The following is a 60,948-nucleotide window of genomic DNA, read 5'->3' on the forward strand; positions in this document are numbered from 1 at the left end:
CTCCTCCTCTTCTTCTTCTTTTTTTATTTAGAAATGTTATTGGAGTCCAGTTGACTTTAAAAATAAAAATTATTTTCAGGTTTCCTTTGTGGGCTTGTGTCTAAAGCAGACCCACATCTAGGTGGCATCTAGCAAGGATAGATTTGCATTATTCTTACAGCCACAAATCTCAGTAGAAAGAGCTTATTGTTTTCCTTTGGTCCCAATAGAAGTCCCCAAATTGAGTCTCATTGGACCAAGTGCCTACTTTGAACCAATCCCTGTGGCTATGGGGATGGGATATGCTGGCTTCCCAGGTCTGTGCTGTGGCCACTTAAGAAGAAGTCATTGGGCTCTGCAATGTGGCATTTTGGAGTCTCCCAGGAAAAGGACTAGCTCCTTGCCCCTTGACACTGAGACCAAGTTCACCAGTCAGTGAGTTAGGTAAACAACTTCCCCATCAGTTTCTTACTGCTTCATCCTAAAACTAAGCGATCCCCTAGGGGGGAAAGACAAAAAAACTCACAACATGAGAGAAAAAGTATTGTCAAATGGAGGGGAAAGAAGTACCCACCAAACTGAGAAGGCATTTGAGACTGAAAACTGAGGCAGGCAGTTCCATATAATCAATGAGTCAGTTTATTACAGGGTAACTTACTCACAGGAGGCTATGAGAATCAGGCAGACAATGACCTGGAAACGTTTGCAGCTGCACTCACATAGCTGAGGGGCCCCTGGGACAATTTTATAGTTAGTCTAGGGTATGTGGTAGGTGCTTGGAAACAAGACATGCAGTTCTAGGTTAAGGTTTATGAATGGGTAACCAGTCGTGTGGGTGCCCAGAATACACCAGGGAAGGTTTTCATCATTGTTTGGGGACTAACGGAGCATAGAGGTCACCTGGTTCTAATGGTGATTAAACAGTATCTATTGACTAGAAAGACTTTTGCTGACAGTGAAGTGATTCACTGCACAGTACAATGCTGGATAGGGTCAATGGAAGGATAGGAGAAAGTACAAGGGCCCAAGATGGAGTCAGTTATGCCAACAGCCATACAGAAACCATAAGATAAATAAATAGTAAAACTGACTCGAAAGGAAATGGAGCTAGTGTGGGTAATAGGCAGTCATTCTCAAAATGTCTGCAGAGAGCTTGGAGAAGCTGTTGCCACCAAGAAAACCACGAGTGGCTGTAAAGATAAAACAACGAAGAGCTCTTGAAAAGTGAGAAGATGACCACCGAAATTAAAAGTTGATTTATAAAATCTCACCGACAGTAGACGAAATAAACAAGGGGATAGAAGATATAAGAAAAGTGAGAGACATGGGAGACTTAACATCTGACGGACTGGATTCCTAGAAAAAGAACTGGGAAAATGAAGAGAACAAAAGCATTCTCAAGGGCTAAGCACCATATGTTTATTTATTTATTTTTATTTATTTATTTTTATTTATTTATTTTTGTCTTCTTTGCCATTTCTTGGGCTGCTCCCATGGCATATGAAGGTTCCCAGGCTAGGGTTGGAATCAGAGCTGTAGCCACCCAGCCTACAACAGAGCCACAGCAACTTGGAATCCGAGCCGCGTCTGCAACCTACACCACAGCTCAGGGCAACACCAGATCCTTAACCCACTGAGCGAGGCCAGGGGTCGAACCCACAACCTCATGGTTCCTAGTCGGATTCTTTAACCCCTGAGACACGATGGGAACTCTTAGAGATTTCTAAGAAAATGCACATTACTGCTATCCTTTCAGGCCCTTCTGGGTTTTACCAGGGACCATGGGAAAGTTAGAGAAGCTCTGATAAATAATAATGGCAATAATAAGTAACAGCTAATATTCCCGAGCCCCTTCATGTGCAATGATTGCTGTTCCAAGCCCTTTGCTTGTGTTAAGTTATTCAATCCTCACAAACGCCTGTTAAATATGTGCAGTTTTAAAATACCAATTATACCCTAAAAAAGCTATTTTGGAAAAAAAAAGAAATAAAATGAAGATTAAGAAATTGGGCAGTGTGAACAGAAGCACATTTCTCGTTACTGAGTAATTGTAGTTACTTAAGTATAAAATGAATATTATTTTTCTTTTTAAAAAAGCCCTATGAGGTTGATTAAGGCCATCAGGGACCAGGAGAGGGAAATGACTTTGCCCAAGGTCCTGTAGTGAGACCCACAGAGATGGTGACGGCTCAGACCCATGCTGGGTACCCCTCGGCCTCTGAGGTCAACAGATGGAGCTCCTGAGGAGCAGGTGCCTGTGGATGGAGGGCATGGTGAGATCCCCAGAACAGAGCCGAGGGCAATAGGGCAGAGGAGGGCGGGTGAAGCTTTCTGGACAGTGTGCCGTGGGGCCTCCTGGATAGCAGAGAGGATCTGTTATTGATTCTCTCCTGAATCCAGGTGACTTTCCTTAGGGGCAGATAGCAAAAGGCTAGAGACAGATGCAGGCAGGTATAGGAGTGGTATGCAAAGATGGAGCTAGAAGATTGGTGGGGTGTAAAGAGACAACAACAACCAAGAACCCAGGCCCCTGCTCTGCCCTCCAGGCACAACCAATGTACTGATGCTTCTCAAATTATGGTCCATGGGCTACCCCCATCATCGCCACTCAAGGAGTTCATTGGAAATTGTGTATCTCCCATGTTAACTTAAATGACAAAGACTATTTATTTATTAAAATAAGAAATCTAAGAGAATCATGGGCTTGAATTTTTTTCCCAGTACATAAATGGCAGAAGAAGAAAGTCCAACAGTTCTGTCCTGATTCAATGGAGCATCTTACAAGTATATATGCTCTTTACAAATATAGAAATGTCCTTTGCAACAGTATCATCAGGGAAATGGTCCAAGTTGTGGGTTTCTCTTTATTTTCACAGGACACGGTAAAATCTCTGAAGTTTTACAAGATCTTTTTGTTCAAATTCTTCTTCTGCGGGAAGATTTATATCAACGGGAAACAGAATAACCTGGCAATAGGTTCACAAATATTGGTATGTTCTCGTTATCTATTTCATGTAACAAACAGCCCCAAATCTCATTGGCTTAAAATGATACTTTGTAATGATCTCCCCTGTCTTTGTAGCTTGATTGGACTCAGTCAGGCAGATCTCCCATGGAGTTTCTCTGACAGTTGCATTCAGATAGTGGCAGGTGCTGGTATTATCTGAAGGCTTGACCGAGCTGAACGTCCCACATGGCTTACTCACAAAGCAGTCTGTGTGGGCTGTTGGCTGGGAGCTCAGCTGGGCTGTTGACTAGAGCTTCTGTGCATGGTCTCTCCATGTACTTGGCCTTTCCAGAAATTGGAAGCTGGGCTCCTCGAGGGGGCCTCTCCAGTGAGCATTGCAAGAGGTCCAGGCAGAAACTGGGAGGTTTTCTACAGCTTAGTCTTGGAAGTCTTAGAACATCACGTCTATGCATTCTGTTGTCCAGCAGATCACCAAGGCCAGCCCACGCCAAAGGTGGCGGAAACAGAATCCACCTCTCCATGGAGGGGGGTGGGCAGCATGCAATTACAGGGAGGGAGGGAATGGATGGTCATCTGGAGATTTTCAGTCACATCCACTCGTCTCCATGATGCCTGGAAACCAAGGCTGATATTCTCATGAATGATCTCAATTTTAATTTGTATCAAGTCAGATTATTTGCAAAAGAAAGACCTCACTTACACTGCAGTTGCAGAAAAGGGAGGATATCATCCTCACTCATGTCTTAGGTCCTTTTGTTAATTATGAACACTTGGCATTTTGAAAGTAAGCCCTAGAATGTAATTAGTGTTATAAGCAGTCAGTAAATAACTCTCATTCTATGACAGAACTGGAGCAAAATATCATGAGGAATTTCCCTGAGGAGCAGTGATTTAAGGCACGGATCTCATTAATCTTCAACACTGGGCCCACCAGTGACCCCAAATCAGCTTCTCAAGAGGTGGGGCCCAGACATTGACATCTTTGTCATTTTTATTCATGGTGTTTCATTCATAGCATTAATTCTTCTCCTAATTAGAATCCCTTCCAGGCTTGTTGATTAACACAAAGTATTGAGATGACACTGATGACAACAAACATCTTGTCATTTGTTTAGCACTTAGCCACCTTCAAAGTACCTTTCACTGATTATTCACAAGAATTACCCAAACTTCCTCTAGCGTCTTTGTTCTGTGACATCCAGATTGACCCTGGCTTTGCCTACAGAGCGCCTCAAATCCACCAACTTGATATTCCCTCTGAGATCTCTTCTCTAATATGGCATGACGTCTCCTCCAAAACACCTCCCCAATTCTTCCTGTTCCACCTCCCCCTGGAAGCCCACTGTGATTCGAATGAGGGGAAAGGAGATCACTCCTCATGAGGGACCCCTTAGGTCTTTCGCTGACCCGCCAAGAAATAAACCTGTGAAAGGTTTGGGGGGCAGCAGAGAGCTTGGGGGAAGCCTGGATGTGGAGACATAAGGTCTGGAAGCTCAGCCTGGCTCAGCTACATTGTCTTGACAAGGCCCTTTTCCTCTCTGGACCTTGGTATCCCCAACGGTGAAATGAGGGTGTCGACCATCATCAGTGGCTTCACGAGTGCTTAGGAGAGTCTGGGGAGCTCCTTAGAGGTGCTGCTATGTAATGTGGGGAGGGGGACCCCACGCCCCCCCCTCGCCCGTCCACCAGAGCAGGTTATCTTTTGTCTACAGGAGGAATTTCTGCATAAAACCATTGGGGGAAATGTTTTTCAATAACAGCAATCAATGATGCTTCTCCTGGACCATGTGACCTCTAGTTGTCCTTTCAGCCCTAACAGTTCAACATAAGGGTAATAATTCCCAACAGGCCAGGGCTAACCATGGGCCAGCCATCGGGCCAAGCACTTCCCACCCAGTATATGACTTAATTCTCTCCATTGATACGTGTCAAAACCTGAGCCTCCCTAAGATAAAGCACTTTGCCAGGGGCCACCCAGCTGGTTCCCTGGTGGGACCGGATTCACTCTGGGGTAGCCGATGCCAACCTCTGGTTGAGCACTACATGGTACTACTTTCCAGCCTGACCACTGGCCTAGACTGACATGGACCAGGTGTCCAGGGTCTCCAGCCCTGCTCCTCCTGCTTTCCTTGGCCCCCTGGAGCAGCTTAAACAGTGGCAGGGGTTCCAGGGCCTCCCATGGGTGGGAATAGGGCCAGGAGTTGAATGGTGGAGGGACCATGCAAAGGGCTATACCTGAGGGGGTAACAAAGCCTCAGGGCTGGGTGAAAACCCACAAGGCAGGGCTGTAGAGCAGGATCAAAGCTCTTCTCTGTCCACTCGCCATCCTTACTGAGGTGCTATTGTGTGCCAGGCATTGCTATAGGGCTAGGGATACTTCAGTAGATAACATGGCCGCATGCCCCTGCTTTCCTAGGCCTATATTCCAAAAGGAAGTCTCAGGCCATCAATAAGACAAATGACAGAGTTCACGCTGTGGTGCACGGGGATGGGCTGTGTCTTGGGAGCGCTGGGATGCAGGTTCCATCCCTGGCCCAGCAGAGTGTATTAAGGATCTGGTGTTGCCACAGCTGTGGCTTAGGTATAGCATCTGTGGCTCAGATCTGATCCCTGGCCCGGGAATTCCATAACCCCAGGGAAACCAGATTGGAAAAAAAATTAATAAGTAAGACAGGTGAGGACAATTATATGAGCTATTAAATAATGTCAAAAAGGAAGGCATAAAAGGTGAACAGGGAATGGTGGGGCAAAGGGCAAAGGGCAAAGGGCTGGTAGTTTTCGATAAGGTGGAAAAAAAGGCCTGGGAGGGAAAGAAGGTTGATGCAGGGAGCCACCTGGAGGGGCGTGTCAATGCCCCATGTATCCTATAGGTGGCAGCATTCCCCCATTTGTCCGCGCAGGCGGGGCTTCTCCCAGCCCCAGGCAGTATCCTTAGGGAAGCTTAAGTCTGACACTGCAGGAAAGAGGGCTGCCGGCCCCTTTTAGAAATGCTGGCTGAAATAGGGAAACTTGGAAAACAACGCATGAAGAAATCCTGGGGTGTATTATGTTTCTTGATCTGGGTGCTACATAAAACAGGTGTGTTCATTTTGTAAAAAAATCCACTAAGTCAAGTCGTACTTATGATCTGTCTACTTATTGCCCATAGGTGATACTTCAATAAAAAGTTAAAAATGTCGCATATGTCTTAAGGATTTTATTTGAATGTAAATCACAGTTGTTATTATCTTTCCTATCTTTTGATGATTAGAGCTCTGTGCCATCTTTCTTCAAGTTTATTAAGTGCATATTAGCACAGATAAAATGCCCAGAGCCTCTCCTGACACGTAGGAAGCACTCCATAAATGCTAACGCCGTTTCCTTTTGTACACAACACACTGCGTCACCTGTAATATCCAGTCTCACTTTCTTTGCAGTGGAGGAAGAGCTTAGATATATCTACCTTGCAATCTGATGGCAGAATCCTAGAATTTTATAATTTCCCCCAACCCTTTGCAGATATCTTGCTCTTTTTTTTTTTTTTTTTTTGCTTTTTAGGCCCGCATTTGTGGCACTTGGAAGTTCCCAGATGAGGAGTTAAATCGGAGCTGCAGCTGCCGGCCTACGCCACAGCCAAAGCAATGCCAGGTCTGAGCCGCGTCTGCAACCTACACCACAGCTCACAGCGATGCCAGATCCTTAACCCACCAAGCGAGGCCAGGGATTGAACCCACATCTTCATGGATACTAGTTGGGCTCATTACCGCTAAGCCACAGCAGGAACTTCCTACCTTGCTATTTTAATAGATGTTCTACAAGCCACTTACCTTTATGGGTCTTTCCAAAGTACTCACCTTAGTTTTTATACTCTTTCATGCTGCTGTCTCATTAGCTATCAGGCTATCAGCCAAATGAAGTCGCAAGGCCAGCCAAGGTTAAGGAGTAAAGCAGGAGACCCCAGTTTTTTCAAAGTCATAATGTTGCAAAGAATTACGGGCACAGGAAGGGGATTGTTACAGCCATATTTGCAAATATACCGCACTTGTTGCATCAATGAAGAAACTAAAACTTAAGCAGGTTCATCTGACTAACCTATCCAGGAACGCTCAGCTCATAAGCAAGAGATAGATAGACTAACACATACCCGTGGGACTTTCAGAGCTAAGCTGTTTTGTTGGGAAATTAAAGGGTCTGGAGCACATGGGATCATTTTAATTCTTAACATTCACTGAGTAGCCTTTATTATTTGTACAGCACGATGCCTTAGATCCTCATATCTTTATGAAGTGGAGCTAATTGTCCTCCTTTTACAGATAAAGAAATCGTAGCTCAGAAGACTTAATTTTATCTGCTGATGGATCACACAGTCTAGTGTCCACAAGGACAAAGAAATTGAACCTCTTTCTTCCAATTTATTTTTGGCTGCATCCACAACATGTGGAAGTTCCCAGGCCAAGGATTGAGCTCTTGCCACAGCGGCAACTGGAACCCCAATGTATGCTATTCTTTCGGTCATGCTAAAGATTCCTCTGGGGTTCTTGGGTCCATGAGCTTCGAGAAGGTGGCACATGGTCCTTGAGCAACTGAGAGTTACATGTGAAATTTCATATATATTGCCTTCGAGCATCATTCTGAAGAATGAAATAGCTTTTGGTAGATGCTGAAAAGGATCTACGTCCCCCTGCCAGGTAAAGCACACGTGCTGATCTTCCTTCCAACCAGGCAGGAGAAACCCTCCACACAAAGCCCCATAATCTTCATGTATTGGAGAAATCGAGAGAGAAAGGGAGCTTTTAAGGGAAGCTCCATGAGAAAATGGATGGATGGAGTTCATAGTGCAGCAGAGAGGAGTCCAACTGGGAACCATGAGGTTGTGGGTCCCATCCCTGGCCTTGCTCAGTGGGTTGACGATCTGGCATTGCCATGAGCTATGGTGTAGGCTGCAGACGTGGCTTGGATCTGGCGTTGCTGTGGCTGCGGTGCGGGCTGGCAGCTATGGCTCCGACTGGACCCCTGGCCTGGGAATCTCCACATGGAGTCAAGGAGCTCTACCTCTGAGAGCTGGAATGTGTTGCTTTCATATTGTGCTGAGATGGAATGGGGGGGGGGGGGTTTGAAAGAACAACCCGGGTTGTTGAAGGTGACCTGCCAGGGCACCTGGCATCAGCAGTGGTCAATAGGTGATGCTGTGATTTACTCAACTCCAGAACAATCATCCACCTTTTGCCAACTTGGATTTCTGTATCAGAGGCCCCCCTTTCTTCTCTCTACACTATGATGTGGCCCAAGAATTGCTCAGAGCCAGGGGCAGGAGTCCTGAGAGTGGGCCTCATTCTTGGGCTTCTTTATTTATTTTTGGCTGCATCCATGTGGAAATTCCTGAGCCAGGATTGAACTCTTGCCAGAGCAGCAACTGGAACCCCAGCAGTAACCACACCCAATCTTTAACCCACTGCACCCCAAGGGAACACCCAGTCACTCCCAGGCTTTGATGGAACTCCCTACCTCCTTGCCCCTCTGTTCAAAGGTCTCAGCCCTCCGAGGTCTGCGCCGCCCTGCTGGGGACCCAGGATCTCCCTTCATCCCAGGCAGCTTCCTTCTGTACATTCTGCTTTCAGCGGAGCCCAGGGCTTGGGAAACTTCTGTTAGCAGTGGTCCCACTTGGAGAAGCACAACGTCACCAAATGGATGGATAACAACGTGCCAAGCTGAAGAGTGGGGGCCAGCAGGCAGGGAAAAATGACCAAAGACCAACCCCTCCTCATGCTGTTGATAATGCCAGCCCATCATAAGACTATGCTGGTCTTTTTTTTTTTTTTTTTTTGGCTTCTCAGGGCCACACCCATGGCATATGGAGGTTCCCAGGCTAGGGGTTGAATTGGAGCTACAGCTGCTGGCCTATGCCATAGTCACAGCAACTTAGGATCTGAGCCACATCTGTGACCTCTACCATAGCTCATGGCAATGCCCGATCCTTCACCCACTGAGCGAGGTCAGGGATCGAACCTGCATCCTCATGGATCCTATTCAGGTATGTTAACTGCTAAGCCACCTTGGGAATTCCCGACTGCACCTGTCTTGACGGGAGCTTGACAGCCATCTCCTGGATGCCTGCTGTGACCTCCTCTCTAGCCCAACAGTGTCCGCTTTGTCCCTCTCCAATCTATTCTCCATGCTGCAGCCATAGGCGTCTTCTCAAAACACAGATCTGATCGCATCCTGCTCCCCTGCCTAAAAGCACTGAGTGCCCTTTCATCACGGCCTACAAGCCCTGCCATCCAGCCCCCACCTCCCCCTTCAAGCTCATCTCACATGAAGCTTCTCCCAGTTGCATGCTGGAGCTGCTCCTACCAGCTCACAGAGCTGACTGGCAAATACTCAGGAATTTGTTGGCAGCTGGAAATTGACCATAGTGGGAGTATTTACACCAGAGAAATCAACAAATACTGAAAATCTGAAGTTTTCATTGTGGCTCAGCAGGTTAAGAACCCAAAAAGTATCCATGAGGATGAGGCCTCGCTCAGTGGATTAAGGAGCCGCTGTTGCCACAAGAGTGGCATAAATTGCAGATGCGGCTCAGATCCCATGTTGCCGTGGCTGTGGCATAATTTGGCAGCTGCAGCTCCGATTCGACCCCTGGCCTGGGAACTTCCATATGCTGCAGGTGCAGCCCTTACCTAAAAAGGCAAAACAAAACAAACAAATAAAAAGAAATGCTAAAATCCACCCCCCCCATCCCCACCTACTGTGTGATCCCACCGCAGGGTCTTTGCACGTACTGCTTCTCTTGCCTGGAACACTCCTCCTTTTTTGATGGAGTAACTTTACTCCTTTAGACCTCAGCCCAAGTCCTGCTTCCTCTGGGAAGCCTTCATCAGTGTCTTGGAATAAGTCAAATATCAACCTCAAGCCTCTCCTTAGTTTGTACCATGTTTGGAATTTCACGTGTATTCGTGTGATGAATGCTTACTGCCCGTCTTCCTTGTGGGAGCATAAACCCCGTGGGGAGAGGGACCACGCCCTCTTGCTCATGAGCTGTGCTCCGTCACTGAGCCGCACTGCCTGGCACCTGGTGGGAACTCAAACAAACCTGTCAAGTGAATGAATGAGTGAGAGCAATAGGCACTAGACAAGAAGTCGTAAGCTCTGGCTTCTGTGGCCAAGACTACTTTTGCTTATGCTTCTCCTCCGTATTTCGCAGGCTCCCTGGTTGCTATGTTTTGGGATGTCATGCTCTCAGATTCTGACCAATCAGTGGGGTGAAAGCCATGCACAGTTTCCATCCCTGGCCTCTGAAATGTCACGAGTGGACTTCAGTTCCCTCTCTTTTCTTCATCTGCGTGGATGGAAGCGAAGGGGTCAAAGGACAGAAAAACCCAGTTTTTCCAAGTCACTGAATGGGGATGAGCTGCCCACACGGGGGTCCCCTGACCTCCTTGAATGTGATAAGAAAAAGATGTATTTTCTCCCTCTCTCTCTCCTTTTTTTTTTCCTTCTGCTTTTTAGGGCCACACCAGCAGCATTTGGAGGTTCCCGGGCTAGGGGTCCAATCAGAGCTGTAGCTGCCGGCCTACACCACAGCTACAGCAATGAAGGATCTGAGCTGTGTCTGTGACCTACACCACAGCTCACTGCAATGCCAGATCCTTAACCCACTGAGCGAGGCCAGGGATCGAACCTGCGTCCTCATGGATGCTAGTCAGATTCATCAACCACTGAGCCACAATGGGAGTTCCAAGAAAGATATACTTTTATTGTGGCACAGAGGGTTAAGGATCTGGCATTGTTACTGCAGGGGCCCAGATCACTGCTGTGGGCACGAGTTTCAGCCCTGGCCTGGGAATTTCCACAAGCTGCAAGCACGGAAAAAAAATATGTACATACACGTTATACACACACACACACACACACACAAATAGATATATACACACTTACATATATATATGTAATACATTATATATACTTTATATATTATTATTATTATTATTATTATTATTGAGTTAACCCCTGAGGTTTGAAGTTATTTGTTTCTGCAGCAGAACCTAATCTACCCTCACCGAAAATATCCTGCCAGATCTGCCATTAACTCCTTCTACCCTTGGGCCAACCACAATCTTCCTGGGCCCCGAGTTCCCTCTCGGTAAAATGAAAGGATTCCGCATTCTGATCTTCGAGAATCTTCTGATGTCAAAATTCGGTTGTTCTGCTTGTGTCCTCCCTCCTTCCTGGCGCTATGGGCAGACACCATAAAGGTTGGCAAACTAACAATATCTCCTATAGTTGAAATCCTTCCCCCCAGGTAAAAGCATTTTAATGCCTTAGAAATTCAAAGGGGTTACTCAGAATAGTTAAACGACAAGTAACATAGCCACATCCAAATGACAATGGTGGCTTTTCATCAAGAGGCTGGGGAACCTTCAGAGATCTATTCCCCAGCCTTCCAGAAGCTCCCCCAAGCATCCCACTCCATCTCCCCTTGGCAGCATTCCCATTATTTGCAAGTCTCATCCTCAGAGTGTCTCAATGTTCCACTCAGCCGACTCTGTCAACTGCCTTTCTCAACAGAGGTGGTCTCATTTTTCAAAAGATTCCACTAATGCCTTTTCTTAGAGAGTTGACACTAAAGGCTGCTGCCTGGATATCAGTATCCAAGAAGCAAAAGTCACAGCTTTTTTGCGTTTGTAGTCAAGGTGACCCAGAGTCTTAATGACTTAACTGGGTTTCACATCTCCCGAGGTCTATTCTAGCTCTGCCATGGGTTCACTGGATATAAAAGATGAGAAAGGCAAGCTCTTCTTCTTGGGCTGGCGTCCCTCTTCCTGCTAAAAATGAAGGTCACTGTAGCTGCTAACATCTCAGTAACCATAGTAACAGTGGACCACATGACAGATGTCTGATCGCCATCAGAAAATGCCTGATATCAAGTGTTCTTCATCCTTCCCCTCACCCCCCACCCCAGATCTTGTTAGGTGGCATTGAGGGTCTCCCAAGGGAGCAGCTCAGGCAGGGGAAATCTGGAGTGACAGCCTTAATTAAATCTCTTATTCCCCCAGAACATTTTGCAATGCCAGGCCCGGGAGCCAAGAAACCTGCCAGGGAAGCTCCTAGGAGAGAGAATGCTAAGTCTACCATTGGGAATGAGGCCCTTGGGCTCCACAGTTGGCAGCAAATGACATTCAGTAGGAAAGTGTGCCTGGCATACAGCAGGCACAAAATTAGTACTTGCGGAAGAGTCAGTTTAATCAAATGGAGCACATTTTGCAAACGGGACTCATCTCCAGGAGCTGGAAGTCCTGCATGAGATGATGATGTGAACCATTCATCTTTTCAGCAATTATTAAGAGACTGCTGTATGCACCCATGGGTGATAGGATGGGGGATCTAAAGATATTCATTTGCTGAATGAATCCCATGTCCCTGGGAGTATCTGGGGCTCAAGGGCATTTTGGGAAGTGTGTTGGGGGCAGGGATTGCATCATAAAGGACTTTGGATTCAACTGAAGTCTCCTGGGTTTACTTATTTTATTTATTTTTTATTACCCAATGAATCTATTACATTTATAGTTGTACAATGATCATCACAATCCAATTTTATAGCATGTCCATCCCACAACCCCAGCTCATCCCCCTACTCCCCGAACTGTCTCCTTTGGAAACCGTAAGTTTTTCAAAGTCTATGAGTCAGTATCTGTTCCTGCAAAGAAGTTCATTGTGTCATTTTTTTCAGATTCCACATGTAAATGATAGCATTTGATGCTGATACCTCATTGTCTGACTGACTTCACTTAGTGTGATAATTTCTAGGTCCATCCATGTTGCTAAAAACGCCGGTATTTTGTTCCTTTTAATGGCTGAGTAATATTCCACTGTGTATATGTACCACATCTTCTTGATCCACTCCTCTGTCAATGGACATTTAGGTTGTTTCCATGTCTTGGCTATTGCAAATAGCGCTGCAATGAACATCAGAGTACATGTGTCCTTGCGAGTCATGGTTTTCTCCGGATAGATGCCCAGGAGTGGGATCTCTGGATCAAATGGTAGTTCTACTTTTAGTTTTTTGAGGAATTTCCATACTGTTTTCCACAGTGGTTGCACCAAATTACAATCCCGCCAACAGTGTAATAGGGTTCCTTTTTCTCCACACCCTCTCCAGCACTTACTGTTTGTAGATTTTTTGATGATGGCCATTCTGGCCAGTATAAGGTGGTACCTCATAGTGGTTTTGGTTTGCATTTCTGAAGTGTCCTGGGTTTACGGCTGGGTTTGAAAGCTTTTATACACATGAGTGATAGGATCAGCTTTGCATTTCAGAAACATCCTTTTGGATGCCCTGTAGGGAAAGGATTAGAGGGGGGCTCTTGCTTTAGCCAAAGAAGAGATGTTCTAAGATGCTGAAGCCAGGCCTTAAGAGAACTGGCAGCTTCTGCTTCCTTCTTCTTGGGACCTGGCTGCCATACTGTGAGACGCTCCAGCCACATGGAGGAACCCACGTGCTCAGTACACACAGCCCAGTCGTGGTCTGAGCAGCGGCCAGTACCCACTGCTTGCCATGGGGTATGCCATCTTGGATGTTCCAGCCCAGCTGACTATAGTCTCAGAAGATACCATGTTGAGCAGGAAAAACCTCCCAGCCGAGCCCAGTCCACTCACAAACCAAATGCAAAGCCACAAAGGAATTTTTCTAAGCTATGAAGTCACGGGTTGTTTATTTCGTATGAGTAGGTAACAAACACTGGGAGGCAGCAGGGGATGCTCACGTCCGGAGCTCAGCAGGAAAGGTCTGGCTGGAATAATCATACATTTGGGAGTCATCAGCTTCATGGGATGGCGAAAGCCCTGTCTTGAAGGGAATCACCTCCGCTCTTTCTCACACATGACCAGCATGCCTAGACTACAGCCAACTCACAGCAAATGCTTGCTGAATTAAATTAAACACCCTGCGTAATGGAAGACACTGGAAATCCCTGTGTGAGCATCTAAGACATCCTCTTCATGCCTGCAATTTGAATTTCCCCTCACTCTAAGCACACTTCTTTTACTTCCTCCCTCTCTGAATCAAAGTGCTAGGGAGTTCCCATCGCGGCTCAGCGGTAACAAACCCAACTAGTGTCCCTGAGGACTGGTTCAATCCTTGGCCTTACTCAGTGGGTTAAGGATCCAGCGTTGCAATGAGCTGTGGTGTAGGTCGCAGATGTGGCTCGGATCCCACATTGCCGTGGCTGTGGCATAGGCCAGCAGCTTCAGCTTTGATTCAGCCCCTCGCTGGGGAATTTCATGTGCCTTGGGTGCAGCTCTAAAAAGCCAAAAATAAATAAATAAATAAATAAAGTGCAGACTCCTAGCTGCTGCATTGGACACTCTTTATCCTTCTAAGATAAGTCCTTTCCTTAAGGGTAGCATGTAGACTTGGAGTCTTGCAAACCTGAGTTTGGGTTCAGGATGACTGGATTTTTCTGGCTGCCCCACATCCCTTCTGAACTTTGGAGCTTCCTCAGCTGTAAATGGAGCTGAGAATGCCTGCCAATCGAATTAGGTAGTAAAGGTAGACTACCGAGTCAAGGCTGAAGGAGGTGCAGATGGGAATAGTATCACCACTGCTCCTCCTCTGCCAGGACGCTGCACAGTCTCAACCCCAGACTCCATCCGCATCAGTTCCCTCTCCCTGGTCGCCTGCCCCTCTCCCTGGTAGCAAATACCGGGCAAGATGGGGAGATGGGTAAGCTCCAGCTCTGTGTGTTTGAAAGGGCTCCTGGAGGACGGTGCTTTCCAGCCCGCTTGGCCAGAGAGAGTGAACAAAGCGTTAGCTATCCGGTAAAATGAAACCTACACGGATAGAGCGACAGGCCTGGGTTTGAGCCCGGGTTTGCCCTCTAACGTACAGTGTGACCTCAGCGAGATCCTGCCCTCCCGGGACCCAAATGTCCTCCTACGTAAAGCGCGACGAATGGCCCGAGGCGACCCTCAGGTTCCTTCCACCTGAACAGCTCCGTCTCCGGGGTGGGGGTGGGGGTGGCGGGGTGTCTGGTCACGTGGCTGGCGGGGAGGGATGCTGCTTGACGCGGTGCCCAGTGCGGACCTACCAGCCGGCTCCGGGTCCAGCCTCCTGCTCTGACGTCCTCGAGCCGTCTTCCATCCCCGCCTCTCCGGCGGCGGGAGAGCGGCTGGCTCGCCCGGATCCCAGGCCGGGGAGGTGCACAGCGGCGGGACCGAGCCCCGCGCGCGGAGCGGCCACCATGGTGCTGTCGGTGCCGGTGATCGCGCTGGGCGCCACGCTGGGGACGGCCACCAGCATTCTCGCGCTGTGCGGGGTCACCTGCCTGTGCCGGCACATGCACCCCAAGAAGGGGGTGCTGCAGCGGGACCAGGACCCCGATCCGGAGAAGGCGAGGCCCGGCGTGCTCGGGTCCGCCCAACAGGTGAGCGCAGGCGGCGCCTCGGCCTCCCCCCCGGCCGGGCCGGGCCGGGCCGAGTCGGGCCAGGTGGGTCTCCCGGGCGGCGGCGGCGGGGAAGTGGGTGGGAGGGAACGGTCCGTCGGCCTTCTTCCTTGCGCGACAGGCACGGCGGGGAGTGGGGACGGCCAACGTGCTCCCTGATGGCTGAGGGGTCCTGAAGGCCTGGGGGTGGGGGAGGGGTGGGGGGAATAACGAAGGTTGGGGAGGTGGGGGGGGCGGGGGGGAGCGGGAGAGGAATGCGGACGGTGAGCGCTAGAGGGGCGGGCATGGGAGGGAACGGGAAAGGGGATCTGGTTGGGAATGGGGCTGGGAGGGGGATTGAGGGGGGCTGGGAGGAGTAATGAGGCAGGGAGGCTCCGAAGGGGCTGGGAGAGGGCTGGTGAAGTTGAGGGGAGATGAGAGGAATGATGGAGAATTGGGGAGAAGACGAAGGGGGCTCTGGGAGGGAAAAAAGGGGGCCATTGTGGGCTGGTGCAGGGAGCGCACTGACAGAGCTGAGGGGAAAAGCCACCCACACCCAGAGAGGTTGGCCGCTGTCGGGGCTGGGGAGGGGGCAGTGGGGCTGCGCATGCCTGGGGGCTGGAGAGGCAGGTGCAGACGGAGGGGCCTGCAGGACCCCCCACCCCCCACCCCTTCCAGCAGCCAGCAGCTCCAGCCAGCCTGAGGGGGTTGCTGTCTGGAGATGCCCCTGGAGACAGGAAGGTTTTTATTCCGTGCATTAGTTTGTCCCCATTGCAAAGCGCCGTAGAAAGGGTCTGGGAGAGGTTTGGAAGGACCGCCCTCCATAGACTGTGAACTCCAGGACACGTCCCCAAGGTGGCCAGTGCCAAACGACCTCTGGAGACCTGGGAGGAGGAGCCTGGAGAGACTGATGGAGGAAGGCTGGCCCCGGGGGCAGGGGGTGACTTAATGACTTCCCAAGGCCCTCTGGGTTCCTTACAGAGCTCCTGATTCCAGGAGAAGCAGCACGGCGCAGTGATCCCACCTTCCATTTGCCAATTCATCATTCAAAAGCTCCGAGACCCAGTTGCTTGGGGCCTGTGTCAGTCACTGAACAGTGCGAGTGAAAGGAGATGGTTGCTGCCCTTGAGACATTACAATCCGAGAAGAGTGACATTGACACTGGCAGGAACGGGAGCCAGCTGGGCAGCGGGATGTGGGACCCAGAACCATCTGGAATGGGAGTAGTGGGCTCCCCAAGGGTGGGCATGGGTGGGGGAGGAGGGATGTTGGATGAGCCGTTTTCCAGAATTCTGGGCCTGCTGCCGCTCAACCTCCTCTCCCACCCGGCATACTTAAGGGACAGTCATTCTTCAGCCTTTCACAGCAGTGGCTCTTCAGGCACAGTCCCTTCCTCTTCCCGGGGAAAACCACTGGGGAAGATGTTTGGGTAAATGACCTCCGGGATCATTTCCAACTCTTTGTCTTATTGATGACCGGTCGCCCACACAGGGGCCAATAATCTGTTAAAGACAAACTAGATCTGGCCTCTCCCTGACTTAAAATCCTCCCCAGCTTCTTTGGAATAAATCACAGCAAACCTTAGCGCACCGCATACTCTGCGCTTTGCACGGAATGTGTTTAGCAACTCAGTTGAAGAACATATATGATGAGCCCAACTGAAAGATGAAGAAGCTCAAGCTCAGAGAGGGTGAGTGACCTGGCCAAGGCCACACAGCTCGAGAAGTTTTAGAGCTGGATTCTAGCCGAGTAGGTCTGGTGTTGGAGTCCATGATGTTGGCTATTCCACTCCACTCTCACTTTCCTTATGTGGCAGGTGTTTACCTCTGCCGCCCAGCTCGTGCCAGTTGCCGGTTTCATGGGCTGTCTCAGCTTCCCTGGATTTTTGATGCTGCTTAAAGACACCAGTGCCTCCCATTTCCTCTGGCTTTTCACAGATGATCCCCTCTCATTCTTTGGGCTTTTTCCTGCTTGAATTTCACCTCCTTGGGGAGGATTTTGTCTCAGGTCACATGTAACAAAGCCCCCCTCCCCCACTGCCTTCTCTAAACCATTCCTTCCCAATTCTTTCTGTAGCACTTATGACAGTTGGATGTGACTTTTATATCTGCTTACTTGCACAATGTTTATTCCCAGGACCTACTCAGTGTCTGAAACCTAGCAGGTGCCCAATAGGAAATAGGTGACCAATAAAGGCATCCCAGTGTCCAGCTGTTGGCAATTATTGTCTGAGATATTCCTTCAAGTGCGGGTGCATATACCATGCCTTTGCAACCCAGGGTTGGTGCAGTAGGGGCACAGTAGACGTTTGTTGATAAGGGAGACCCATTTACATCCCTCACTTGAGTCCCTCAGTGACAAGGATTTGGGCACCTGGGGTGGAATCTATAGGCGTGAAGGTGACAAAGCCGAGATCTCACAATGTTGGCATGACTGCTGTTGTGCTCAGACTGCTTCAGCCACTGACCCAGATAAAGTCCACAGAGAGAAGACAATACCATCGACGTTTCAACTCAAGTAAAGGAGGCGGTGTTGGCGGTGGCAGGTGGCCACAGGATGATGGGCGTGGCACGTGTTGACAAAGAGGAGGAGAGTCCGGAACGGAAGGCGCTCTGAAGATGTTCCTTAAACAGAGAGGGCACGGGGGCTCGGCAAGAGGGTTCTAGGTTCCTGTAGCTACTGAGAACCGGCACGTCTGTGGGACACAGAGTGACTGTCCATGACTCTGGAAGTCGCTGGTTGTGGTTGCTGGAAAGACTCCTGGATGCGCAGGCCATGCCTGGGAATCTGATTTCTGGCCATGAGTGGTCGGCTGACGTTGAAGCTTGTAGTGATTTTGAAAAGGGCTTTGGAGTTTTTCCCTGGAGGTTCTTAACCCGAGGCCCACAGACCCCAAGGGGTCTGCAGGTAATATTTAAGGGATTTGTGGTCTTGGAGAGGAAAGAAAGGATATCTTTATTTTCACGACCCTCTACCCGAAACTTAGCATTTCTCTGTAGGTGGGGATATATACTACACCCCACAGGAATATTAACAGTATCGATGACTTTGGCCCCAAGGGAAATCACAGGCAGTTTCAGAGCATTGCATGGCTGTTACAGATGCCTCACGATAGCATCTATGCTCGTCTCTAATTCTAAATTATGGTACTTATTAAATCTCCCCCTAGATCCTATTATTTAATGAATGAATGAAGAAGCACAAGTATAGCCAATCCCCCAACTGATTTTATTAGATGTGCTGCTGTCATCCTCTGTTTTCTTTCTGCTGCTTTTTCAAACATTCTGAGGACGTACCCACAGGCATCTCTGCTGAGTGGGAGGTGGGAAAGGGTGCAAGTCCTCACTCATCCATCGCCCCTGATCCCTCCAGCTGTCATCGGTTCATAATCCTTCTTGGCTTTTCCGAACTGCATGCACACTGTGGACCCTTCATCCTGCCGTCCTCTGCAGCGTCCCCCCCGCCCCCGCTCCCCCGTGCACGCGGTCCTTTGGGGGAAGCGAGACATTCAGTCTCACCACGCTGCCCTTGTGACCTGGCAGCATCATCTGGGACCTCCCTCCCTGTTGTCAGCCCAGCTTTGAAGCTTGGTTCTTATGCAGGGACAATTGGGCCCTTGAGTAAGCAGACAGCGCAGAGGCAGAATAGGGGGTGTGTGTGTGTGGGAGGGGGGTCATCTTCGCTTCACTGCTGCTGAATCTATTAATGAGAGGCAGCCAGACCCACTGATTCCTTCCCCCAAATTATCCTTTTCATGCTTTCTGCACAGGCTGCCACTCACCACAGTTTTGGGTCCTTTCGGAGGAAGCCCTCCTTTTGGTTAACCTAAAGGACAAGGGGATACAGCAGTAAAAGGCAGGCATCTGCTCTTCTTTGGAAGTGGGAAGGCAGACAATGAAGTCAGCCGTTGCCACGAAGCATGTTGCAGTGCTTCCATGGCAGGGGAGGTACGGGGAGGGGGGAGGCCCTGGGAAACCCTTAGAAGGGTCTCCTCGCCTTCAGCTCAAAGTAGAACTTTCTCCAGGTCTCATCGGCTGCTCTGCTGCGGTCTCCTCTGTACTTTCGTGATCACAGGAAGTCAACATGATCAGCGCCATTCCTGGAGCTGATCTGACTCTGGGCTGCTCTAAGGTCTGACCTCCTTGGATGCTCAGTCCTTTTAAAGAATTGATTTCTCAGCTGATCTCCTGGCTGATAAACTCTCCTCTTCATATAAACAAAGAATAGATCCATTTCCACAGAGTAATAAATAACAGAGATAGTATAGCTAACGTTTATTGAGTTCTTTATGTGCGCCAGGTGCTATTAAGCTCTTTAACCATATTAATTGTATCCTCACAATGGCCCTATGAAATATGCATGATTATTATTTCTGCCTTACACATGGGAAAAGTAAAACACAGAACGCTGAAATAATTTACCCAGCGGCAGAGCTGGGAATCACATTTTGGAAATCTGGCTCCAGAGCCCACACTTTTGTCCATTAGGCTGGAGATTAGCAGAAAAACTCATCAAAATTTTACTTGAGCCACTGTGTTTCCGGATAGGGCATGAAATTGTCTATAATATATGCATCTTCGCAGGTCAGCTTCAGAAAAACTTGTCCAAAGCTTCGGATGTTTTCAGCGCCTCTTGCATCCATCACATTTCAAGCAAGCATTGGGTGCAGACAGGGACCCTCCAGAGAAATTTACACAGTAAACATGTTTGGGTTGGTCGCTTAGCAACAGGAGGACAGTATGAATTTTGCATCAAGAAATTAGCATATATTATTTCAGGGAGATGAGCACATACCCACTGGAGATACTAGGTCCTTTGAAACATAATGGGGACCTTTGGTCTGTGCGCACCCATCCCTTCCCAGTGGCAGATCCTAGATCTGTCACATCTTCTTCCCTTTCTAGTTTCTCCTCTGGTACCACATGTAGATAATTCAGGTGCAAGGCTCTTCTCAGGCGATGGGTGGTTCACCCGCACCTTTTGTTAATTCCAGCAGAAAATGGTCCTACATCTTTGACCTTTTTAGATTTTCAGATACTGGCCCAAGTTTCCGCCAAGTACGTGGGGTGCAGGAGGAATAGAGAGGCCATCAGATCACAATGGAAGGAGCACCTGAATGAGAAATCAGAAGGGCTTGGATTTCCCTTGTGGTGCAGCAGGTTAAGGATCTGGTGTTGTCACTGCAGCAGCTTGGGTCGCTGCTGTGGTGTGGCTTCGATCCCAGGCCTGGGAAATTTCATATGCCATGAGCACAGCACCCCCTCCCCCCCAAAAAAAAAGAGAGAGAGAAAGAAACCAGAGGGGCTTAAAGTGAAGGCAGAAGGAAGGGGAGAGTTCAGCAGGATGGGGGTGCAGCAGACCTAGAAGACAAAGAAGAGGAGACAAGCTCTACAGTGACTGACCCCCAAGTCGGAGACAAGTGGGAGAAATCAAAATATGGTGTAGACAATCCCTGTGCTGTCCGTGCTGTTTGACCTACAATCCTGCCCAAACCAGTAAGAGTTCATCTCTCACTTTATCCGTGGTGTCATTGCATTCAGTGCCTCTGGAGCTTATTTCTGCTAACAAATACTGGGAAACCCTGCTTCATAAGAGACTAACTTCACAGAGACAGGCTTTAAGAAAGAAGGGATTTTGTGTGTGCGCATGTCTGAATCAGCACACCTGCACACAAAGGACCCCCATAACCAACTGGTTAAGAAATGACGAGTTGATGGTTTTCTAAAGGAGATCAGAGGAGAAAGAAAGACGTGTTGCTTCTCCCACCTCTCTCCCTCCCCCAGTTGTTTGTTGAGCACAGAGCTGCGCCAGGTTCTGTGTTGGGGATGGGGAGGCAGGAACCGCCCCGTCAATGACACAGTGACCCTTTCTCAGCCCTCGTGAAACGTACATTGTGATGGAGGAGACCAGAGGTGGCAGAAGAGCACAAAGACATAGAAATGTGTGATGATGGCAAGTGACCTAAAGAGAAAGTTCTGGTGCTCTGAGAGTGCAAGCTGGAAGGGACTCAGGTGACCCAGGTAACTCAGGTGATAGGCTTTCCTGGAGAGATTGATGGCCAAGCTGAGTTGAGGGAAAGTTAGCCAGGGCCATGGTTTGAGGGGCTTCAGACAGGAAAGAGGCCATGCAAAGGTCCTGGGACAGGAGGCAGCCCAGCACTCAGGGGGGCCCAGGGAAACGTTGGTATGTCTGGGGCACAGAGAGAAGGGGCGCCCAGTGTAGGATGAACCTGGGGAGGTGGGGAGGAGCCTGGGCAAGCAGGGCATCGAGGACCAGGGGCAAGTTCATCTGTTCATTTGTTTATTCGTGTAGCAAACATTCCTTAACACCTACACGAGGGGCACTGATCTGTGCACTGACAATGTGAAGGTTACGATTTTTTTTCAAAGCTTTTTTAAAATATAGAGGTGAAACTCACATAAAATTAAGTACTTTAAAGTGTAAAAACCACCGGCTTTTTGTACATTCACACTGGTGGACAATCACTACCTCCGTCTAGTTCTAGTTCGAGTTTTTAATCCCCCTTGAAGAAAACTCTATCCACATTGGGCAGACTCTCAGCTCCTCTCTCCACCTCCAGTCCTTGGGAACCACAATTTGTTTTCTATCTTTATGGATTCACCTATTCTGGACATTTCATATATTTAGAATTTCAAAATATGTGACCTTTTGAGTCTGGGTTCTTTCACTTAACAGTCTTTTCAAGGTTCATCTATGTTGCAGCATGTATCTGTACTTTATTCCTTTTTGTGGATGAATAATAGCCCATTATATGTATATGCCTCACTTTTTTTATCCATTCATGGGTGGATGGACATTTGGGTTGAGTCTACCTTTCCGTTGTTGGAATAGTGCTGCGACGTACGTTCCTGTACAGGTATTTGTTTGCGTACCTGTTTTCAGTGCTTTCAAGCGTATCTTTAGGAATGGAATTGCTGGGTCCTATGCTAATTCTGTTTTACTTTTTGAGGAGCCTCCAAATGGCTTCCCACAAAGGTGGCACCATTTATGTTCCCACCAGCAAGGTCTGAGCATTCCAATTTCCTCACATCCTTGCCAGCAGTTGTTCTTTTACTTTTCTGTTGTTGTTTTAGTGTTTTATTCTAGCTATCCAAAAGGGTCTGAAGTGTTATCTATCTAGTGGTATTTTCTAGACTTTTCATTAAAAAAAGCAAACTCTCATTTAGAAAATATTCATCAGGAGTTTCCATTGTGGCTCAGTGGGTTACAAACTGACTAGTATCCACGAGGATATGGCCTCGTTCAGTGGGTTAAGGATCTGCCATTGCCATGATCTGTGGTGTAGGTCACAGATGAGGCTTGGATCCTGAGTTGCTGTGGGGTGGTAACTGCAGCTCCGATTCAACCCCTCACCCATATGCTGCAGGTGCAGCCCTAAAAAGAAGACAAAAAATATTCATCAGTATCTGGCAGGTTTTTAACAAACATTTCCTCCTTGTATTGAATGCCCATTACAGGGAATCCATACGGGCACACCCATAAAAACGTTTCATAGCTCTTGGGTCTCTCAAGAGGAGTGGCGTGTGTGGCAGTCCTGGCTCTTCTCTTCCGCCAGCAAATTTGCACCTGCTACTATGTCCTTTAAGTATGTTTCGTGTTATCACTGTCACCTTCCTCACACTTTTGCCCCCAGCTTCATCCCCTCCTGGGTGACAATCTGCTTCACCCAGTTTCCTGGGGGCTTTAAAAACCCAGGTCCAGTCGAAGTGGTGTTTCCTACGTTTCAACTTCACTCTCCCTTGTTGGCATCTCTAGGCCAGTGTGATGCCAAGAGGAGGAGCCTTGAACCCTCACGGTGTCACTTCGTTGCACACACCCAAACCTTCCCACTGAGGATTCCTTAAGTGCTAATTAACCAAGGGGTGTTTTAATTGATTCGTATTAGAAAACATTCCTGGGAGAGTTTTGCATGGTGTTTAAAAGTGCTACAGTGACATACAGGGATATTTTGGGAACTGATTGAGACTTGGGGTGGTCTGGGACTGCATTATAATTTTTCTCATTTAAAATAATAGAAGACAAGTGACTACTCTCTGAAATGCACTAGCCCGTGTGTTGTCATGAACAGATTCGAGTCAAATAAGAGGGGTGGTTGCATAGGTGAATATATGGCTGCGAATCTATACATATGCATATATGAATAAGAGAAAAGAGGAAGAGCATCGGGGGGGGGGGAGTTCTGTGAAATTGAGTCTTAGTCCATTTGACAGAGACCCTGGGGTACTTTGACGTAATCCATGGACTCCTCCCCGCCCTCCACTCATTAAGTCAAGACGGACTTTTCCTTCATAGAAAAACTGAGCAGGTTTGGCAGAGAGCAAGAGAAGTGAGAAGAAATGTTGAATGACTGCATGAGTCATTGGATGGATGGATAGATGAATGGGGAGGAGGAGAGTCATGGGGCTGCTGCCTCTGCTTGCAGCCAAAATAAAAACCACAAGCCTAGGATGGAGGGCAAGGTGCTGAGCTTGCAGAAGAACCTCTGGGCTCACCTTTGGGGAGGCAGCAAGGAATCAGAACAGGCCTAGAGGCCATGGTGGCTTCACGTCTTCTTGATTTCCCTCCCTTCAAGCCTCCTTTCATTTGGCTGATATTGGAGAGAGTTTAAAAAACCTCCTGCTGCAAAGGCCAATGAGTAAATACCCTGGGAGACCATGTTTTACTTGGAAAACCATCAACTACACAGTTTTGGACTTGCTGCTAAGAATGGCCTGAGGAGAGGGATGCAAGTTACTGATGCAGGACAGTGAAGACCTTGCTTCTCAAGTTGATGCTTTGGAGAGGACTGTGTCTGAAGATGGAGGGAATTTGGGGAAGTGCAGTTTAGTTGGGCAGTTAGAAGACTCATTAGAAACAGTTGCAGAAGAAAGCCTAGAAAAACTTCAGTGAGCTCTGAGTTCATTCCATGGTTCAGATACCCCCAACCCCCAAGCATCTTAGAATGTGTTTTTATTTCCAGCTCAGTCTCTTCACAAAGAAGGGGCAGGGAGTTCCCACTGTGGCTCAGCAAGTTAAGAACTTGATGTAAAGTCCATGAGGATGCAGGTTCGATCCCTAGCCTTGCTCAGTGGGTTAAGGATCCGGCTTTGCCATGAGCTGTGGCGTAGCTTGCAGACACAGCTCAGATCCGGTGATGCTGTGGCTGTGGTGTAGGCTGCCAGCTGAAGCTTTGATTTGACTCCTAGCCTGGGAACTTCCATAAGCCAAAGTGGGGTCCTAAAGAAAGAAAGGAAGGAAGGAAGAAGGAAAGAAAGAAAGAAAGAAAGAAAGAAAGAAAGAAAGAAAGAAAGAAAGAAAGAAAGAAAGAAAGAAAGAAAGAAAGAAAGAAAGAAAAAGAAAGGAAGGAAGAAAGAAAGAAGAGAGCTAGTGAAGGAGGGAAGGAAGGAAGGAAGGAAGAAAGAAAGAAAGAAAAGAAAAGGCAAGGCTACCAGAGAGACACACAGTGGAGGCAGTGATGATCCATTGAGAGATGAAAGTCCAGAGGAAAATATTGGCATGGTCTCAGGGCTTTTTGGCATATTCCCTTCAAATGTGTCACTTAATAATAGCCCATCTCTTACCACGAAGTGGGATACATCCTTTAAGTAGCAATGAGACTGTCATTCATTGTGCAACAGCCTCATTGCAAAACTCTCAGAGACAATGGACAGAAAGGAATGAACTAGAGCTTAGATATGGGGCTGGTAACCACTACACGAGAGACTTGCTTTGATTTCGGATACCCACTGGAATTAGTTTTAGGTAAGAACAGTCTCGTTTTTGGAGACCACTCAAAAGAGGAAACTGCCTCTTTGAATGAAATATTCACTTCCTGATCCAACTGCTAAGATATAACAGGAAGCAAACTAGACTCAGACCCCAAAATTGAATTTGAATTCAGCTTCCACGATTTTCCACCTAAATGACCTTGACCGTTCTGAGTCCTACTTTCCTCATCAACATGACAGAGACGATAATAACAAGATTCTCCATGGTAATAGTAAAGACTAAATGAGATAACACCTTTGAAAGCACCCAGAAATTTCAAAATTAGTATGTGTGTGTGTGTATACATATATATTTACATATATATACATATATGCATATATGTATATATATATATATATATATATATATTTTTTTTTTTTTCCCTGTGCACACGGCATGTGGACGTTCCCAGGCTAGGGATCAAACCCAAGCTATAGCAGTGACAATGCCGAATCTTTAACCTCTAGGCCACCAGGAAACTTCTGAGTTTATTTTATGTATCTCTGAATCTTTTTCTTTCTTTTTTTTTAAGGTTTTATCTTATTTATTTATTTTTTGTCTTTTGTCTTTTCAGGGCCACACCGGTGGCACATGGAGGTTCCCAGGCTAGGGGTCCAATCGGAGCTGTAGCCGCCGGCCTACACCAGAGCCACAGCGACACCAGATCCGAGCCACATCTGTGACTTACGCCACAGCTCACGGTAACACCGGATCCTTAACCCACTGAGCAAGGCCAGAGATCAAACCCTCAACCTCATGGTTCCTAGTCGAATTCATTTCCGCTGCACCATGACGGGAACTCCTGAATCTTTTTCCTATTTATCCTTTACCAAAGCAATGACTTCTCCATATGTTCATTGCGGAGGAAAGAGAGAGTTCATTCAATGTATTCCAAATGGGAAAAATGAAAGCCTTCTCTTAGGATGGGAAGGGGGCGTGAACAGTACACTTCTAGGATATCCATTCCCTCAAAAAACATGTCTTGATCGCCTATTATGTGCATGACCCTGAGTTAGCACTAGGGACACCAAAGTGACTGGGCATACGACACCCCTGACCTCCTGCAGTCCATGTTCTAGGGGTATAGAGATCATTTCACAGTCCTACTGATGAATATAAATCTAATCGTATTAGGTGCGGTGAGCGAGGGGAGAGTTCTCACGGAAGTGGTAACTCAAGCTCGTGCTCTGACTTTCTCGGAGACTCCTTTCGGGAAAAACATTTTGAGCATGTACCCCTCCTACATATATATTTAATTCTTTGCAAAGTATGTGTATAGTTATGTTATATATACGGATTGTTCTACTAATACATCATGTCCATACTTTTTTAAAATGCACAAAAATGGACCGTTTCAAACCATAATGTAAACATTATTATGAAACGAAGTTCCCATTGTGGTTCAGTGGGTTAAGAATCTGACTAGTCCCATGAGGATTCGGATGCGATCTCTGGCCTCACTCAGTGGGTTAAGGATCCAAGGATGCAGCTCAGATCTGGCATTGCTGTGGCTATGGTGTAGGCCAGCAGGTGCAGCCTGGACTCAACCCTTAGCCTGGGAACTTCCACATGCTGAAGGTGCAGCCCTGAAGAGAAAAAAAATTCTGAAATGAAATTATTTCGTTTTCTTGCCATACTCCAAATGGACTGCCTTGCACACCCCTGTGGCATACAGGTACTGCCATTTACTAAGTAATGGTCTTGGGGATGAGGGATTGAAGTCTTCCAGGCATAGGGCATGTGCAAAGGCCCTGTGGAAAGAAAAAAATATCACTTAGGAGGGACTGAAAGAGGGTCAAATTGGGTAGAGGCAGAAGGCACAGAAAGAAGTGATGTGTATTGGTGAGTTGAAACCACAGCAACGAGCATGGCTGAGACCGCCTGGGAAGAAAGCAGAAGGAGAGGGAAGGGGACATAAGAGCGAGTCCTGAGGGGACAAGGAGGGGTGGCCAGAGAGGAAGGAGGAAAAACCTGGAGAATGTGATATCAAAATAATAATAATAATAACAAGAGAAAAACATTTTAAGAAGAAGGGAATCACTGAAAAGTCAACTAAGATGAGACTGAAAAAACCCATAGGAGGTGAAGATCAGGAGTTCCTGTTGCAGGTCCAAAAGTTAAGAACCCTACATAGTATCCATGAGGATGTGGGTTCAATCCCTGGCCTTGCTCAGTGGGTTAAGGGTCCGGCATTGTTGCAAGCTGCAGCATAGGTCACAGATGCGGCTTGAATCTGGCTTTGCTGTGGATGTGGTGTTGGCTGGCAGCTGCAGCTCTGATTGGACCCTTAGCCCAGGAGCTTTCACATACCGCAAGAGCGACTTAAAAAAAAAAAAAAAAAAAGGAATCGAAGGTCATCAGTGACCTTGGAGACCAACACTGGGCTGAGGGGGCCTTTGGGAAAGGGTTGTAAAATGGGTAGAAAGTGAGAGATGACGGCAGCACCAAGAACAGGCAATTCTTTTGAGATGCCTGGCTGCATAGGGAAGGAGGGGGCCAGGGCCATAAGCAGGGGACAAGAAGTCAAAGGAATACTGAACACAGTTAAAAGCCAATGAGAAGAAGCCAGTTGAAAGAGAAGGATGGACATTCCAAAAAGAGGGGGAGAGATCAAAAATAGTAGGGAGAGGAGTTCCCGTCGTGGCGCAGTGGTTAACAAATCCGACTAGGAACCATGAGGTTGCGGGTTCGGTCCCTGCCCTTGCTCAGTGGGTTAACGATCCGGCGTTGCCGTGAGCTGTGGTGTAGGTTGCAGACGCGGCTTGGATCCCGCGTTGCTGTGGCTCTGGCGTAGACCAGTGGCTACAGCTCCGATTGGACCCCTAGCCTGGGAACCTCCATATGCCACGGGAGCTGCCCAAGAAATAGCAACAACAACAACAACAACAACAGACAAAAGACAAAAAAAAAAAATAGTAGGGAGAGGCTCCCGCATGTGGGCATGGGACACAGGCTTAGATGGAGGGGCTGGTCCTGGAGTGAGGGAGAGAGGTAGATGCCTCTTGCAGTGTCACCAGACAGGGACTGGCCACATCATCTGTCCAGGGAAGAAGGGCAGATGGACGTGTCTGTTAGCAGGACATTAAGGGCTTCCATTCTCTTGGATTCCTTTTTTTTCTATGAAGGAAATCAGAGGGTATAGAGAAATTCCAACATGTGGGCTTGAGGGAGGAGTTGGGGAAACAGTAGGATTTCTGGGCAGGACTGAGGTTGAGGTTGGCGACCATGAATTTATCATGGACCCACCCTCCCTTGTCGAATGACTCTCCCGTGGTACAGGCCTGGTGGATGTAGGCATCACAGTGTGGCAGGGCTCATCCAATGCTGGGGTTTCCTCACGTGGCATCAGGACCAGGGTGGGGAGGCGAGGGAGGTCTTTAGACTTTAAAAGGGCGTTGTTGAAATAATAGACCTTGGAATGGAATTGGGAACGTAGCCAAGTGAGGATAGGGGACAGAGAGTAGAGGGCTCTACGGGTCTGAAGGTTCCTTGGGGTTGAAAGAGCAGCTGTGGGGGGCTCAGTCCACAGCTGGAAGAAAGGGGTGCAGCCGTGGATGCCCTGAGGGCAATACGCTCACCAGGGTCAAAGGTGCCAGAAGCATCCTTTCTTTCCCTCACGAGGCAGGTAGGGGATGGGACAAGGGCACAGAGTTAGAATGAATAATGAATGGATTTAAAGTGATTTCCTCGGCTGTCCACATCCATGGATCTGGAAGCCCCTTTTCTATGAAGACCAGGTGAGTCAGCAGCTGGTTAAGTCAGCAGTCACATGCCATGTGTTGTTTCTGGAATTCTTTATTTTAGGAAAACACGAGACTCTAAATAAAGAAGGAGCACCTTAAATCTGTAACGTCTGAAGGCCACAGGAGGATCAGGCAGGACACTTGCTCCCATGAGCTGCAAGCCTAGCTGTCCCAGTGGCTTAGAGTCTGGAAAGTAGGGTCGACACCAGTGGTGTGTTTCCAGTTGTCTGGGCCTGAGAGCCAGGCAACGTCCTATGTGACAGTGGGCTAGTAGCGACTTAACTTGTCTGTGCCTCAGTGTGTCCATCGGTTAACTGAGTCATTGTCCCTGGATTTCTGTGAGGAGTCCATCAGCTAATCCGGGTAGGAGGGCGCCCAGACTATGAGTTCTGAACTGGAAATCGTTCCGTTGCATCCAGAACCACTCTCCACATCCTCCTCCCCTCCTCCTCCCCCCCCCCTGCCACCCAAACCCCACCCCGTTTCCATCCCCCACGCCCTGGTCCCAGAAGGCCAGGTCTAGGAGTGTGAACAGTGCTCAGCTCCTCCTGGCCCCAGGCTAGTTCCCATTATATGTTCGTTTCCTTAACCCTCCACACGGTTGTAAACATCTGCTTTATGAAACTCCTGTCAATGATCCACTTTGAAGGTGCCATCTGCTCCTGCCACAACCGCTAGTTATGATTATAAACCCTAATAATCAATAATAATAAAGGGAGAGCCAGCCAGTCAGAGAGTGTGTTTAGAAACTGGCAAAGGTCAGGCCATGTGATAAAGCCCTCGGTTTGCACAAGGCTTGATTGTTTAGAAACCACTTTCGTTTTCTCGTTCGATCCAGCATCTAGTACGCTGTTTTTAATACATGCTTGCCAAACAGACACACCTGTGGGTCAGAAGGTTTGAGGCAGCTATTCTCATTTTGAAAAGTTTGAAGTGAGCTGAGGGAAATTTTTAACATTTATAGTAACTTGGAGCCAAATATTTTGATATTTCTAGACCTTCCATGGTCAAATCATGTTTTGTGACAACATGGTGTAGATGGCTTGAATGTTGGCCCATGTGATGCAGAGGGAAATCCAATAGATTTGGATCCCATTTAAAAGAAGGAACAGCTGCATCTATGGATACTCCTCACTAGTTCGAGTCTGCCAAAGTGACAGCTAGGAGGAGAATATTAGCAGAGGCCCCTTAGTGGCAGTCCCTTGAAATCTCCTTGCTGACAACGCATGGAAGTCACATGGAAGAACCAATCTATTGCCCAAACCTTGTGTGGCTATAGATGTGCACTGATGCTCAGGGCTTATGTTCTCTGGAAAAGAAGACCTGAGGGGTAAGAGTGGACAGGAGTACTTTTCCCTGATGCGGTTCCCTTGGATGCCTCCCTCTCCCTACACATCACTCCACCCCAAACACTGTCAATTCCACTTCCTGGGAGAAGTCTCAGGCATTCTAGAACTTTCACAGCCTGGCCTCACCATTCCTTGGTTGGGTTGAAGCCCCTCCTCCAGGAAGCCTTCTCTGATCTCACTGATTTTGAGGACATTCTTGTTGGGTCTTCCAGAGCATGTAAGTTGAGACCTTCAGCCTTTTAATTCTACCTTCTTATTTATCTTTTTATAAATATGCATCAAGAAGAGTCAATGGCTTTCATTTTGCCTATCAGTTCTTACTAATTGGAGTGGCTCCCTGCAGCTCTGAGCTGAGCGGACTGTGTCTGATCCTGGCAGGCAAGAATGCTTGGATTGATTAGTCATGTCTGCCATCAGCAGCCGGTAGGAAAGTTGTAGCATCACACTTCATGTTTCCCATTTATGGCATAGCTCACCTCCACCACTGGATGGTAAACTGGCGCCCTCTGCACCAGTTGCTGAGGGCGCAGAATTATTCATCTTTCTTCCACGGTACGTGGGTGGGTGACTGCATAGTTAGCAGGCAACAAGTGTGTGTACTGATTTCTGTTTGGGCAGAAATCTGAGGATTGATTAATTGGGGGGTTTTGGCTTAAAAGCTAAATATAAGGATAATCTAGTAAACAATTACCATCCTGTTTTGAAGCCTCACTGAACAACTTGACTGTTTCTTACACCCACTGGGTTAGAAATGGATGTGCTTTCCAAGTGTCTGCCTACAAGTGGAAGTCTTCAATTAGTGGTTCTCCGCACTTCTTTTCTGAGCTGCATCACCTTTGATGGGTGCTATTCAGACTCGACAGATTCTGCAGAATTCACCTCCTTCCTCTCCCACTCAGAAAATCTTATCAGAATGCAAATGTATGAAAGAGGTATTGTTATAAGAAAAACCTTGAATGTGCTCTAATCCATTTTTTAAATGGATAAAAAAATTATCAAATTTCAGTACTCTAGTTATCATTTGTAATACATTGGTATAATAACAAGGTTGGAAATTGTTGCCTTCGACAATGGTTTCATCAATTATTCGAGCATCATAGAATCAAAAAATTCTCTAACACTTCTGGAACAAGATCTTGAATTCATTGTCAAGGAAAATGGTACATAACCAGACATTTCAATGTTTAATACCAAAATGACTGTCTTACATGAAGAACATAGCGTCCACAAGTCAGAAACAGAGAAAAAAATCTAAAGTATCCAAATGGACGTTATTGCATAAGGCCACCAAGACCAATGTTCCCATGTTATCAAAGTTAATGGTGATGCTGGGCTGAGATCCTGCTCCTACACATGGGCTCAGTTGAAAGAAGAACTTTAAAGTCTCCAGTCAGCCAATACAGTGGAGGGAGCAGTAGAATTTTAAAAGTTGAAGACTGGCTGAGGGACTTGGCTCAGAGACAAAACACATTGCCATCAGCCACACTGTGGTGGCTGAAGATGGGAGGATAAGGAAGGATGGGTGGGTGGATGGAGGGGGAAGGCTGTGTTTAAATCCCAGTTTACCTGCCAGGGGAGTTTTCGTGACCTTTTCGAAACATCCTACCTTTGAAACTGTACTTCTGAGGCGTGTTGATGAGGTTGTTACATAGTCTTGGCATGGTCTTGGCTCAGGTCACAAGGGAAACACTTTTTCCACTCAAGGAATATCAAACCCAGATTCGGAGCTGAGAGCCATAAGAAAGCTGATGCCCAGATACCCAAGCAGGTCATTTTAAGAGCCACACAACCGGGTGGAGGAGGGGCATGGAGTCATCAACTTAATGATGCGGCATCTGCCAGCAAATCAAAAGCAATGATCTGGACATTTCCATTTTTACCCCTTTATGCTTGGTATCCAGAGACCTAGTCCCCAAGGAACCGTGTCACACAGTGTCATTTAGCAGCACCAGCTTTGGGGTGGATGCATGGTCCAAGCCTGGAGCTATCTTGCATTACCTGTGGGATCCTGGACAGGTTTCTATGTCTCTGAGCCTCAATTTCCTCCTTTGCAGAGCAGAGAAAAGAATGAAATTATTTTTATTAATTAATATTAGAGAATGGAAAAGAGAAAGCCGTAGGCACTATCTATAGGGTTATGTGAGGATTAGATAGATACACACGGTCAAGTCTGCTGCGCTTTGCAGGGCGTCTGGTACAGAGGAAGTGGTTGAGAGGTGGCGGCCATGGTGCCCTTTCAGGCATTGTGGTGGGCCTGACCGAGTCAACGCAGGCACCACCTCCAAGGCTCTCTAGGCAGGATCTTGCCATTGTGTGGCTGTCAGCCTCATGGAATTGTTATGCTGAAAATTTGTTTTTGAATTCTGTGTCCTCCAGAAGAGTTGGGATAATGGCAACTCTCATTGTCCCGCCTCTTCTCACAGGGCTTTCAGCTTTGATGGTACCCACTGTTCTCTGAACGCACTGCAGACTTTCATGCTGCCACCTTGGCCCAGCAAGCCCTTCTCCCACTTCTCCGCCTGCTACAACTGCTGCCAGGGCTTCAGGGCAGGGAACACCAACCAAAAGTCAGAATCTCTGAATCTTCATGAAATTCTCCTCCCACTCTCCCACATTCCACCATGCGCCCTCCTCAGGGGAAGTTTCATGTGCTCCTACATACTCTGTCCCATATTTTGCTGTTCACCATCATTACACCAGTATTATTATACTAATGTATTATTAGTGTACTGATCCCTCCACTGCCCACTCCTCCCCGCACAGTGTGTGTGAGGGCAGGAGCCAGTGTCTGCCATGGCCTCCATCACATAAAAGGTTCTCAATGTCAAACAATGATTGATGGAATCTATTCATGGATGGCTAGGGTAGGAGGGAGGAAGTGGGACATCTTCCCCCAGCCCCTGCAGGCTTCTGAGAACTATCCATCCAAGACCTCAGAAGGATAACAGACCATTGCGTCTCTCCCACGCAGGGAAACTCATGGCCAAGATGTAAAGCCTGCAGGCTCCACAGTCACCAGCATCTAATTAACTATGCGACTTTAGACTTAAATTCTCTGTGCCTCAGCGTCCCCCATGTAAAAGAGGGTAACAGTAACGCCTCCGTCATGAGTCCATGAGGTTGAAATACAGCCTTGTGTGTAAATTGCTCACGTTTGTATCTGACACATGATTAATGCTAGCTATGATTTTCCCTTCCCCCAGATTTTAGCTCAAGAAACCTTTCCTGACCCTCAAATCCTCAGTGGACACAGCTTTCCCTTCCACTCATCTCATTACTACATGTCCCTATCTTGATAGGATCTGTTCCTGAGTTTGCTTTTTTGCCTCTGCTGGTTTCTTGCTCCCTACCCCACTGGAAATGCCCACTCCACGAGAGAAATGATAGGATAGTGTTGTTCCTGAAGCTGATAAGCATCTGGAGATTTAATAAATGTTAAACAAATGATTGAATGGATCACCACCAGCAGAGAAAGGGTTTGCATTGGAGCTAGCTATTTTCGGCTGTGGCGCTTTCCTGCTGGTATGGGTGAGGTGCACTTACCTGGCTGACAGGTAGCCTAGCTGGCAAAGCTAACCTACTAATAAACCTCCTAGTCTGTTGCATTAGATGCCAGCTAGGGGGCAGGGAGTGTGCCGGGTCAACCACAAACTGGTCTTTTAGAATTTAAAATAACTATGGAGGGGAGAGAGACTAGCAGGAGATGCATCTCAAGGGAAGGGGATTGGAGAAGGGATTAGGGGCACAGCCAAGTAATAAACAGAAGAGGAGGTATTGGAAGGGATAACAAAAGATGTGCAGTGGCTGGGTTACCATGGAAACACTGCGTGGTGCCTGGACCGGAAGACAAGCTGCTTCTTCAAAGTGAATTTCAACTTTGCAGCTTGAAATATGCCCTCCCCCCATGACCTGACCTTGTAGATTTGCCCATAAGCAGCCGAGAAGTAGAGCTCCTGGTACCAGCATCTCCCCAGGAGCTGGACATTAATCAGACAAATAACTGTTTGTGGGGAGCCAAGGGGACTTGACTGAGAGGGAGGTCATTGCTGTGAGCAGCTCACCACACCAAAGGACATTTCTCCACCTACCCTGCCTGGAGTTCTGGGACTGCCCCCAAATCATAGCATTTCCAGGTGAGCCTCAGGGACCACCTGCATCAGTTACCCTGGGGAGTTTCTTAGACATGAAGATGCTCTAGGATCCACCTAAGACAGACCTCTGAGTCAAGGTAGGGGAGGCACTTGGAAATCTGAATTTTACATTTCCCCAGGTGAAATTTCTACACATCAAAGTGTGGCAACCAGTGCCTCAACCCTGTTCCTCTGACTAAAGGGCATGGAGGGGCAGAATAATTGGGGAGGTGGGCAGACAGTGGCTCGGGCATCAGTCTAAGTGGAACAAAAATAAAGGATGCTAGAAATATGAGGTGGTGGTAAAGGGCTGGAAGCCCAGCAGAGCCGATAAACAGAGGGCTCTGGAGGGAGCTAGCCTGGGTTTGAATCTTTCTTCTACCACTTACTAGCTGACTATGCATCCTCATCTGTAAACTGGGATTGATCATAGCAGGTCTTCACTGAGGATTCAGTGAGCTCATATCTAAACAGTGCAAGTCACATGTGGACAGAACCAGAAAATCAAAGAGGCTGGGAGGACTCTGTGTTTGGAGAAGAGCTAGAAGATTCTTTAAGACTAGAGAAATCAGTGTGTTTAAATTTATTGTGTTCAACCACTGAGGTTGGGGATTGTTTGTTACACAGCAAGTAGCCTTCCCTGACTAATACAAGACCCTTAACAGGTGGCCTGCTAGCCATGAAGGTTCAACCAGCTGTCGGTATGAGTGAGGATGCTCTATAGAGAGAATGAACAGAGGACAACAAACCTTTGAGTTGGTTAAGATCTTCTACAACTACACCCCAAATTCTCTTTAGGGGAGTTGTCTGTGTGTTTGGAAGGAAAACTTGGACAGAGAGCCATTCACACAGACTAAGCTCTAGGAGCTGGTCCTTGCCTGGAGGCAAAATGACTGTTTTTCTCACTTAACTTCTAGCTTGACTCATTGCACATTGTCCAACAATAGGGATAAAGAGTCCTGCTTCTCCACGAGGGTGTGTGTGTGTGTGTGTGTGTGTGTGTGTGTGTGTGTGTATCACTATCTAAATTTTCATTGAGGTATAGTTGATATACAATGAAGTATATCCTAAATCAATAGTTTGGTCAATTTTGACAAATATCTATCCCCTATGCTGTAACCCATACTTCCATCTTGCCTCTTAACACTCAGTTCTCCCAGAAGCGACTACTATTCTGATTTCTATCACCATTGGTTAGCTTCACCTGTTCTAGAACTTCACTGATGTAGATGAAGAACGACCCTGAGAAACAGCCCTGGCACTATTTACATTTGGGGTTGAATAATTCATTATTGTAGGGAATCGCCCTTTGTAGGATGATGGCTGGCAGCATTCTGGCCTCTACTTGGTAACAGCCTCCCCTCCAAGTTGTGACAACCAACAATGTCTCCAGACATTGCAAATGTCCCCTGAGTTGAGAACAACGGATATAAATGGAATCACCCAGTATAGATGCTTTCATATTATGCCTTCTTTTGCTCACCATGTTTTTTTGCGATTTTTCCCCTATTTTGAGTGTACTCCTAATTCATTTCTTACTTTTGAGGAGTACTCCATTGTAAGAATATGCCGTAAGTTACCTCCCTGTTCTCCTGTTGGTGGACACTTGGGGTGCTTTCTGTTTTTGGCAAGTATGAGTAAAGTTACTATCAGTATTCAGGTATAAATCTTTTGTCAGCATATATTTTCATCTTCTTTGGAAAAATACCTAGGAGTGGAATTACTGGTTTATAGGGTAGTTACATGTTTAACTTTGAAGAAACTACCAGTTGTTATTTACAATAGCCAAGACATGGAAGCAACCTAAATGAGTGGATATATATACATACACAGTGGAATATTACTCAGCCATAAAAAGAATGAAATGTCATTTGCAGCAATATGGATGGACCTAGAGATCATTATACTAAGTGACGTAACTTAGAAAGAGAAAGAGAAATACTACATGATATCATTTATTAACAAGGTCTAAAATATGATGCAAATGAACTTATTTACAAAACAGAAACAGACTCACGGGCATAGAAAATAAACTTATGCTTAGAAAAGAGGACAGGCAGTGAGTTTGGGATCAGCAGAGGCAAACAATTATATAGCAGATGGACAAATGACAAGGCCTACTGTATAGCACAGGGAACTATATTCAATATCCTGTAATAAACCATGATGGAAAAGAATATGAAAAAGAATACATATCGATAGGTCTATATCTCTAGATATAAATAACTGAATCCCTTTGCTGTGCACCAGAAACTAAGACATTGTAAATCAACTAGACTTCAATTGTGGAGTTCCCGTCATGGTGCAGCAGAAATGAATCCGACTAGGAACCATGAGTTTACAGGTTTGATCCCTGGCCTCGCTTAGTAGGTTAAGGATCTGGCACTGCTGTGAGCTGTGGTGTAGGTCAAAGATGTGTCTTGGATCTGGCATGGCTGTGGCATAGGCTGGCAGCAACATTTCTGATTAGACCCCTAGCCTGGGAACCTCCATGTGCCATGGATGTGACCCTAAAAAGACAAAAGACAAAAAACAAAAAACAAAACCCTATACTTCAATTTTTTAAAAAAGAGGGCATTCCCACTGTGTTATAGTGGGTTAGTGATCCAGCTTGTGTTTGTGGAGGTGCTGGTTTGATCCCTGGCCTGCCACAGTGGGTTAAGGATCTGGCATTGCTGCAGCTGTGGTGTAGGTTGCAGCTCCAGCTCAGATTTGATCCCTGGGCTGGGAATTTCCTTATGCCATGGCTGAGGACCAAAAAGGAAAAAAAAAAGGAATTGCCAGTTGTCCAAAGTGGCTGACGATTTTCCCTTCCTCCCACAATGTGTGAGCATTCCTATTGTTTCCTATCCTTGCCAACACTTAGCGTTGTCATTCTTTTTCATTTTAGCCATCCAAAGGGAGGTGCGGCTATATCCGTAATTCTTACACTTTCTTGGATAATTCTCATGAATAGATAGATGTATTAGTTATCCAGTGCTGCATAACAAATGACCTCAAAACTTTGCGGTTTTAAATAGCAACACTCACTAGCTCAGTTTCTGAGGGTTGAGACTCTGGTCCTGGCAGAGCTGGTCCTCTGGCTCAGGGTCTCCCACAGGCTGCCATCCTGGTGCAGGATGTAGCTCCTCAGGCATCCCTTGGTTCTTTGCCACCCAGGCCTCCCTATAGGGTAGCAATGAGCATTTTTGTTTCACCAGCAAGCTCAGGTGAGATGGAATCAGACTTTTTGTAACCAAATATCAGAAAAGACAGCCATCCTGTTTGCAAAATTTACTCATCATAAACAACTCACAAGGTCCAGCCCTCAGGGGCACAGGAAGACACAAAGGTGTGAACACCGCCAGGTGAGGCACCTGGGCACCATTGTAGAAACACCTGTCCCAGCAGCTCTGGTGTGAGAAGCTTCACCTAGACCAGAGCTTCTGAAACCATCTATCAGGAATGGGACCTGTCTTGCTTCGTTGTAAGACTTACTTGGCTCATCACTAATGAATAAAAAAAGAGTTGATGGACTGGCCACAATGCATGAATCCACTTTGCATAGATGCTGGGGTCAAACAAGTATTGCCAGCATTTGCCAAGGACTGGCCGCGTCAGCTCTGTGCTAAGAGCGCTACACCCAGTAGTCTTTTCTCCTCCTCAGCCTAACCTCGGGAGGGAGGTGCTATTGTTCTCATCCCCATTTTACAGATGAAGTGACAGAAGGGGCAGAGAGAGGTTAATTAATCAGACCTGAGATCACACAGCAAGTAATTGGCTAAGTCTGGATTCCAACCAAGTGGTCTGGTTTTAGACCTTGAACTCTGACTACCAAGCTATATTTCAAACTCTTACACACATGTTAGTATGCAGAATTACCAGGATTAGAGCCCAGAGTGACAGAAGCTGGCAGCCCGTGGCCTCTGACCCAGCTTCTCTCTGAGAGGGGCTCGCTGTGCCGAGCTGCAGACCCTAGCCTTTGTGGCCCCTGTTTGGCCTCATCTGAATAATCCATGTTCAACTCTCTCCTCTCTGCCATCTCTTTTTTTTTAAGTTCAAGTACAAAGGGCAAAGCCATCTGTTTCCATTTCCAGCTGCCTCTGTGTCCCCTACCCCCTCCACCTCCTGGATGCTGTGATGCTTTAAGATGGATGTCCCAGTGTGAAAACCCAAATTAATAAACAGTGTCTAGGTGAAAAAGTGAATCATGTCACAGAAGAGGTCACCTAACATCTCTAGTGAGGTTCGATGTTTGTTTACAGATCATTAACTACGTAATTAATTTCTTTTTCCAGTGCAAGCCCCGTAGGAAAGGACAGCATCTGTCTTGTTCACTTCTGTGTGCTCCTAACACTTAGCACAGGACCTGGCCTGTCGTCAGGGATCAATAAATATTTGTTCATGAAATGAAGCTTCCCTCCCTCCCTCCGCCCCGGCCCTGTACCATCTGTCTTAGCCTGGATGACGGGAAAGCTGAGCCTGCCAGGGGCCTCTGTGCAGCTCTTCATCAGGTTGTGCCATCCAGGGATGCAGGAGGTTGGGCGCGCCCAGAGAGCGTTACTGAGCCGGTCTCCAGTTGTTGCCAAGGGCAACTGCTGGATCTCCAGGCATCATCTTCCAAGAGGCCACCGAACTCTGTTGGGACGGGTGGTGAGGAGGAACACGCAGGGGTCAAGATCGTGCCACATGGAGTTTTAGCTCTTGACACATCTGGGTTGCCCTTGAGTGGACCGAGAGTGTCTCGGGGTGTCTCCTGCCTCAGCAGCCATGGAGAAGCCAAGGGCATGTGGCAAGGGGGTTGTGGAGGAGGCATGGGCATGACAGAGGGCATTTTAGGGCTGTGCCCATGTGCAACTGACCAGAGTTCAGGCAGAGCTGGCCATTTGCAGAGGAGCCAGTGGCCCACCGCCCCGGAGACAGGTGAGGCAGGGAGAAGCCAAGGATACACATCAAAAGGGGCTGATGCACCAGTGAGGGTGTTTCTTCCATCTCCACCTGCAATGCTGAGCACAGCTGGACATCTCCTAAGAATTTAACGCCTGCCTCCATTGGAAACCTGATTCATCCTTCATCCTTATTTCCAGACCCTCTTCCATGAGTTCAGGGGAGCATTTAGAGAGGGGATCCCACTTCTAAATTTCCCCCTCCTGCATCCATGGTGTGAGGCTTGAGCTCAGGTCCTTCTGTGAGGGCTTCTTGCCCGAGCACCTCCCTCCTCCCAAGCATTCTCACGATCCGCCAATCATCCTTTCCTCCCTCAACTTCCAAATCTCTTTTTGCTTTCTGGACACTGAAGTTTAAGCTATTTAAGTGGAGACCTACGTGCATTTGAAAGATGTGGTGGAACTGGGCTTTTGAAATGCAATTAAAGATTGTACGAAGCGAACGAGAAAGCAGCTGCTGATTTCGATTCTTGGAGAGGCTTATGTAGTGGTCACCCGACGCTGCTCTCCACCAGGTCGAGGGCTAGAAATGATTCTCCGCTAAAGGCAGCCACTAGCGCACAGAACCTTACCAAGGCAGGGCAGGATGTAACTGTGGTTGCCATTGGCTGGATGCAGAGGGGCTGGGGTGGGGGTGTGTTTTAGCCTAGGCAGAGTTTCTCTACAACAAGGCCATATCTCTTGTGATACGCAATAAAAATGCATTGTGTCAGTTCAGGGTGCTCTTGGCTGCAACTCACCAAGACCCCAATCCACAGGGGCTTCGACAATAAAAACAACATTGGGAGTTCCCGCTGTGGTACAGCAGGTTAAGGATCTGGATGCCTCTGTGGTGGCTTGGGTTGCTGCGAGATGTGGGTTCCATCCTTGGCCCAGTGCAGTGAGTTAAGGATCCAGTGTTGCCACAGCTGCGGTGTAGGTCGCACTGTGGCTGGGATTCAATTTCTAGCCCAGGAATTTCCATATGTCCCACCCCCCCCCAAAAAAAAAAAAAAAACCAGAACGGCATTGTTTGTGTAACCGAAGTGCAGAGGTGGGAGAACATTCAGCCTTGGCTGAGTCAATGGCTTAATGACACTGTCATCAGAGACACAGCTTTCTTCTTCTGTCTCTCCATTCTGCAGTCCCCCTTGTGGGCTCTGTCCTAAGACTGGCTCACCTTGCAGAAGTGAGACAGGGCCACGTCCTCCCTGTCCAGCAGTGGGAAGGGTCTCTTCTTAGTGCCTTGGAAAGCAAGTCCTTTCATTCTATCTGGAGTGGCTTCCCCAGGACAGAAACAGTTCCCAAGATGATGCCAAGAATGGATAGAATCAGACCAAACAGAACGCCCCCCTCCCCATTCCCTCCCCAGAGCTGAGGTGAAACCCAAAAGCCTGGTGACCTGGAGGGGGGGGGGGCTGGATGTTGACAGACACCAAGCAAAGCCACGCCCACTGCAGGCTTTCGGGGTTCTCAGGACTCCGAGTGAGTAGGGAGGAGTGTGGCTCCAGGCTGTGCGGAGACTCAAGGTGACCCAAACTGAACCTCACTCAGAACGGAGCCCAGTGATTTTTTTCCCCATTAAAAATGCAAAGTCGATGAAATTTCATCAAACTAGGAATTAATCAACAGAGCCCTTTTCTAAACCGATTGAACTGGGAGGAGGCCAAATGTAAAGTCCGAAGTGTTACCCAGCCCAGCCCAATAGCCTCAGTTCTGCCCCAAGTGACAGAACAGGATGACTCTGAGAAGAGGAGGTGGCCCAGCGGCCCTTGGGAAGCTGAGGGCTTCTATGCTATTGAAGAGGAGGGAGCCTCAGCCACCCGAACCTCAGGCTGCTGCAATTGCCACTTAGAATCCAGCATCTGGAGTTCCCGTGGTGGCGCAGTGGTTAACGAATCCGACTAGGAACCATGAGGTTGCGGGTTCGATCCCTGCCCTTGCTCAGTGGGTTATCGATCTGGCATTGCCGTGAGCTGTGGTGTAGGTCGCAGACGCAGCTCGGATCCCGTGTTGCTGTGGCTCTGGCGTAGGCTGGTGGCTATGGCTCCGATTCGACCCCTAGCCTGGGAACCTCCATATGCCGCGGGAGCGGCCCAAGAAATGGCAAAAAGACAAAAAATAAATAAATAAAAATAAATAAATTTAAAAAAAAAGAATCCAGCATCCAAAACAAAGAGGGATTTTTCTTTTCTTTTTTCTTTTCTTTTCTTTCTTTTTTAGAAGCGGCTGCAGGGCAGTGGAGATGATAGAGATTTGAAGTGAAAATATCTAGATGCTTGATAACATACACCCTGTCAGTTGTATGGCCTTGAACTTCCTCCATTCCCCATGTCCTTGGTGTGAAATAGTGTAACTGGCCTATTTCAGACTTAGATGAAATATTGGAGGTGGACACCACTTTGTGGAGGACAAAAGGGCACAAGGACATCAGGCACTGCTGTGTGTGTCACCTTCCCAGGGCCCAGATCTTCATCCCTGCCTCCTCATCCCTGCATCCTCATTCCTGCCTACTCATTCCTGCCTCCTCATCCCTGCATCCTCCCTCTGCTTTCCAGACCCCCTTTCCTTCTAGGTCCTGCTCAAGCCCTGGCTCCTCCCTGGCCTCGGGGATGCCTCTGTTGCCCCCTCGCATGTGTCATCTGCTTGCCCCCCCATCTGTAATTTATGCAGGCCGTCTGCTGCCTGCGGCTGAAATGTGGTCCCCAGCTGCCAAGGACACTGCTATTCACCTCCTGTTTGTGATGGTTTCCACAACTCACCTGGCCCTGCAAACGAAGAACTGTGTCTCCCACCTCCCATCACTGTGTGGGGGTGAAGCAAGCCTTGAAATCACCTGTGGCTTGAAGTGACAACTCAGAGAGGTGAAATGACCTGCCCAAAGTTACTCAGCTTGGACAGCTGGGTCAGTTCCAGGAAGCCAAGCCCCCGGATGCCCAGTGACACATTCGATGGGGTGGAGGTGCAAAGGGGACCTGACCTGGCACATCATACAACTCTGCCAGGGTGTTAGGCGAACGAAATGCATAATCATGACAAGCGTCTCTGATGGGTGGCTGCTGCCTGGCAAAGGCTTAAAGGCAGAAAGAAGGTTGGGAGCCACTGGGGCAGTGGGCTTTGGGGCCAGGCCGGTCTAGCCTCGATCCTGTCACTGCCCTCACTGTCTGGTCCCCGGTAACCTCAGTCCGTTGAAGTCAGAAGTGCCTTTTGAGCTCATTCATGCCAGATGCACTCAGCAAAGGTCAGGATAGAGGAGTCCCTTCTTGGCTGTGTGATAGCCTAGGGGGCAGTGTTTCGAGGGAGCTGTGAAATGTTTTACTCCTGCTAAGCCCCTTAGGGGCATCTGAAGAACACAGGAGTCAATGCAGGGGCAGCAGCCTTCAGGGTACCCACAGGAAGGGGGTGTTTGGGTGAGGCTGGCTCCTGCTTCTCACCTCTTTTTAACCCCTTCTTGTGGAATCTCCCCCTGTTGTCCAGTCAAGGGGGACAATTAGGAAGGTCCCTGTCATCAAGTTCCAGGCTCCCTCGGGAAGAGCTGGGGGCAAACTCTCAACAAAGACAGAATATCCAGGAGATGTCCTGGGGTCGTGAAATGTACAGATGCAAACACTAAACATGAACTTCGAAGCAGTGAAATCACCGCCCTCCCACAGGACAGCACCCACCCCCAACGCCACACTTCCCAGGCCCCGGGTCACTCCTGACCCTGGGTAGAGCAGCCTTGACACCTGGCCAGCCCCTCAGGCAGCCACAGAAAGGGGAGGGGCAAGAGGAGAGCATGGAGGACAGACAACTTCTTGGGGGCTCTGCTGTGGGCTGGTACCTGCCTCAATGTGAGGGCCATCTGGGGGGCTGCCCACCCAGGGTGCCAGCCCCTCAAGCTCTAGATCTGGTCATCCATCCCTGATTTCCTGGGGACTGGGCAGTAGTGCTGACTGTTATACAACTTTGAGTCCCTCACATAGGAGAAATTTCGGTCCCCAAGGAAGGCAAAGATAAAAGATTTCTCTCTTGTGTGGGGCAGCCTTGCTTACTTTTTTTTTTTTAAGAGCTGTGCCTGTGACATATGAAAGTTCCCAGGCTAGGGGTCCAGTCAGAGCTACAGCTGCCAGCCTACGCCACAGCCACAGCAATGTCGGATCTGAGCCACGTCTTCGACCTACACCACAGCTCACTGGCAACGCTGGATCTTGAACCCACTGAGTGAGCCCAGGGATGGACCCGCATCCTCACGGATACTAGTTTGATTCGTTTCTACTGAGCCATGATGGGAGCTTCCCAGCCTTGCTTATCTTAAGGCTTGCCAAGCAGGTGGATCTGTGTAAAAAAGATGCCCTTTTCTCTAAGTGGACTAAGCCCTACCCCAGGGCACAGAGCTGGGCAAGTGGTGTGCAAACTGTATTTCAGCCCCCACTTACCCTTCATCTTTTTGCAGTGCACAAACCCCACAACTGAACATGGTGGCCCTAGCCACGAGTATGCACTATATGCTCCCTGTGAACAGACGCTGGGCTAGGCACCAAGGCTACAGCAGGAGCAAGATAAGACAAAACTCCGGTACTTACAGAGCTCACACACTAGTGGAAGAGACTGACCACAAACAGGCCAAACTATAATGAAAACAATAGAGGATGAGAGCAATGCCATCAGACACAACAGAGCCTGGTGACAGGAAGGGGCTGGGAGAAGGGACCTAACTCAGAGTAGGTGGAGGTGGGATGGGTGGTGTGCGAGGAGGGGTGGAGGCTAGAAGCCAGACTCAGAAAGCTTTCAGACTGTTTGAGAAGAAGCAGGGAGCTTGGTGCTAGAGAGGGGTTTGGGTCCAGGTCAGAAAGGTGGGCAGGGCCAGTGATGCCTGAAGGGCATGGCAAGGAGTTTGGATTTTGTTCTAAGTGCAGTGGGATCAAGGGCGTGTATGAGCCTTTGGGTGGAGAAGGGAAGTGGGAGAAGGAATAAGAGAAGAAGACTATGAGAGAAAACAAAGAAGCAGATGGCACAGATGAGAGTGGGGGTGTGTGTGTGGGGGGGTGGATGATGGCGACAGGCCCAGGGAACCCCTGTAGGCACCGCGGCAGGGTGCTTGGGGGATGGATGGACGGGGCTGACATCTCAGAGGTCCCGGCATGACTCGTGATATTGTACATTCTGTGGGGCTTGGAGAAGACATTTGGCCTCCCCAGGTCGTGCTCCCCAGAGCAGAAAGGACCCGTAGCCCTCCCTCTGTCTCCCATGAAAGCTCAGGTCATCTATTCTTGCTTCTGTAGGTGGAAATAGGCAAGAAGTCTTCTCGTGGCCTAATTGGAGTGATTTGTGTTTGCAGTTCAATGTCAAAAAGTCTACGGAGCCCGTCCAGCCCCGAGCACTCCTCAAGTTCCCAGACATCTACGGACCCAGGCCGGCTGTGACGGCCCCAGAGGTCATCAACTATGCAGACTATACGCTGAGGACCACGGCGGAGCCCGCTGCACCTGCCAGCCCCCAGGCCCCAAATGACAGCCGCCTCAAGAGGCAGGTCACAGAGGAGCTGTTCGTCCTTCCTCAGAATGGTAGGGTTCTCCTGCCCGCACTTCTGTGGGCAACACTTAGCAGGATTTGAAAGCAGCTCTGCAGACAGTGGGCGCGGCCAGCCCCGGTTTCCCTGGCATGTGACCCTGGGTGAGCTGAGGGCTCAGGGCCTTGGAATGACAGTCCTCTCTTCCCTCCGTGTTTCAAATTGCTTCTCCCCAAGGCCTCCAGCTTTTCCCTGGGAAATGGAGCGTCCCTTTCAAGCCAGGTAGCAACCTATAGAAAGGGGATAAAAAGTCGTGATTAAACTACGGGCTTCAGAGTCATGGGTTAAATTCTCTCCTCCCAACCACACCTTTTTTTTTTGCCTTTTTTATTTATTTTATTTTTTATTTTATTTTTTTGCCTTTTAGGGCTGCACCTGTGGCATATGGAAGTTCCCAGGCTAGGGGTCAAATAGGAGCTACAGCTGCCAGCCACAGCCACAGCAGAGCCAGATCCTTAACCCACTAAGCGAGGCCAGGGATCGAACCCACATCCTCGTGGATCCCAATTGGGTTCATACTGCTGAGCCATGATGGGCTCTCCCTTTTTTTGTCTTTTTTAAGGCCGCATCCATGGCATATGAAGTTCCCAGGCTTGGGGTCGAATCAGATCTTCAGCTGCTGGCCTACATCCCAGCAACACAGGATCTGAGCCACGCCTTCGACCTACACCACAGCTCATGGCAACACTGGATCCTTAACCCACCGAGCGAGGCCAGGGATTGAACTCTGGTCCTCATGGACACTAGTTGGGTTCGTTGCCTCTGAGCTGCAACAGGAACTCCTAATTCTCTCCCCTTTGATATACCCACTGTATGACGTCAGTTATGTGGCTCATCTTTTGGGTCGTCAGTTTCCTCATATGTAAAATGGGATCACCTGTCCCCTAGGGTCGTTGTAAAGTGTGAATACAATAATGCATACGAAGTGCTTAACTCAGGGCCTGGCCCGAGGATGTAATTGAAACCTTGTTATTGTCATTGTTGTTTCTATTCTCCTCCTCAGCAGCATCAACATCAAGAGTGTAATACCTTTCAGTGTATAACACCCATGCTGGGCACTGGGGCAGATATGGAAGCAAAGACAGTCCCTACGGAGACAAAAAATACGGCCAGGAGAACGGATTGTGACATGGTTTGGGGTGTTGTTTGGTGTGGTTGGAAAGGAAGATGGAAGCAGAAGCAGCATAACCAGTTCCGACACTGACCCCATTCCTAAGGCATCTCCTGGCCTGGGTCCAGTACCCACGTTGGCCAATGCATAAATGCCCCCGCCTTGCCCCCAACCCAGCTCCAAACCACAGTGGTTACACTGGCATTTCTTCAAGCACAAACTCATGCAGCGCCTGTGTCAGGAACAAATCCTGGTTTGCTTCTAGCCTCCAGGTTTGCCAGCCTACATTTTAAATTGGAAAATATTTGCAAATGAGACAACCGACAAGGGATTAATCTCCAAAATATACAAACAGCTCATGCAGCTCAATATATATAAACAACCCAATCAAAAAATTGGCAGAAGATCTAAATAGACATTTCTCCAAGGAAAATACACAGGTGGCCAAAAATCACATGAAAAGATGCTCAACATCACTCATTATTAGAAAAATGCCAATCAAAACTACAATGAGGTATCACCTCACGCTGGTGAGAATGGCCATCATCAAAAAGTCTACAAACAATAAATGTGGGAGAGGGTGTGGAGAAAAGAGAAGCCCCCTACACTGTTGGTGGGAATGTCAATTGGTACAACGACGGTGGAAAACAGTTTCAGAAGTTCCTTAAAAAACTAAAACTGGAACTACCATATGATGCAGCACTCCTGGGCACATATCTGGAGAAAGCCATAATTCAGAAAGATACATGAACCCCCAACGTTCACTGCAGCATTGTTTACAGTAGCCAAGACATGGAAGCAACCTAAGTGTTTATCGACAGATGAATGGATAAAGAAGATGTGGTACATATATGCAAGAGGATATTACTCAGCCATAAAAAGAAATGAAATATTGCCTTTTGCAACAACATGGATGGACTTAGAGATATCATACTGAGTGAAGTGAGTCAGGCAGAGAAAGATAAATAACATTTGATATCACTTATATGTGGAATCTAACAAAAATACAAATAAATGTATTTACAAAATGGAAACAGACCCACAAACTCTGCAAACAAACTTATAGCCTCCAAATAGGAAATGTGGAGGGAAGGAATAAAGTAGGAGTTTGGAATTAACATATACACACGACTGTATATAAACTAGATAAGCAACAAGGACCTACTGTAGAGCACAGGGAACTCTATCTTCTGTAATAACATATATGGGGAAAGAATCTGAAAAAGAGTGGATAAATATATATGAATAACTGAATCGCTTTGCTGAACACATGAAACTAACACAACATCGTAAATCAACTATATTCCAAGAGAAAATAAAAATTAAATAAAATATAAATTAAATTAAAATAGACCTATTGATAACTTTTTTGGGGGGAGAGGAGCTGCACCCAATTTGGCACATGGTAGTTCCTGGGGCAGGGATTGAACCCACACCATGGCAGTGACCCAAGCTGCTGCAGTGACAACGCCAGATCCTTAACCTACTGTGCCGTGAGAGAACTCCCTATTGAGGACTTCAGAGCTTAAGCTTGGAGGATGCAGAACCATTTGAATGAGGACCTGGGAGGGGCCCTCGTAATCATCACCAGTCTGGGAGCCCGGATTCCCCAAAGCTGAGATGAAGCCGGAGCCGCTCCACCAAGGACCACAGCAGAGCCCTTCAGAGTCTGAAACTGTGAAGAATTCAGAACACATTCATTTAGAGTTCCCTTTGTGGCGCAGTGGTTAACGAATCCGACTAGGAACCATGAGGTTGCGGGTTCCATCCCTGGCCTTGCTCAGTGGGTTAAGGATCCGGCGTTGCCGTGAGCTGTGGTGTAGGTTGCAGATGCGGCTCAGATCCCACGTTGCTATGGCTGTGGCATAGGCCGGCGGCTGCAGCTCCAATTAGACCCCTAGCCTGGGAACCTGCATATGCTGCGGGTTTCTTTTCCTCTGTTCTTCATTCCTTTCCCCACTACGGAAGGTAACCAAGTTCTCATGCCACTGAAATCTAGCAGGAGCTGACTGGTTCAGGAGATATTGACCACAGGTGAGGGAGCGAGGGGGAGGAGGCTGCCGGATCTGTCAGATACTGTGCCCGCCGTGGGTCCACCTTGGTCCACCTCCACCGGCAATGATCCTCACCAGCCCCTTGTAGAACTCGGAGTCCCGATTCTTGAAGCTGAATCTGCTGCTGCATTTCCCAGTGGTGCTGGTTTGGGTTTGGCTTTGATTTTGAAGGTGGCGGCAGTCTGAGAGCTGAAGGCTCTGGGTGCCAGGCAAGCCCCCTCTGGCACTGACCCTGCTGGAGCTATCCATAGGGTGCCCTTGGAAGCCACCTGCATCGTGGGTGCAGGCGTGTCACGCTTTACACATTGTGGCTCACATCCTGGTCAGTCTGTTCCCCACCTAGTTACACCAGGGAGAGTCTTCACTACCCGCAGGAACCCAATGATGAATCTTTTTGGACATGAGATTCTCTTTTGGGTTCCTGCTCTTTAAATTCATTCTGAAAATCAAAAAAAAAAAATTAATTCCAATTTGTTTCAAGAGGAGTCTGTTGCAGCTGCTGAATCCTTTAACTCTCATATTAGGTTTGACTAGTGGGAATCTTCCGGATGTTTGGCTCCTGTCCAAGTGAGGGGAAGTGTAAGCAATATGTGTGGTTTTAGGAGCTTCTGAATTGAAGATAAGGTCATTCATTCATTCAGCAAGTATTTATTGAACATGCTCTAAAGTCAAGCTCACTATCCCTGACCTTGCCCGCCAGCATCTATTCCTGACAGTCTTTGACCTTTATTTCCAGCCTTGAACTCCTAGGCATCAGGGATGGGGCTCTGTGGGAGAGGCAGAGCTGGAGAAGGGCTGGGGCTTGATTTGCCTAAAACAGGGTGACCAGAACCACACAGGCTCTGATGGTTTCCCTTCCTGAAAGCTCACCCAAGGCCAGGCCCTGGGCTAAGTACTTTTCTCACTTTATTTCCTTTAATACTCACAGTTACTCCAGCAAGAAGGAGTTGTTATCATTTTCATGGTAAAGATGGGGAAACTCAGCTTCAAAGAAGTCGAGTAATTTGTGCAAGGTCATATCATAACCCTTATGCAACAGCCCACGTCTGACACCCAAGCCCATGCCTCACCCACTGGGCTGTGATGCTTCCTTGAGAGGGAATACCCAGGAGCACAGGTGTTGCCCAGGTGCAGCCATCATGATTTCGCATCCAGTTAGGAAACTGTGGCTTCGGATTTGCAGCGCAGGTGGCAGAGATTGCCAAGGGTGGCAGACGGGATCCTGGTATGGGTGGCAGTAATAGCTTTACCTCCTTGACAGGTGTAGTGGAGGATGTTTGTGTCATGGAAACCTGGAACCCAGAGAAGGCTGCCAGTTGGAACCAAGCCCCCAAACTTCACTACTGTCTGGACTATGACCGGCAAAAGGCTGAACTGTTTGTGACTCGCCTGGAAGGTATGCTCATAGCTGACTTTCACCGACTTCTGTGGGTGTTCCTGTCTCCCCAGGGCTCCTATGGCTAGAGCGAGCACTGGGTGGCAGATTAACGCTCTGTAGCAAACAAGACCCAGAGGCATGTGATACTCAGACACACGGGGGTTTTTCTGTCCCTCATACACCAGCCCAAAGTGGAGACTCCTGGTTGGCAGACATCTTTCCTCCAAACAGTGATTCAGGGACCAGGCTCCTTCCATCTGAGATCTTTTTTTTTTGGGGGGGGGGGTCATTTCAGGGCCCCACCTGTGGCATATGGAGGTTCTCAGGCTAGGGGTCAAATTGGAGCTCTAACTGCCAGCCACAGCCACAGCAAAATGGGATCTGAGCCACGTCTGCGACCTATACCACAGCTCGTGGCAACCGGATCCTAAACCCACTAAGCAAGGCCAGGGATCAAATCCATGTCCCCGTGGATACTAGTCGGATTCATTACCCCTGAGTGACAGGTATTCCCCAATCTGAGATCTTGTGATCTATATCGGCAGGTAGAAGGATTAGAGAACAAGAAGCGGGCACAACCCTTCCATAAAAGCTGTAACCTACAAATGGCATGCATCACTCTTGCTCACTTCCCATTGGCTGGAACTCAGTCACATGACCACTGACTTCAAAGGAGGCTGGGAAGTGTGGCCTAGTAGGTGCCCAGTTAAAACAAGGAATGAATTTTGGGAGTTCCCTTGTGGTGCAGTGGGTTAAGGATCTGATGTGGTCACGGAGTGGCTCAAGGTGCTGCTGTGGCACAGGTTCAATCCCTGGCCCTGGGAATTTCCACTTTTCGCGGGTGCAGCCAAAATTTTAAAAAGGAGTGAGTTTTGGTGAACAGCTCGTCATCTCTGCCACAGGTGCCTTTGACCCTGGACAGAGCTTTGTGCTGGACCCAGAGGGAGTTCTAAATGGTCTGAAAAGCATCTATAGTGCTAGAACCAGGTAGTCTTTCCTGCAGGGTCAGGATGTCCCTAATCTTCTTACCCTGACAATTCACTTTATCATCAGCAAGGTAAGCTCAGATTTTGCAAAGAATTGGGGCTAAAAATGGGCTTCTCCGTGGCTCCTGGACACTAGAACCTAGGGACAGGATAAATTGGATGTCTAATTTAATTTAATTTTTTTGAGGGAGTGTTTTCCCCTTTTATTTTCTTTCAAGATTTTCTTTAACATTTTCATATACTTTCTTGGAGTTCCCATCATGGCGCAGTGGTTAACGGATCTGACTAGGAACCATGAGGTTGCAGGTTCAATCCCTGGCCTTGCTCAGTGGGTTAGGGATCCGGCATTGCCATGAGCTGTGGTGTAGGTCGCAGACACGGCTCGGATCCCGCATTGCTATGGCTCTGGTGTAGACTGGCGGCTACAGCTCGGATTCGACCCCTAGCCTGGGAACCTCCATATGCCGCGGGAGCGGCCCAAGAAATGGCAAAAAGACAAAAAATAAAATAAAATAAAATAAAATAAAATAAAATAAAATAAAATAAAATAAAATAAAATAAAATAAAATACAGAACAAATTATGGAATCAGCAGCAAGACTAATAAAAATCACCAGCAGCTTTCAGGCCTTCGTGCCCTGGGGAAATCTTAGAGTTCTGAGGAGTATCTCCTATTTCTTTTGTTTGTTTTTGATAGGTGAGAAATAGATTTATTAGGATAGGACACTTGTGAGAGATGCAAGCAGACAGGCACGGAAGCTCTGCCATATCTCCTATTTCTGAATGTCTCATTGGGAGTTCCCATTGTGGCTCAGAGGGTTAAGAACCTGACATAGTGTCCACGAGGACTTGAGTTTGATCCCCGGCCTCGCTCAGTGAGTTAGGGATCCAGAGTTGCCACAAGCTGTGGCGTAGGTGGCAGATGCAGGTCAGATCTGGCATTGCTGTGGCTGTGGCATAGGCTAGGGGCTGCAGCTCTGATTTGACACCTAGCCCAGGAACTTCCATCAGCCGCAGGTATGGCCCTAAAAAGGAATTGTCCCATTGAAAGGAGATTCCATGTAGCCAGAGTGGTCAGCCCTCGGGTCTTTCGGACATCCAAAGTCACGACTTCTAAGCCAGCATCTGCAGCTCACAGGAGAGCCACGCTTCTCTCCTCTCCTTGTCCTTGGCACGCCCCCATCTGTGCTGCTTTCTCCCTGGCTGCAGCTGTGACCAGTGACCAGGACGGAGGCTGTGACTGCTATGTCCAGGGCAGTGTGGCCAACAGGCTGGGCTCCGTGGAGGCCCAGACGGCCCTGAAGAAGCGGCAGCTGCACACCGTGTGGGAGGAAGGCCTCGCGCTCCCCCTGGCGGAGGAGGAGCTCCGCACAGCGACCCTGACACTGACCCTGAGGACCTGCGACCGCTTCTCCCGCCACAGTGTGGCTGGGGAGCTGTGCCTGGGCCTGGATGGGGTGTCGGTGCCCCTGGGGGTCGCCCAGTGGGGAGAGCTGAAGACTTCAGTTAAGGTAGGGTTGTCTCTCTCCCGTTGGTGGAGCATGGGATGGCAGGGCTTGAGCCAGTGCTCATGGAACAAGCTTCAGAGAGCTTCCCAGCCCGGGGGTGGGGGTGGTCTGGGGAGGGAGGCAGGGTGTAAGAGGAAGGTGGACTCTTGAATAGGGTGGAGGGCTGGATCCTGGTGGATCCCAGGATCTGGGATCCCTAGTGTCTAGTTTTGCTTCTAGCCTGCCGTGCAAAGACACCCCAACCAACCCTCTACCTGGCTGTCATGAAAAACATCACCTAATGAGTTTGTTTGCTCTGGTGCTGATGACATTATCCCCATTTAATGTATCCCCCTGTGCATCCACTGTGTGCCGGACCCCACAGGGGAGATGAGCCCCAGGCCGAGCCTCTCTACTCATAGACAGTACAGGCCAGAGGGAGCAGTCGGAACAAGTGACAATGACAGTGATGGTGGCTGTGATGAAGGTGATGTCTGACATAAGACATCCAACCAGGACCTAACCAAAGTGGTCTGACAGAAAGTTCTAGAAGGCCTGGAGTGTCATGGTGTTTGTGCTGGGCTTGGAAGGAGTGACTGGGCCTCGGGACTGGCTCTAGCCAGGGCTGGTTCTCCCCACCCCTCTGGTGCTGCAGAAGCCATGCGTAGGAAGGAAGTATCTGCTGAGATGCCACACTTTTGGGAGAGGGGTTCCTTGGAGAGCAAACCATTATTCCCCAGGGCCAGGGCAGGGAGGGGGTCAAGGGAGATCAGGGCTGCAGGACGCTGTGTGGCTATTTAGGCCCTAGGGTCAAGGCCTCATCCAAGGGCCTGCTGGGATGGTGCCTAGAGGGAAACTTCTGGATGCCCAGTCTCTCAACCAGCTGGTCAGTGGCTCATCTGGAGACCATATCACCTACAAAGCCTAAAAGAGTTACTACTATCTGGCTCGTTACAGAAAATTTTGCTGCCCCCCCCCCATGCTAGAGTAATAAAAACACTACATGGGGGCTCATTTTTGAGCATCTCTCAGTTACTGTGCTAAGCTCTGTCCCCAGTCAAGCAAGCGGGAGAGATGCCGGGACTACGGCATTTATAGGCAAGAGTACTGAGGCTTAGTGCAGCTGAGTAACCTGCGCAGGATCGCCCAGCTGGGACCTGGACATTCGGCCCGAGGCCAGGTTGGTCTGGTTGTAAATCCTGCCTTGTCCTCCTGCCCCCGTGAGAGGTAAGTACCCGACAGGGTATGAGGCGCCGTCAGCAGGTGCCTTTCCTGCCGCCGCCGTGGGACTGGGGGACAGGGCGGGGGGAGAGTGCAATTTTACTTCCCACCTGCTCCACTTTTCTCTTCGCTTTATTTTCCTTTCTTTCCCAGGCTCAGAAAATTGCTAAACATTGACAGCCCCTCACAGCTGGAACCAGGCTGTTCCACAGCACGCTGTCTAATTAGCGTGTGACCTGGGACTTGCGTGGAATCACAGCCAGGGCCCCTGGGAAGAGGAGCCCATCACTTCGGTTTATTCAGCTGGCAAACCAGCTTTCCCCAGAGATGGAGGGGCTCCCCGCAGGGCCTGGGGGAGTTTGGTGCTGCCCCGGCAGGGTGGAAATCCAGCCTATCTAGGCCGAAGGCTCAGGCACCTCGCCTGCTTCTATTCTCTTCCCTAGAACAAACATTGTTCCTTCATTCTGCAAATACCTTACCCGGTTTCCACCCTGTGCCAGGAGCTGGGTTCACCACAATAATTAAGACAAAGCCCTTGGAGTTCCCGTTGTGGCTCAGCGGGTTAAGAACCCGTCGTAGTGTCCGTGAGGATGTGGGTTCGATCCCTGGCCCCACGCAGTGGGTTAAGGATCCAGCCTTGCTGTGAGCTGTGGTGTAGGTTGCAGACGCGGCTTGGATCTGGCAGTGGTGTAGGACAGCAGCTCAGGCTCCGAATCCATCCCTCGCCTGGGAACCTCCCTATGTCTCAGGGGCAGCTCTAAAAAGGCAATAGATAAATAAAGAAATAAATAAATTTTTAAAGATTGGACAATCAAAGCCCTGCCCTCACGGCTCATCCATCCTAATAATCATCCCGCTCGTGGCCGTCACCGTCCCGCAAATACACCTTCACAGCCTCTTAGACCACGGACCTGCTTTCCATGAAGGTGACTAATCTCAGGCAGGAGCGTGGAGTCAGAAGTCGGAGATGGCACTCGGTGTGATGGGGCAGGAGGGAGCTCTGGGGCCAGGCAAGGGAGCCCCTCGTCCCAGCTGGAGGGAGCAGGTGGTTTTGAGCGAAGTGGTGGGGCCAGTGGTCCCTACGGCCCACCTGATTTTCTTCTCTTGGTCAGAACGGGTTAAAGCAGGTGCCAGCAATGTCCCCGTTCTCCCCGGAAGACACTCAGCCAAAAGTGGCATGTGTGTCACCAGGGACCACAGAGTGACCCACACCAAGGGCGGCTTGAATGATTCATTGAGAGCTCAAGAGAAAAACTGGGGGCGGGGGGAAAAAAAACCAGGAAAAGGATGGAGAAAGAAAAAGCGTTATTTCTGTCAGCAGGTACATTAAACAGCAGAACTGATGGGGCAGATGCTGTTAACATCCTCTGGCTGTGGTGCAGCCCGCTGGGTTTTGGGGGGCTCTTGGCACCCTCCATGGAGGAGCTGAGCCCTTTATGTGGTCGGGTCGGGGGCAGAGGGCTCAAGCCTGGCCACCCTGTGGCCACGACCCAGTTCGGCCGTGGGCCTCCAATAAGTGTCCTTAAATCAGGAGGCTGGTGTCTGTCCCAGCTCAGCTGGCACCCCTCTGGGGCCTTGGACACAGGGCCTCAGCTCAGTCCCTGTCTGAAACGAGAGGGCTGTCCACCTTGGATGCTGGAGGACCACGGGTTTAGGACATGGGCTTTGCCATCAGACCAGACCCCCCATTCAAGGCTTCGTTTTGCTACTGACTGGCTATGTGACCGCAGGCAATGCAGCACCCTCTCTAAGCATCTGGGTCCTACGCTTAAAATGGGAGTGAGGTCAGCATCCCTCTTACTCTTGGGGTCACGTTGAAACGAGATGTCTCACCCTGCCTTCATAAGTATTTCTTGCGGGTCACCTGTGTGCTGGGTGCCAGGGATGGCTCTGTGGAGATGACAGCCTTGAGGGATGGGTAATGTCCTCACACATAGCGCAGAGCGTATCATGCTACCTGCCACCCTGCACACCATGGCGAAAGTTCCTGGCAACTCCCAGAATCGTTCCACCACCCAAGTGGCCACTGAGGGCTAGTTAATTGCTGTGGTCAGATCGTAGACCCTGCCTGGTGGGAGCCGGGCAGAGGGCTGGCCAGCCTCACTCCCCAAACCCAGACTGGACTAGAGGTCCCACTTAATGATCTCAAGAAGTGGTGATTGTCTTTTCTGAATAACAAAGGGCAATAATCAAACCGAGGAGGCAGAGGCTATAGTGTGTGCCAGGGACGGTCCTGAGCCACTAAATAATGCCTCATTTCATTTGCGCACTCCCGTTGGGTGGAGATACTATTGTTTCCATTTTCCGGAAGAGGAAAGGGAGGTCTGGGCAAGTGAAATTACTTGCCCGAGGTCACACAGCTAGTGAACAGTGAGATCGGAACTGAGACCCCGATAGTCAGGTTCTAGGGTCTTTGCTCTTGAAACCACCCTTGGACTGTGACCCGCTTCCTGCGGGGACTCTTGGTCATTTTTTGTCCCTCAGTGGATTTGGTGAAATTCTAAACAAAGTCTTGTAGCAGTCTCCATGACACTCTGTGAAGCTGCAGGTGGGGGACAGACATGCTGGATGCTTCTCAGAGGCATCAGCATCTCCTGCAAAGCGCAGCGACTGCCAGCATCTCTCATCATGTACCTGGCCTTGTAAATGAGGTTCCCCCTGTATCCCCTCTTCTGTTCCAGGAGCCGTCCGCAGGGACTGGGGAGGTTCTTCTATCCATCAGCTACCTCCCGGCTGCCAACCGCCTCCTAGTAGTACTGATTAAAGCCAAGAACCTCCACTCTAACCAGTCCAAGGAGCTCCTGGGGAAGGGTGAGTGAGGTGTGAGAGGCGAGCCAGGGGGCCTCCCGCCTCGAGGACTGGGCCGTGGGAGGCAGTGCAGACTGGTGAGCAGGGCGGAACATGAGTACATGTGTGGAGTCAGCCTCAGCTGTGTCCACCTCAAACTCACCAATTTCGAAGGATATGCTCACTTCTCTAAATCCACATTCATTGACTCCTGGGCCAATCCCATCCATTAGGGCCCAGAATTTTGAGCTACCTGGGGGTCCCTATCTTGCAGATCCACCATAAAAAACATTATCCAGGGGTCATAGGAAGCCAAAGATCAGACAGTAGCCATGAAGTGGAGTATCTGGGCTGTAGGGGAAACTTGACCCAGCCCTTGTGCCTTAAACCTGGCTGGGCCCCCCTTACGGGACAGTGTGTCCGGGAGCTGGGCTTCTCCTTCTCTGGTCTCGGCTAGCCACCACCCTGCTCCCTGCACCCAGTCTAGGCTGCTCTCCCTTCCCAGCCTCTGCCAACCTGCCCTCCCCATACAAGCTGAGCGTGGATTGCGGCAGAAGGTGTGTGGGTGCGTGGGCTGAAGCAGCGCCTGTGCCTCATTTACCCAAATAAACATGCCTGCAACATTCTGGAAGCCTCAGTTTTTCTTTGTGGATACCCCTGCACAGGCCCCAAGTCTTAGGGACCAAATAGGCTCTCTTGTCAGGGCAATGTGGGTCACCTCTATGATGCCTGGATCCAGAGCCAAGTGCTCCTAGCAAGATATAAATAAATAGCTATTTACAGCAGGAGACAAAGAATTGCTCTGCATTCAGAACCTTCAAGCAAGAGATTTGGGGCGAATGAAATCAGGAGGGTTAGTCTGGCTGACAGATTCCTGAACCGAAGGTCAGAATTCAATGCTTTTTTCCTCACCCCCTATAGCTAATTCTTTGCCTCCTGCTTTATTTTATTTTATTTTATTTTATTTTATTTTATTATTTTATTTTATTTTTCATCTTTTTAGGGCCGCACCTGTGGCATATGGAAGTTCCCAGGCTAGGCGTCGAATGGGAGCTGCAGCTGCTGGTCTACGCCACAGCCACAGCAATGCCAGATCTGAGCCATGTCTACAAGCTACGCCACTGCTCACGACAAGGACGATCCTTATCCCACGAGTGGGGCCAAGGATCGAACCCACGTCCTCATGGATACTAGTTGGCTTTGTTTCCACTGAACCACAAGGGGAACTCTTCTTTTTTAAAAAATTTTTATAGCTCCTATCAAGACAATTACAGCTCAGCACTTTTTCTCTCAAATATCTCTGCTGAAATAACAAACTAATCACCTGGGGGTGATAATTATAGCAATAAATTCAGAGTAACAATTATTCTCGCATTAGCTTCGGAAGCCTTGGCTAATGAAAATACAATCTGGGTCCTGAACCTCATGATATGACGTGAAGAAGGTTTGTCTGACCTGTTGGCCAGTTTCCTGGGGTGGGGGGGTGGGGGGGCAGCTGTATTAGGGATCAAGCCAGGCTGCCCTCACCCTCTGCATGAGGCCAGGATCCTCAAGTAAAAGTTAAAAAAGAACAGATGAAAGCTCAACAAACCAGCAGGAGACCTGCCATCTTAGTAAGAGACAAAAATGCTTGGATGCAGAATCAAGGGGATGAAGGCATAGGGACGGCTTCATTTTCTGGTCTGAGTTTAAAATCAAGCTGCAGGGAGTTTCTGTTGTGGCTCAGCAATAACGAACCTGACTAGTATCCATGAAGATGCGGGTTCGATCCCTGGCCCCGCTCAGTGGGTTAAGGATCTGGTGTTGCTGTGGCTGAGGTGTAGGCCGGCAGCTGCAGCTCCTATTTGACCTCTAGCCTGGGAATTTCCATGTGCCTTGGGTGCAGCCCCCACCTCCAAAAAAAAGACAAGTTGCAGGGCATCTAAGTCACCATCCTAGACCTGGTTTGATGTGGGACATGAAGCACACAGAAGGACTCATGACAATGATTTCCTGGTCATATGGCAGCATGACCCTTCTCTTGGGAGCTACCCACTGACCAGCCATATATATTGTGCTGTGGTCTGTTTTCCACACTTGAGGTGGGAGCTTTTGCTGTATGCCCATGTCTAGACCAGTGTCTGCCATATGGTGGGCATTTCATAACTGTCGAATGAAGACATGGCCCATGAGGCTGGGGGAGGGCGGGGGAACGTGGTAGAGAGGGAGTCTCAGTGCAGATCTTGAGCCAGAGACCCTGTCCCTCCATCCCCAAGAGGGTGCATCATCTGAGCCCCGCCCCCACCCCTGCCCTGGCCCAGAGCCTCACTCTTGATCCTCCACTCTGTCTCTTTCTGCTCTGTCCCTCCCCAGATGTCTCGGTCAAGGTGACCTTAAAGCACCAGGCTCGGAAGCTGAAGAAGAAGCAGACAAAACGAGCCAAGCACAAGATCAACCCCGTGTGGAATGAGATGATCATGTTTGAGCTGCCGGATGACCTGCTGCGGGCCTCCAGCGTGGAGCTGGACGTGCTGGGCCAGAGCGCTGACGGGCAGAGCTGTGCGCTTGGGCACTGCAGCCTGGGCCTGCACGCCTCGGGCTCCGAGCGCAGCCACTGGGAGGAGATGCTTAAGAACCCGCGCCGGCAGATCGCCATGTGGCACCAGCTGCACCTGTAGCCCAGGCCACCGCCCTCCTCGGGCACAGCCCGCCACCCCCTCCACCCCCGTCAGCCCCAGCTGTCCTCTGCGCCCTCCTCTTATGCCCCATCCACGGTCTGACACCCGAAGACAGACTTATGTGCAAAGACCAGGACCCTCCCTCTTCCTCTCCCATCACGCTCCCGTTTCTTAAAAACGAGCAGGGCAGGGCAGGATGGAGAGGGGACATTTGGGTCACTGAAGAATATATTTGTCTCATCTGGTTGTCGAAGAGACTCTTATCAAATACAGCCTGTGACATGTTTTGGCAGTGGGCATCAGGCTGGATGCAGAGAAAGCCAAATGTAGGGAATTAATGGATGCAAAGACGGTGGCTTTGTAAAAATAAGCAGCTCAAATGATGACGGGAGTTGCCGTTGTGGCTCAGCAGAAGTGAATCTGACTAGTATCCACGAGGACACAGGCACTCCCTGGCCTCACTCAGTGGGTTAAGGATCCGGTGAGCTGCGGTGCAGGTCGGCAGCTACAGCCTGGGAACCTCCATATGCTGCAGGGGCGGCCCTACAAAAACAACAACAAACAATGGTGACAGAAATAAAGTATCCTGGATCCTAAGAATTAGAGATTGTCAGGGCAGGATGGAGTCTCCACCAGCATCAACTCATGCTGCTGATCCAAGGCACGAACCCAGCAGTTCTTAAACCTTAGTGTGTGAAGAATCACCAGCAGATTCCTAGGCTCTGCTTGAGAGGTTCCAAATCCATCTTCCTGGCTGAACCCCAGGAGCCTGATTTTTAATAAGCACTGAGTGGCTTGGATGCTGAGGTTGAAGTACTGCGTTTGGAGAAATCCCTTTTCCAACATTCCAGGCAGGGTTCCCCGTCCTCCTCGAGCCAAACACCCTGGGGTGGCCAGTGGCCACGCTGGACATCTCAGCCGTCAGTGTGAAATACGGGAGCCTGTGTTCATTATTTAATGCTTTCAATTCCTAACATCTTTCTTTGCGCTTCTTAGATCCTGCTCTTGGACTGAACGTTGTGCTTCCTACTGAATAATTGTACTGTTTCATCTCAAAATCCGTTTATCTGCCATTTGAAGGCCCTCCTTCACCAGGGAGAGGTAGGCTCCACCGTGAACTAATTGAGCGCAAGTTGTCACACCCACCAGCATCACCAAAGTGACCCTCTGAGTCAGACACATCCCTTCTCAGCGCACCAGCCACTTGAGGTGGAATTTGACTTGGAGCACATATGAATTTAGTCTGGCCCCGTGGAGGTGGAGAAGGAAACGAAGTCTTTTGCAAATGTGCCCTCTCTTTTTAGGGCCTATCACTTTCATCAGTAAATAACCAGCAGCTAGGTTTCAGAACACGACCTTATCATTCCAATAGCTGGTCATATCACGAATAATATCATGAGCCTTGCTGAGTGGCTGTAATATCTGCCTGGGAACCGGGGTTCCTGGGTTCTCTTGTTGACCATCCGTAAAATAGGACTAATGACACTAATGCAGGTGGCACCTTCTCTGAACGATTCCGCAGATGAACTCGTACTCAAGAGCTGTAGATGCCCCCTGGCTAGGAACAAACTCCGAGGCCACCAGCTTGATCTTTAAGCTTCATACTGGCAGTTGACCATGCCTGGAAAGTGCCAGAACGTTCCCAGGCATTTCCAGAACCATTGGTTCGGCATTTGGACCCTTCATGACCAACATCTAAACTCTGGGCCTTCAGGTGTCCCCCCCGCCCCTGGACCTAAAAAAAGAATTTCTTTCCTTCAGTCAAGTCATTCTTGGCCTCGCCCTGAGAATCTGAGCAAGGACCTATCACCTCTTGTCATTATTTTCCCATTCTGGACAAAAGTAGAAAAGCATTTAGAGATAACTTCCACTCATCCCCTGAAGAATCAGAAAAAAAATAGTGACTCCCTCTTAAATGGGAAAATCATTCAGATAATTGGAAATCTCACCCGTTAAGGCTGCCCACTTCCTGCCAAGTTTTATTTTTTAGGCAAGGCCTTCGTTAGTGATTTCCTACAAGAGGTTTTGGCGTTTCCCCCTTTACCACTCTGGCCCCCCTGTTTTGGGGGCCGGCGTGCTCAAACAGAGCAAAACTCTCCCTATGGAAGCTGACCGCTACTCCGTGCTTGCTGACATCTCACACTCCAATCTAGAAAAGTCTGGATTCCAGACTTAAAGTCAGGAAACGTGGGTTCCGCTTCCTTCTAAGTCCATGTACCTGCCTTACTGTCCACCAAAGGATGCTTGAGGTGAGCTGATTGCATCCCTGGTTCCAGAATATCAACTCTACTCACAGTCATTCTATCTGAGGCATTCATTTCTTTGGATCTCAAAGGTTTCCTTTTCCAGAATCCAAACTAAAGGTGGCCCCTAAAGGTATCACTGCTTAACATCCTAGGTGCCTGCCATCACCTCAGCAAGCTTGTACCAAAATGAAACAGGTTTTGCAAGGGGTCTGCCTGTTGTGTTACTGGTATATTC

General features: G+C 48.8%; 1 protein-coding gene across 1 annotated transcript; it reads left to right on the forward strand.

Moving 5' to 3' along the window:
* Positions 1–15,070: 15,070 nt before the first annotated feature.
* SYT13 (synaptotagmin 13) lies at positions 15,071–58,929 on the forward strand. Its single transcript, XM_047775920.1, has 6 exons — positions 15,071–15,345; positions 44,557–44,782; positions 49,214–49,348; positions 51,525–51,826; positions 55,705–55,834; positions 58,163–58,929. Exons 1-6 carry the CDS (start codon positions 15,163–15,165, stop codon positions 58,465–58,467), a joined length of 1,281 nt encoding a protein of 426 aa, XP_047631876.1. The 5' UTR covers positions 15,071–15,162; the 3' UTR covers positions 58,468–58,929.
* Positions 58,930–60,948: the final 2,019 nt, after the last annotated feature.

The sequence above is a fragment of the Phacochoerus africanus genome, chromosome 4, assembly GCF_016906955.1.
Source record: "Phacochoerus africanus isolate WHEZ1 chromosome 4, ROS_Pafr_v1, whole genome shotgun sequence".
Taxonomy (NCBI): Eukaryota; Metazoa; Chordata; class Mammalia; order Artiodactyla; family Suidae; genus Phacochoerus; species Phacochoerus africanus.

Excerpts from the sequence above, each read along its gene's own strand:
- SYT13 (XM_047775920.1), top strand. The coding sequence starts at position 15,163 with ATGGTGCTGTCGGTGCCGGTGATCGCGCTGGGCGCCACGCTGGGGACG. Across the intron at positions 44,783-49,213 it reads GTTCGTCCTTCCTCAGAATG|GTGTAGTGGAGGATGTTTGT; the intron begins GTAGGGTTCTCC and ends CCTCCTTGACAG. Across the intron at positions 51,827-55,704 it reads AGCTGAAGACTTCAGTTAAG|GAGCCGTCCGCAGGGACTGG; the intron begins GTAGGGTTGTCT and ends CTTCTGTTCCAG.